Raw genomic sequence first — 72,089 nt, forward strand, 5'->3', positions numbered from 1 at the left:
CGTAGCTCCATGAATTTTTTCCTGTAAGCCAATCAAAGTGTGCAGATTCAAATAAAAATGCCCAAGACTTGGGTTTTCTCCACGCAAAAAATTATTTTACATAAACAAAACATGTTTCTTACAGCAAAAAACATCAAATTGCATAAATTAATACTTTAGCCAAAGTATTTACTTACTTGTCTGTATTTGTTTTTCACTAATCCTCTAAGTATGTTTTAACGTATTATGAAATAAAAATTGTGGGTCTCAATGGCTTATGTATAACATGTATGCTAATTTATGAAACACTCTAATGGAGACTTCAATTAAAAACACTGATAATGCACATTTCCAAGACTTTTCTAAATGTATTATAACTGTCAACAGAGAGTGACAATGACTATATTTATAATTGACTGCATGAATTTTCATGCTACAACATATATTTACATACATTTGTGTATAGGATGGGGCAATAATTTAGAACCACCTCTTTACAAGACAGACGAGCTGATACAAATAAAACTAATGTGGGTGAGGAATAAAACCATCCAAACTTATAATAATAATAAAAATGTGGCGCAACAGGCCTCGAAGAACCAGGGCCTGCCAGAGTGGCGTTTCATTGAGTGACGCGTGGTCAGTGCATCGGATCCCATCGCCGCTGTTATCTGGGTTTTGTGACCAAACCTTCTACTTCTTTTTCAAGTAGCTTCCCAAATGACCTCACAATCTTGGGTCAATGCTGACATCTTGGCAGAACCCATCAGGAATCAAACTCCGCTCACACCAAAAGTGAGAGTGGTAACCACTTGGCTATGCGGGAGCCCACATAACCAAATCTAGGCCATTATGGCCTCCATCTTGGAGTCAACGTCATTTTCTTAAATGGAAATGTGGTAACATATTAAAATGGGCTTGAATTTGACGAGAAACATAATGGTGAGCTCAGTTTTATCGAAACTTCATTTTAATGTAATTGGTCATTTTATGTTGTAGGCCAATAGTTTGGAACCACCCCTATAAAAGACAGATGAACTGATACAAACCAATCCAATGTCGTGAGCATGATGTGGGTGAGTGGTAAAACATTTCACTTCTTCATTGGGCGAATTGGCATGGAATGACTGCTATGCCATTGGGTAGACCTAGATTTAGCTATTAGAATAGCTACATGAAGGATTAATATTAACTGATTTACTTTCATAACATACATATAGACACTTTAATGAAATTTAGGATGAACCTTGGTGGCTCAATGATAATACCACCACCCTGTAAGAGGATGAGAGATTCAATACCTGATGGAGAAAAGTAGTGGCTCAGATCCCACTTTAAACTGCAAGTCCAGTCTGTATTGGCCTATCTGTGCATAAAGTGGACTTAAAACAAACTTTTTGACTTTGTGAAAAACAGATTTGACCCCTGATCAAACTTTAAAAAAAAATCACACTTTCAACACTTTTCCACTCATCCTTTGTTTCTTTTGGCAAAAGATATGTACACTGACGCTGGAAAAATGTATTCATTACTAATTGCAACCAATAGTAATTGCTTGTCATCAGTCAGTCAAGGAATATTTATAACCTCTCAGGTTCTGGAAATATCCTTGAAAGAGTTGCCAAGTACGTACTAACATTAAATAAGGACAGCTTAAAATAAAACTCAAGATTAAAATTAACAGTGTTTGGAAGTAACAGTAACTTTCTTAGGAATTCTAACTGTAACTGGATACTTTTAAAAAATAAGTAGCTGGAACAGAGTTAACTTTTTGCAAAAAAGTAATGTTATCAACAGTTACTGTACGACAAATTGTTTACTTGTAAATTTTATAACGTGCGGAAGAGTTAATTTTGGCAACTCAAACTTTGCACCTTCTCTGGATGCTAAGGTGAAAGAATTTTCGTGGAGTTCCCTATGCAAGCAAGCTAGACTTTGTTGCATTTAGAACATGCATATTATTGCAATTCATCATTTATAATTGCACAAGAAGACTTCAATGTTTTGAGTGGATGCTGCATTCACAATTATGTTAATAGTGTTAGAAAGAAGTCATTGTCGAGGGAGTAATCTTGCAATGGAAGAGAAAAAAAACAGGTACAAGTGGAATAGATGCCACCACATGCAAGTACCTGGGCAGTTACTTGCATTTAAAGAAGCTCTACCAAGTACAATAGTGGCATGTGCAGGGCATTTAGTTCAGATGGGAATTGTGCTGTCAGCATATAGAAGGCACTTATCAACTTCATATAACTTAATAGCAACTTCATGTAATGGGAAAAAAAAAATGATTGTAAGCAGGTTTGACTTTGATACTATTTCCTATGGAAATTAATTATTTTGTATTGCAATGCATGTTAAATTTGCTAAATTTGTTGACTTTCTTGTTAAAATCATAAGTATAAGCTGAGTGGTTGATGTTGAAGTCTTCATATTAGTCTATTTTATAATTTTTGGATTGCAAAAATATGGAAATTTATAATATTTATAACTTTTAATAATAATGTATTGGTTTTGTTTTATAAACAAATCTCATGGTGTAACACAACTTTAATATATAAATGTATGTTATTAAAATTTGAGGAGCTTTCAGACTGAAGTGACATGCAACAAGTGACACACGCTTGTCTCTTGCAAGTTGCTCGGACAGGGGTCGTTTTCTCAATAAAATGCATCATGTCGCCTCAGCCTGTTGTTCACGCATGTGCTGTGAATGCTTGCTTTATAGACTGAAGGGACCCGTGTTGCTTGTTTGTCACTTTGGTGTGAATCCTTACTGTCGCTTGTCACCTGTCACTTGTTATTTTGGTCTGAGGTGCCCCTTACAGGTATTTGAAGAATAAAAAGTATTTAAATCATGCCTCTTAACACAACATAATGATTGATGATATATAAGATATGTTAAGTATTCCAGTCAGTTTTACGAGTCATAACAGAAAAGGAAAAGTCTATGGAGGAACAAGTAGCTGAATTTATTGATTGTTTACAGTGACATGTGGTGACCTTGGAACTTGGGTAACAACTGATGGGTAAGTGGGCAATCTTTAATGCATCGTCCATTCTCCACCTCCCTTTCTGTACACACACACACACAAATGCATAGATTGTATTCTTGTTTCTATAAAATTTGTGAAGTAAATATTACAATTTCTTGCAACCCTTCAACGTTTGCAGCGGCCAGTGGGTTGAAGGTGCGGGAGTAGGGAAGTAGAAATAGAAAATTCAGTTTTCCTTTGTTGGCAGTCTATACTTTAAACTCTTCAGGTTGTTGAAAAGGCTGCTGAGTAACTCCTTCCAGTCTGCTAACTTATCATAGAGGAGGGTGAGAAGCACGTGAAAAAGACTGTTGCTTATGAAATGTGCCATCAACAAGATAATAAATACTGCAATTAGAGATGTGAGAGCACTGATAGGCTCTGTATACATCAGTGAGCATCACTAGTTGTTTATTGCAATCTTCAGCCAGTTGTAAAATGCCCAGTGAAGTAACTGTGTTTTATACGCTCAAAGTAATTTTTAAAGTGAATTAATTGAAATTAATTGTTATTAATTTTTTGTGTGGTCTGTAGTTGATAAAAATTGTTTTTAGTTTATTATGAACATTTTATGCATAAATATTTTTTCGATATTAAGACCTTGTATCTGTAACCTTTCTAAAAATGTAAACACAAATATACCATTTTCAATTTGATTACCTGATATTAAAAGTGATAAATTTTAGGTGCTACCATGTTATTTGCAGTCAAAAAATTATAAACTAGACTAATATGAAGACTTCAACATCAACCACTCAGCTTATACTTATGGTTTTAACATGAGTGTCAACAAATTTAGCAAATTTGACACACATTACAATACAAAATAATTAATTTCCATAGGAACCCATTGCCGTCAAATAATGAAATTTTGCATGCAAATAGTCAATTGATGTCTTCAAAACATATATTTAAAAAAAATAAAAAATTAAAAGGGGCCTTTTTGAGATTTTTTAAAAAAACTTTCTTTCGAGTTTTATAAAAATTAGAAAATTGAAATTCCACAGCCATGTTGCATTTCCAATAAAAGCCATTAAAAGAAGAAGAAAATGACCAATTTGAGCTCTCTAGGTCAAATAGTTTTAGATCTACAGCTGTTCAAAGATTTCAAAATGTCGTCAAATTTTGGGACTTTTCTTTTTTGGAAGTCAATAACTCAAAAACTATGAGTGCAAAAAATCTGAAATTTGGCACTTTTTGTCCTCTTTATAGGTACAATGAATAAACAAAAAATCTTAAAAAAATCTGAATCCTAAAGATTCAAAAATATATTTTTTTTGGGTTGATTGGAATGAATTGGAATTGGAATGACCCACATATGAAGTAAAATAAATAAAATGAATGATCATTCAAGCAAAGTAGACTTCTTGTTCCACCATTTATTTGTTAGAATATTATTATTATATGCAGACTTATTTTATGTACCAGAAACACAATAGAACAAATGTAAGTCATCACATATTTATTTTATTACAATTAATGATCAGTGATGATGTGTAATTTGTTTGCAAGAAAATTACCAACAGGAAGTAACTTGGTTACTTCAGTTAGTTTTAAAACGTAACTATCCAAACAATGAAAATGAAATACTTTTACACTGTTTGTTATGTACTATGAATTCGACTTCTTTCTACTGTACTCACATGAAAGCAGAATTTCATTGGGATTAAAAAAATCAATGCATAGTAATAGTAATCAATATAATAAATAATACTAATCAGGAATTTTATTTTCTTATCAGCTGAAAATAATTATCTTAAAAATATTGCAATCTTAACTAGAAGTAAGTTAGATCATGGATAAAATTTATATTCTCTACTTTTCCACCATTTATTTACCTTTTCATGTAATAATAATAATTGCAGTTTCACCTATTAATAATAATTAAATCTATTGAAAGACACTAAGTTGGCATGAAATGGTTCCCTCCAGAAATAATTTTTACATACATGCATCATCAAGGTATAAAGAAGAAAATTCAATTCTTTGTTCATGGTGTTCAATATTATAACCTATAGATATACATAAAAATGTACAGTTGGATGCACAAGTATTGCTTGGCAAATTGTCCATGACTACTTTCACTAATTTTTGTCTTGCATCGTACGTGCTTTTAAGGAATGCATTTACATATGCTGGTGCAGAAGTTGTCAGCAGCTTGAATGTCATTTTGTTTCAATTCTTGAAGCTCAGAGTGTGTAAAGAAAGAGAGTTAACACGATGATGGACAATTTGCTTCGTACCCACTCTACATAGAATTGCATTCATTCATTATGAATTATTAGGATACATAGTACTTCTGTACATTCACTCTCAGGCTGTGTCCGAAAGGTGCAAGACTGTACTTGAAGCGAACATCCTCCAAGTATGATCTTGCGGTTGAGTCTTGAAGCTTTGATTGATTGACTTGCTTCATTTTACTTCACTTTTGTGCCACTTTTGGCTAATTGCGAAGATGGGGATGAGTGATATGATGAATAGATACTCACAAACATCCATGCTCAGGCTGGGATTCGAACCTGGGACCCCTGGCATCGTAGCGTGAAGTGCTAACAACTCCAACATGCGGGGGGAGGGGGGGGGGTTCTTGAATCCTTGGACTGGAAGTGAAAGTCTTTCAAATTGTACTTTCACTGCAGTGCCAAATACGATCAGTAGATAAAAAAAAAAAGTTTTTCCCAATTATAAACACTTGTTTTTCACTATAGAAATCACACAGCATTTTAAAATATCCTTATATTTACATTTCCACACATTGAATTAACTTCAACAGACACCTGGTTGACTTTCAACTTCTGTGATAATTGAAACAAATGAATAATGAGAGTACAAGTCAAGTATTCAAGCCTGCAACAATCCATGCTATGGTCTTGATTGCTCGTTTAATTGGCACTTTTGACCGATACTAGGTGGTCACTTCCGACAAGTCTGTACTTCAAGCCTGCTTTTTTGGATCTCTTGGACAGAGACTAAGAACTCTCATACAACATAAATCATGACCAACTTAGTGGTTGAACACTTAAGAGTGATTCTGTCTATCACTTTTATCTCATAATTCTTTGTCACTCACCATAACCTGATGATGCAGAATATAAGCTTAAAGCAAGTAAAATTACAAATAAAAAAAATACAATAAATTCACAATCAGTATTTGTGCCTCATGTGAGTTATTATTGTTGGTAATATACATCAATTTTATCTTAGACTGACAATAAAACATTGCTAGCATGTAAAATAATTTATTTTTCAAGTACTACTGAATTTATACATAATACTTTAAAAATTTCACTAATACCTTATTCTCACTTTTCAACCTGCTATACTTCATTCCTACACTCAGTCTACAACTCAGGTGTTTTACAAATTATTGTACTACAGTAAAAACTGCATATCCCGGAACCTCTATAAGAAGGAAACCTGTAAATACGAGAGAGAAAAAAGTCCCCAGAACGGACCGATTTTATACCTGAAAATGACCTGCTTAAGGCGGAAACCTCCTTAATGCGGTAACGGAACACCATTTAAAGACCAACGAGATGTTTTTATTCTCAGTAAGACGGAAATTTCTTCCTTTATTTTTTTCGCTCACAAGAAAACAATGCAATACTGTAAGTGCAACACGCCTCTGTTGCCACTCGCTTATCGGTAACATTGTCGATATGAAAGAATGTGCTACAATACTCATAGCTGTTACGATTCAGTTTCTTTCTTTCATCTCTTACCCTCTTTCTCCACCTTTCTTTGTCTATTTCTCCTCTGATCGTTCGTCATATTTCTATTTTTCTTGTTATCTCTCTTTGTTTCTTTCTTTTTTCTTCACATTTATCTCAATCTTTCTTCACCTTTCTTATTCCATCTTTCAATCTTTCTTTTTCCCTCTATGCACATCGCGATAGGACGACAGGGGTCCCGGGTTCGAAAAGATACATAAGTACGTACAGTATGTTTTTACAATACTGTAAAAACTGTACCAACTAGTTGTGTAGTTACATAATTGTAATCTCTGCTATGCTTATTGCGACGTTGTCGCATTTTTATCATGTATGTACATGCATTAGTACTCTACATTATAAGTAATGTGAAATGTAAATCTGTCTTTCCATTATTTCCTGCAGCACTCTATACTGTATTTAAAGTCAACCCTGTATAACAAGGAAAACTGTTAAGATGGAAAATTTTGCTTGGAGCCATCATGTTCTGGGATAGACAGGTTTTACTGTATAACAATATCTAGACAATTTTACCTGCTAGCCTCCATGAAGCAGTAGACATGCCAATGTGCTACAAATTCAGAGGTTCCAGTTTCAAACTTTGGTTAAGGCACTGTGTTATCCCATCATCCATTTCATTAGCTCATCCTCACAATTAGCCAAAGAGGTAGAAACAACGTAAAATAATAAAAATAAAGAACAATTTTATATAGTGTCCCAACAGATTGGCTTCAAAATTTTGAAAAACAAAAACAAACAAAAAAAAAAAAAACGGGGGCCTTTACGGGCTATACATTTAAGTCTTAGGTACACAAACAAGTTTGTATCTTTTACTCATTCATGTATCTCATAACTCAGCTACACAACTTTCACCTTCTCCTTTCTGGAGAAAAAATTCTCTGAATAAAAACTGAAATTAATATTATCACCCATCAGAGAAGGAAAACAAGAAAAAACACAGCACACACAAAAATAAAAGTGTACAATTGATTTATTTTTACTTAACATTTCTGCCACTTTGAGTAATTGCGAAGATGAGGATGAGTGACAATATGATGAAATTGATGATGGAAAACACAAGGAACACCAATGCTCAGGTTGGGACATGAACCCAGGACCTCTGGCATCCGCCATGAAGGCCGGCACAAAATTTACAAGTTCCAACAATTTGCTGGTTTCATGCTGGCATTTTCAAGGATAAAAATGAGTTAAGAACTGGTGCAAACAGTAGGAGGAGCAGGAATAATTGGTAGAAGCAAGTCTCACAACAGATATCTGGAAGTCATTTATCCTCGACAAAGCTTGCGAGGATCCGGCAAAACCATCAGAACTTTAAAAGTTTTATTCTGTGTGCTGAGTTTTATCTTGTTTCTTCGCTCTCTGACAGGCAAGATAAACCTATTCTGCTTGATACATGGTGTTAGAAGTTATTCGTAGGAAATTTATAGTACTGATATTATCCAGAAAAGAATGCTATTTATCCTAAATGTCTCTTAACATTAGCTGTGATCAGTCAATTTCCAGAGCAGCAAAAAAACGTCATGCAAAAAGGGAACGTTTTTCTTCTTGTTTGTCACCTGTCACTTTTGGCTAATGACAATGATGAGGATAAAGTTGATAAAAAATTGCAAGCCAAGAAATGCCCAGACCAGAACCCACACATGGAACCTTAGGTGGTGATATCGTAGCATGCAATATGCTGGGTTACCAGCTGGCATATGGAAAAAGGTGACAAAACGTACGAGGGACATTCCGAAAGTAAGTTTCGTCATATTTTTTTTTCACAGGGAAGCTTTATTACAAACAGAAGAATACAATGTCATAACAAAATACAATCTTTTGGCTATTTTTCCACATAGTCGCCACCGACATTGATACATTTGTTGTACCGGGATATCAATTTCAAGAAATCCTCCTGGTAAAAATCGGTGCCCAGTGATTTAAGGAAGTTCTTCACAGCCTGTTGCACCTCTTCCTTGCTTCCGAAGTGACGTCCCGATAGTGCTGACTTCAACTCAGGAAAAAGGTGGAAGTCTGATGGGGTAAGATCGGGTGATTCAATCTCTCCCATTCCAGACGACAAATGTGTTCTGCAGTGACCCTTGCTGTGTGGGGTCTTGCATTGTCGCTCAAGGACAAAACCCCTCGACTTAAGAGCCCTGGTCTCTTTCGTCGAATGGCAGACTTCAGTTTGCTTAGTGTGTGGCAATAGCGTGCCGAACTTCCATTTGTGACCACGTTTCCAGCACACGTCTTTGTGCCATACTGGTTTGTACTCGAATGAGCTCAGGCACATCGGTCTGCTGCTTATCTCTATTCTTCGGCACTCTGCGCATGTGCCATCGCTCCTCTGCTGTCGCTCCTCCTGTCGTGAATTCAGAAAAGATTGTCTTTTGTTATGGCAATGTATTCTCTCACTTTGCAATACAGCTTCCCTGTGAAAAAAAATGACGAAACTTACTTTCGGAATGTCCCTCACAAGTATTTGTTTCAATTGGGTTTTAAGTCTACTTTTTTCACACACAGGCTAATCGTGACTGGACCTTCAGTTTAAAGTTGAATCTGATGTGTCTCCACTGAATCAGGGTGTAAAGAAAGTTACTGATATATTGAAGATGTGAAAATATGCTGCAAATGAACAAAAAAAATGCTCAATCTTGTAGCAATGGCAAAATACATACACCTTAATTCAATTAGTTATTCATAACATGAATCTCAATACACTCCAGGAGCATGTTGCTTTCACCAATAAAAAACTTTAAAAAATTAAAAGTGATGATAATCCTACACCTATTTATCAGCATCCATAAAAATTCATATTGGCACATTTGTAATAAAAATATTATAATTTTGAATAAATAATGTATCTAATCTGAATCAGATTTCATTTATTTTAGTAGTTGATTTGCATAATATTTTACATTGTCCCAGCATATAAAGGGCTAATCCTGAATTTCATCACAATTTTTAAATTAGTAAATGTTGGCTAGTAAAATGACAAAACAATTCAAAAGTAAATATGACCACCATTAAAACAGTAAAATAAAATTGAGTTCATGATTGGAAAGTAGACAATTACACTAATTTAATGAAAAAATTAATTATTTCGGTGGTATGGTCTCCTATCAAAGCCTCCATCTTCTCTAGAGCGACTTCCCGATCGATCTTCCCTATCTCTTCTATGATGACCGTGACTCCAGTTATGGGAGTGTCTCCTGCCCTCGCTCCGACCCTGCTTTGCTGGAGGCTCGCCAGCAATAAAATTATCTTCTGGTCTCAATCGGTCGGAGTTTCTGTTCCGTTCGCTTGGCTGCATGTAGGGATGCCCTCTGTTCCAGGTGCCTCGGAGACTGCTGTGTGCCAGGCTGTTAATGCCCTGCATCACGGGCGAACCCCCCAAGTACACTTCATTTTGCTGGCTGGGATATAAATGATTCATCATAAATGGTGAAGGTAGCGGTGCAGGGATTAGCCCAGCCAAAGGATTCAAATTCTCAAAATTCAGAGAATTTATGGAACTGGATGGGCATGACAATGACCTATGATGGTTCCTTTGAGCATCGACGTTTTGTAAAAATCTTGTATTCTCTACATTAACATTTCGAGTTTGGAGATTCAGCATTTTGCGGAACAGGGCAATTCCTTCAAATAATTGTATTGCATATGCAACGGAACATTCATGTTTGTATGTAATAAAACCAAAATTTCGCTGCCTCCCATCTTTGTCCTTTGGTATCCGAACTTTGTCTAATGGACCAGCCTAGTAAGAGAAACTGAATGTAAGTACATGTGACATATGCAATCATTTCTAGAGTTCTAACAAATAAAGACTCTGTTGATACATTTATTATTAACTAGGAACAAGTCAACAGTGATACAGCAGACAATGTTTCAGCAAACCCTAAATTGAATTGATGAAAATTTATATATTTGTCTTTTCGGTAACTTGAAAACAATAAAAAACCTTAGTAGTCTGTTTCCCTTTCTGCTCCATCATGGTCACAATGTGCATTATATTTATATTTGCTTCCCCCCTAAATATTACAACAGAAAATAAATATTTCACTTTTATACATGTGCAAAGACAGCTGGCATCTTCAGGTACCTGGTCACAGATGTCAGCCAAGGTGGAAGCAATCAAAAATGTAAATTGTACTTATTGTTAAAGCCTGACCAGACAAAGAATAAACTTCAGAAAACCCAGGCTTTTCGCCTCCAATTGTGGAAGTTTCAAGTAAGGGGGGGGGGGGAGTGGTGTTGCTAAACACCTGATTTTTGTCCAGTCATACACAACACCTTTTTCTGTCAACATGCACTCTTTGCTAGCATATCAGGAAAAAGCAGGGAATTCCATTCACTTGTTACCTGGTGCCAACCATTAGGCTTGGTCGTGCTTGACCTTGTTGAGGGTGCCACCTGTTTTGAAACGAAACAAATAATTTGGCAATACCACGAGAAGTTCCCATCAGCACGGCAACTGGACCAAGCCTATTGGTTCAGCAGTTTATGTGATCCTCCCTGGTTTTCGACGGAAAAGACAAAAATATAATTTTTGAAGTTTGATCTTTTGCCTCCTTTAGTACTTTAAACCATCAAAATACAGACATGTTGAATTTTTAAAAAAAGATATTTTAACAACACTTTTTGATATTTATGAAAAATTCAAGTATTCACTTTCTTAGGTCCTGACCTTCCAAGCCTTAGTTATAACATAAAACTGAAACACATATTTATACTGGGTTTTCTGCATTATGAGGCCTCACCCAATCAGATATGGTTACTTTTGATTACACCTTACTGCATACAGGAAATTCTAGAAAATAATTAAATATGCACAACAGAGATTTTTTTTCAGAATGCCTCTATTGGAATGGAATGGAATATGAACAATTATGGTTGCTCTTGACCCTCTTTAATCCACCCAACATTAAAAAGTGATTTTAATTTTTTTTTTGCTTGCCCAGATGTGTTATAGTTATCACCATCTCCATGTGACATGAGCAATTTTATGTATGATGCACTGTTATTTTAAGCGTTATTTATAAAATGATATTGGCTTTGAGCATTATGTTTTATGCAAGAATTATAAATGTTTTGGAAAGGATGTTGCATGCGGTTATGTCCTGTTTATAGTTTATGTTATATAGTACTATCAAAAGTTTTGGTGGTTTACTGCTTTGAGGACAGCGAAAGTTAGGCAGGAGATTTACTGCAGATATGTTGTAGTGAAAATCACATGGTACTTGCTTGTGCTTCATGTGAACTGTTGAACTGTACTGTGGGACTGTGGACATGCTTTAGTGCAAAGACACAGGGGTGCCCATCCCCCCCCCCCCCCAAGGCCAATGTTGCAATCTCCACCCCCTCCCAAATCTCGTCATACGTCCCCCCAAATCATGTGGTATTCCACATGAAATATTTAATTACGATAGCGTGTCTACTGAAAGTAACGTTTTTTTAGGCTTTATTGAACACTATACTTCATCTGCCCGTCCTCCTTAAACAGGGGTTTCCATCCCCCAGCTAGACCTAGATTGCATTACCCCTCAAAATATTTTGGTGAATACATAATAATTCATTTTATTTGAATATAATAGCCTGTTAAACTGACCATATTTTTTAATGGTTCAAATTTTCGAAATAATGGAAGGCTAGCAATCTCAAGTGTCATAATTATATAAATATGTATTTAAAGTGTTTGTCGTTGGAGAACAAGATTTTAATAACCCACAATTTTGGTATTTAACACAAAGTATTACACAAATTAAGATCGAAAATTACAGAACCCTAGCTAGAAATTCCTAAGGCCGGGACGAGAATATAATAAGGTGCCTCCTTCAAAGAACTCAACCCCTCTGCTTGGGGTAATTAGATTTTTTTTTAGTAATCCATAGCAATATTTACATGGATTTCATCTTGAGTGCAAATTTCACTTGCTAAAGCAAATTTACCCTGCAACAATAAGTTAGAAATGCAAATTTGACACGACTTATTTTCCTATTTTATCGAGTAATGTGCAAGACCTTACTATGAAGTACACAGTTAGTACTACAACTATTGCACCATAGCCTACAGGGAATCAAAAACACAATAATATTGCTAATAAAACCATATTAACAAAATGACTCACCTGCTTGAAATTAAGCAGTATGCCGACACTAAACATAATATTTTAAGAAATTATATTATTAATAAATATCGAGAATATTGCTTATGTCTTGTAAAGCAGCTACAGTATAATTCTTCACAATTATCTCATGAAAATATCAGACACACATTTATGTAACACAATATTGCGAGCGAAGTGAGCAAGAAAATTTTTATATCCATTTCTTTGCAGGCTTGCAAGAATATTAATGTAATGGGACGTCAATACTTTCATAGGATCCCTCGATATTTACTCTTTTCCCATGTTCGGTGCCAAAACGTGCGCATACCATATCGGTAAATATAGTTTCCAAATATAATGTTCGAACCCTAAAGAAATCCCTTGACAATCTAAGATTTTACACTTTATTAAGAGCTCCATATCTCCTCCCCTCAAATTTAATATTCAATCCTCCAACCAAAATTTTGGACTTATTGTTGATATTGAAGAGTACCTAGATATTACCACCCTCCAAAAGAAAAAAATCGGTCGCCAAACCACATTTTCCACTACAATCTCAGACGTAATATTAATACACAAGTGTTGGATATCCCCCCCCCCCAAATTTAATGCTCAGCCCCACTAAACTAAAATTCCCAGGATAATCTAAGATTTAACACTGATATTCAATAGTCCGATATTGCCCCCCTTCCCCAACATTTAATCCTCAATCCCCTACCAGAATCCACGTGTCGATTTAAGACCTAGTGTGTAAGAGTTGGATACCCACCCTTTCTTAATAATAATACTACCTGTTAGTTTCCTTGGCAGTCTAGAATTTACTGTTTATGTAACAGCAATGGATAGTTAATAATGTAATTCAACTTGTGCCAAATGCTGTACTGTTTCACATCGAATTTCCATCACAAAAAATCATCCCCCCGCAAAAAAAAAAAAAAAGTTGCTTAGACATAACTGAGTCCACAAACCCACCTGTGGGCATCGCTACCTCTAAATACTTAATTTTCTTCATCTAATGGATTAAATATGGCATATCTAAGGTGTAAACGTCTTTACATTTATTTTGGAAAAATATATAAATGTTGAATTTTATATTACAGGAAAAAAATCCCCCCCAAAATTTCGATGGTGCAGTCTGTGCCATAATCCACCCCTGTGGTCACCCCTGCAAAGACATAATACAAGCATTGCTTGCACTAAAGTACTTAAAGTTTCTTTCCTTACTTTCTATCGCACTAGATTTTGTGAAACTTTACGGTCACTAACTCCCTCACCTGCTCTGCTATCAGCCACTATACGGGAAAACAATTCACCCCATGCATCACATGGAAAAGGATGAAATCTGGGTGGATATACGGTCTTCAACTCTTGGAAGAAAGTGCAGCCTGCTAGAGGTTAGGAGCTTCTCGAAAATAGCAGAGCCCAGCCGAAAGCAGACAGAGATACAGCTAACATAAAGCAATTCTATAGTCTGCATGCAAAATAATCTAACACAGTTATTCTTAGTGGTTTTTATTGATTATAACACTAAAAATAACTGTGTTAGATTATTTTGCATGTACAAAAAGTGGTTTTGCAAACCTTCATAACATTGATATAGTCTGCATATAAGTGCTAACACAATCCTTGATTGATTGATTGATGTGCTTTATTTTACTTTGCTTTTCTGTCACTTTAAAGGTTAACACAAAGATGAGGATGAGTGACGATATGATGAAATTGATGAAGTGACACTCACAAATAATACCTATTCCCAGTCGATATTCGAACCCGGGACCCTTGGTGTTGTAGCATGCTGTGCTAACCACACAATAAACAGCTTAACACAATATTGAAGATGAATAATTGCTTTATTATAAACACAGAATTATTATAACTGATCAGTAGCGAAGCGTAGTCTTACGAAGGAGGCAAGCAATGTTTCAGTACAACAAAACATGTAGTACAACGACATGCCGAGGGGAAAGATTCAAGGTTTATAGCCTCATTTACCCAGTCGCTGGATTTGTCAAAATATCGTAATAAAGTGACTGTACTAAAAATAAACCATATGATCCGAAAACGTCACATTTACTTTTTAAAAAAAATCCAGGTAACGTTATTCATATGATATTAAACGTTTTGCATATGCGAACTTTCCGCATACGACTAAAGGGAGACGGAATTTCTTACTTACTTATTAGTACCTTTATTTGTTCATTATTATTTAATATGGTCAAACGGTGACCAAACCGATTTAGATAAAAAAAAAAATGGGAATCATTTGTTTATTTTACGCTGCATGATGTAATTTAGTATTTTTGGGCACCCTTAAAACCGCATTGGAGTAACTTAAACACTAAATAAAAAGTTAAACACAAACAATAAAAAATTCATTTCAAAGCAAAGAAACACATGCATAGACGATGTACTCACCACAATAAATTTCAAACTTTTGGTGTTGGTCGACCCCCTTCCACGATTTTCATTTTAACACTTATCTCTCTGGAGCTAAACGAAGCAATTTTCAATTACTCAATAATACACCCGCACTTCACATCAACCGTTCCTAAATACGCGTTCATTCCGATAAATTCACAGCACAAAACACGAAGCAACAAACACTCACACTATCCCACGCACTTTCCACAACTGCAAATGCAAGCATCCACACAAAACACTTTGAAATTCTCTGAAACAACAGAAAGTGATACCAACCTATTTCCTTAATTTTATCCGTCACAAAGGAAAGATATATCAGTTTGGAGATAAAAATTACACGGAGGAATCAGAATCATTTCAGCAGAACGAGTATGTACATTAATATTTAAGTAATAAAGTGTCATTCAATGGCGTGCCCGGCGCGAAGGGGGGGGGGGGGATGGATGGTAGACATAACCCCCTTTTGGCCCAGTATATCTAAGAAAAAACGTCAAAGGAAGGAAAAGATGACAAAATGGGGACCGTAAAAAGACCCTGGGAACACCACTTGCGTCATAATAATAGAACTTAAAACATATTCGGGCCTCCCCGATGGCGCAGTGGTAGTGTCGTCGCCTTGTAATCAAGGGGTTCCGGGTTCGATACCCGGTGGAGGCACAAGTGTTTCAGATCCCATTTTAAACTGTAGGTCCAGTCCCGATTAGCCTTACTGTGCATAAAGTGGACTTAAAACAACAAATCAATCAATCAATCATTAAAACATATTCTTGTGCTCATAATATGCAGAATGTATACGATTTACTTCTATGCCATGTACAAATATCAGTAAATAGTTCTTTCTCAGATAGCTTTATTTTCACCCCAAGTTTTATTCAAAAGCAGTCAATTTATTGATTGCAAAATTTGTAAAAGAGCTCACTTGAATTACTGCGTAAATAATTTGGCAGTTGCATACACTGGTAGCGGTGAACACTTCTGGCGTAATTTGAGCTGGACCGATCAGGAAGCAGGGTGCAGGACCAAGGTCCGTCCAATCTTCCCTCCCTCCCTGAGAAAACTCTTCACGGTGGTGCAGAAATTCCACTGCCCCAACTCCCAATGTCAACTTTTTTTACGCGTTTTACATTTCGCGAAATCTAAAATAATTTGTAATATAATATGATATATATGGAATTTAGAACAGTGATAATAACTTCTTTTAGTTATTTTATGACTAACAATTATTATTATATTTGCGATCTTGTTTACGTGTTCATGAAGACAAATATTCGTTACTAGTGTTTGCTGGCAACGTACCCATAGATGAATCCTTCTGCTTTCGGTTGAACTCGGCTGTTTTCGGGAATCACGCAAGCTCGGAAAGCACAGCTTTTTGTAGAAGCTTTGTGGACGGGTTCCACCACAATTTCACGCTTCGCCATGTGACTCCTTCGGAGGCCTTATTTTCCCGCAGAACGGCTGCAAGCATTGAGGCTGGTGCTTGCTACAGAGCTGCTGGGGGAGTTTGCGGCCGCATTTTTTCGGGAAATCGAGTGCGATGGAAACTAAATACGGTTAGAACATTAAGTACATTAAATGATATTCGAATTATGCAAGCAGTGCTTGCATTGCTTGTACTATATCTTCGCCTCTGTAACTGATCTACATTTCATGTAGACAAACTCTAAAGCAATTACTTTTAAGTTTCATGAAATCTAAAATGTGTTGTAAAATTTGATGATTGGTTTGATATGGTTCATTATAATCAGTGCTCAAAAAATCTGCTTCAGAGCTAGGACCCAGCTCTGAAAATCAGGCGCCAGGAAACCGCCTACTAGCAATTGTGCATACTATAAGTTGAGCATCATCATATTCAAAACATCACTAAATCATGTGAAAAAGCAGAAAATTAGGGGTTGGGAGACAAAGAGTAAGGTACTGATTCTATGAAATGTTCACAACGTTGATAAAAAAAAATCATTTGCTAACTTACGCTGTACTGCAATTTGAACTTAGAATCTTCAAAATTTCATACATGCAACCTTTAAAAAACGGCAATATTGCAGCAAAAGATCACAGTCGCCACGGCGACTTGGATTTTTCAAGCCCTGATTATAATGTACTTCTATTTTCTGCCACTTTCGGCTACATGAGAATATAAGGATGAGTGATGATGAAATTGATGAAGACACTCAAAAATAACACCCACGACCAGACCAGGATTTCAACCTGATAACTGGCATTGTAGCATGCTGTGGTACTAAACAGTGTCAGTACTAGAGACTGGATTTTAAAGGGGGAGTCCATTAACAACAAAATTCTTGATAATTATCTTTCACCAACAATATTACATGGTTTTGACTTCCCTTTTTCAGCCTACATTCCTTTTTTCCCCATTTTTAAAAAAAAACATCTTCCTTGGTCCCTTTATTGACAAGATATCAAATATTTTGTACGACTGTTTTTCCCCTGAACAAAACATTCAACAATTGTCTATTTGGTGCAGCTTAGAGGAAAGAAAGAACAAGCACCTTCTACCTTACCTTCCCTCCATGAGAGTTGGGTGTATGTTGCAGTGATCTGGGCTTACACAGCAACAAATGCATTGTAAGCGGCATGCCTGTTGGGTTGAAATGAAAGTGTACTTATCTGCTAGATTTAGACTTTTATTGTGAATTTTTGTGGAATTGTAATGATCCTGCGGTCATCACAATTATATAGTTTCTGAGTGTTATTATTCCATGTTAATAGCTAACTCTGCCAACGTTATTTATATTAACCATTCATCGTAAATGGTAACAATGAGGTCAGGTGCTTTGTGTTAGAGTGCATCACACATAAATTTGCCGTTGCGTAGATACCAATTTTCGTTTCGTCTCCCTCTCTCTCAGTATCACGTGTTCTACCCTGCTCGAAAACCTTCGCTATTGTTGCCATATTGTCATTCCATTCCTGGACACACTCGCGCAAACATCATTGAAAACAATTGAATAGCGCTGCAGCTCACGGTTCACACCGTTCGGCAGGGACGGTAATGTGGCAATATAGCACGGCGTAGTGGTTGCTTCTTTTATGCAGTGCATGTTCATTGGCTAGCTAGTAACTAGTGTTGCCAACTGTAATAATGAAGCACTATTTCTGTCACGGAAGGGGAAAGGCAGGTAAAATGACGGTGAGTTTTGTTGGATTGGAAGCACCATATTTTTATTTTATACTAAGTATTTTACCGGTTTGACGTTGTGTACGTGTATTGCGTGTGCGTTTGTTAATTAACGTTAAATTCCATAATGCCTCCAGTTCTGTCAAAGTTGAAATCAAAAACCTTGCATAGCCAAGCTCGGGAAATTCTAAGCAACGTGCACGAGATCATGAAGGAGGAAGCCAGTGAAGGTGTTAGCATCCCAATACAGCATTTTGGCAAGAGAGCAGCGGCTACAACTGGAGTTCCTGAACGAACAATCAGGGCTATCATGAACGAAAGACAATCTCTTGAGATGTCACAAGGCCCCTCCACATCATTCCACCCTCCGGGGAAAGAACGACAAAGACCAGCGACCAAATCATCAGTGGACGCTTTCGATGAAAGAGTTATCCGTAGGCGCATATAGGACTACGCTCTGCGTGAAAATGAAGTGCCGACATTGAAAAAATTGCATGTCAAATTACAGGCAGACATACATTTTGCGGGAAGTCAAGAGAGTTTGCGACGTTTGCTGCGAAAGATGGGATTTAGGTGGAGGAAGAGGAGGCTGTCATTTTTGCTGCTTAATGCGATACATATTGTTTTCTGTGTTAAAACTGCCATGCTTTGATGGGTGACCAAGTTCATAGCAGGGCCGGCGGAAGGGGAGGGCGAACCGTGCCATCGCCCAGAGCGGCAAAATTTGAAGAGAAGAAAAAAATAAGCCTATTGAAAACTGTGATCGAGCGAGATATTCTTTTGCGCTGAATAGTATTGAAATAGCATAAGAAGTCTCATTATTTATTTTATATTTTGATGTTTTAGTTAGGAATATATTGATTTTCAATTTTCCGTTGCTGCGTAATGACCCGGGGGGGGGGGGGGGGGTCGAAATAGAGCGGCATCTGCCGCTACCTCCCAGGGAGGCAAAATGACTAGCGCCGGCCCTGGTTCATAACAAAAGAAAAAGCCCCGCAGCTTATTGTCTAGTGGCAGTGTATGTACTTGTTATTGTTGTGGAAGCCGGCATCCTTTGTAAATGTACAACAAAGGCAACCGACTGTCGCCGATCTCAGAGGGGAAATAATAATACTGCTTGAGGAGGAGTGTTATGGTGCAATTGTAGCGGTTTAACACGTTGGCATGTTATTATCTGCCGTTGCAGTTCCATACCAGTGTATACGGGTTTTGGGAGTGAAAAGTTAGAACGCCACCAGTTCATTAATGCAATGAAAAATAATATATATATTTTTTTTTATTTTGTTTGAAATCACTCAAATAAGGAATCGTATGAAGAAGTCTTCTTTGCAGCATTTTTGGTAATTTTACTTATGTGTTAGTTCATATTTTGAGAATTTTTAGTCCATATGTATGTAGCTACATACAAAGCCACTTGTTAGTACATATTAATCCTAGTCCTGGTATAATGCATGACGTTTAAAACTCAACGTTAGATAGACCTGAATTCTCTAATTTTATTGTTGTACGTAACAGCTGTGCATCGGCGCACTGCAGCGATTTTTCTATCTGCTCCATTAGCAACACTGCTTCTTTAGTTGTTTCGCGCATCGCACAGCAGAAATATCTGCGCTGGACTCTAGCATATGTGGGTCGTTCAATATATAAGTTTCCGTATGCTGTAATTTTTTTTATTTTTAAGATAAATTAGAAAACTATACATACATGTGTAGGAGGATCCTTCCTCACTTCTCCACATAATCCCCATAGAGATTCAGGCATTTGTCCCACCCTTGCACCAATTTGTCCATACCCTTTGAAAGAAAATCAAGGCTCTGGCTATTGAGCATTATTCTCACATTCCGCTTCACTTCTTCATCTGTTTCGAAACGGTAACATTGCAATTCAGACTTTAACACCGGAAAAAGATGGAAATCACTCGGTGCTAAATCGGGGCTGTATGGAGGGTGGGGCAGCCGTTTCCACCCCAATTCTTCAATTTTGTGCTGTGTTTGCACTGCTGAGTGGGGGCGAGCGTTATCGTCAAGAAGAATGACACCAGCTGACAGGAGACCTGGTCGCTTATGTCGAATTGCATTTTTCAGTTTATCCAATGTTTGACAATAACGGTTAGCATTAATTGTTCTTCCTCGTTCCAAAAATTCCATAAGAACATCCTTAGCATCCATGCTTCTGAACTCCTTATGACGCGATCTCGCATTTTCCGAACAAGCATTTACTTTTCGCCCTTGAGCGCATGCGCCTTCACGTCTGATAACGAATCGATTGTTGTTCCTTGTAGACGAAGGATGGCGCTTGTCAACCATGTGCTTCATTTTAATGGCATTGCTTTATACAATATTTTATAGCACAGGGAAACTTATATATTGAACGTCCCTAGTATTATGCTGAGTTGTAATGTTAATCAGGCCCTGCGTGGTCACAAAGAATATGTAATATTTCTTATAATTGTATATTAACGATCAGCACACGTTTGATATAATAATATGTATTTATCGTTTGTGCCTTGAGCACGTAGTTCACGTGAACGGCGCTACCTGAACCGAGGCTATATAACCAGCCGCGGAGCAGATTTTCTTCAGTTGGCTTTCAGGTCGGCTCACGATAAGATCTCTCTTACCAACTGACCCGGAAGAAAGGAGCACTCCGCTCTTGCGAGAGGCCAAGCTTCTTAAGGAAGGAAGGAAGGTGCACTCCACTCTTGCGAGAAACCAAACACCCTAGAAAAGTTGCCCTCCGCCTACGGGGGAGAGAAGTCGCACTCCGCTTTCCAGCGATAGAGGTTGAACTCTGCCTTTGGCAAGAGAACCCACTCCACTTTCGAGTGAGAGATACCCCACTCTGCTTATTGGCGAGAGAGAACAACTCCCGCTCTGCTCGCTGTGAGAGGTTTCCTGGCCCTATCAACCTGCGGCACCCCACCAGGGTAGTGTGGCGTTGGGTTTCCAGGCAACCGCTCAGAAGGTAAAATTACAGGTCAGGGGAAATACTACGGTTATCGTGAGGGTGACCCTAATAAATGCCCCTTTGCTCCCCGAAAGCCAACAGTTCCCTGCAGCTACAGAAGTCGGCGCTAGCAAAGGACTGCACTTCCTGATATTTGTTGGAGCTAAGGATACGACCCCAGAGGGCAGCAGCAGCAGTGTATCTGTTCCCAGTTTGCAGAAGCTACTCTCCCCCCCCACCTCCCATTGTGTGGCAATATATTAGCCAAGTGAGTGTATTATCCTACACGGTCGTGTGCTAAACTTACAACGTTTATAGTTGCATAAGTGTATCCAGTTACATTCATTAAACTTTCTCTAACGTTGGACAGTGTACTTATTCCCGAACCCTGAGTGAAATAGAGTCTCATACCACCGCTGGAGAAAAGGTTAGCATAATGGGTAAAACTTTGCAGAGCGCATGGTGTTACTGATTGGTCGTGGCCAAGTTAGTAGACTTGCATCCAGCTGACGTGCTCGTGTAGGTGTAGTAGGCACCCTTTCTCGAGCGGGACGTTACAGAATAGTTTTAACTTAACTGTGTGACAATGATGACAGTATTGAGTGTCAGTGAAATGACGAAGCCAAGTACAAGTGGCAGCAAGCTATGGAATGTGGTAAGTCGTTGCAAGGAATATTTAATCTACAGATGGTAAGATTATTCGCTGTACTTTACCTTCAAAAAAAGGAAATGAAAAAGTCTATAATTTATTTTTGCACTCCACTAAAAATATTATTTTAAATAAAAATACAATATATTATATTTACATGATGTTTATCGTGAGTTGTCAAGCAAAAATAAAAAAAACTATGGTTTCTGGATACAACTTGGAGTTAAGAAAGCAGCAAAACTCTCTTTTGTGCAAACAGCATTAAAGTCAAGTCCTAAATGCTATCAAAGTAGACATACTATTTTTATTAATGTGATGCATGATGAGAAAATGAACAGGTGTATTTTCATCCTGTTGCAATAAATGATTCCAAATGTTAATTTGTAAAATTTCATTTTAAGCTTCAAGTCAGTTCATTTACTCTTCTGTGAACAATAATTTGTGCAATTATGTTGGTAATGATCTTCTGGCTTCAAAGCTTTTTGAAAGGACCATTTGCAGTTGTGGGAAGAACACATGGTTAAAGTGAGTATTATTTTCTGTTTGTTGTGAATTTACAAAAACCAACATGGATATTTTTAATTGTACACACTACGCTATCAGTAATAGCAAGTATTTTATAATATCAATAATTCCAAGAAACTTGAAATGAGGAACATGGCCATTCAGAGGGAAGAAGTACAGCATGTTGTATTAAAATATTGCGTGCCTCCTTCTTACAACCATGCTTTGCCACTGCACTACTGTGTCTAAATTTGTGGTTAACATGAAATCATCCAAGTATACAGAAATTTGAGGTGTGTGAATATTTCAGTAAGAGTCCAGAGTACATATTTATTGAGAATACAGGAGAAAGACTACTCTTGTTAATTTGTAGTATATGATTTGTGTGTTGCTTGATATATTTTGCCCCTGTAACCAGATAGCGAAAACTTTTGAAGAACTGTGTATATATCTTCATGATGTTCTTGTTTCAGAAGTGATATTTGTGTTAGGTGAGGTTATTATTGGTTAGAAATGTCTGGTTTATTTTTAGATTTGTTTTCTAAGTAGGGTGGTAAGTCCACATTAAGCACTTCTACAATAATTCCCACTAGTTTATGATACATACTGTCGCTGCTATCGATGAAGAATGCCTTCACCATGGGGAGCGCATGCTTGCGTAAGGTAATTTTAATTATTTTTTTTCCATATAACTTTTTCGAAATCCTTCTCTTTAAGGTAGGTTCAAATTTCGGTAAATTTCTCGTATCGGACAAACGGATGAAATTTGCTAGTTCATTTAATTTGAATATTCGTACTTACGTATTTTGCATTGAGAAACATTACTGAAGGTGGCATTTCGCTTATTTCACGGAAATAAGCTCTATTTGCGACATATCGAGTAAGTTTTCTTTGTTTCTTTTTTCCTTCGGTAACACGCAAAATGGGGGTCACAGTTAGCGTACTCTGCATGCAGTGTTTCCACCCCACTGCACCCAAAAATACCTACGTAGCCCCACAAACCATTGATGTATAGCCGCATGAACCATTCATACATAGCCCCACGAACCATTTCCAGTAAGGTTAGGTAGGGTCATGTATAGGTTACAATAGTTAAAAATTTGTTTCGAAAAAAATATGCATAGCCCCACACACCATTCTCGCATAGCCCCATGAACCATTGACGCATAGCCCCACGAACCATTGATGCATAGCCCCACGAACCATTAACACACAGCCTCACGAACCATTTCAGTTACAAAAACACATATTTGGAAACACTGACTGGGATTACGTCATCACACACAGGCTACATCCACCTGGAAGTAAATGGATGCAAGAGCTTTCGTGCATCGGTCACACATTTATATCGAAAAATACATGATTTACCGGCAAAATTCAATGAACGATGCAAGAAAACACTTCCCCGAACTTCCACAAGTATAGAGAAACTGCATTCGGTAAGTAATTTCTCCTGTAAATTTGAATAAATCCGTTTGTCCGATACGAGAAATTTACAAAAATTTCATGTCACAATGATTGCCAAAATTCTATGCTAATTAGTCTTTCTGCTAGGAGAATTTGAAAATATCATAAAACAATCTGAACCTATACCCTGAAATGAAATAATGAAAAAAGGGGGATATGTTAGGCAATTTAGGTTTCATGTTGTTCTTTTTTTACTTTTACTTTACTTTAAGTTTATTGTATTGGTATTTCTGCATTTTGTCTTTCTTTACATGTCACTGAAAGAACTGCCGCATACAAAAAACAAAAAATGAGGTTCACGCAAGCTGAAACCAAGTTTATGGCACATAAAACTCATTGATATCCATCAACTGAAAGAAGGAAAGGAATGAATTTACAATACCAGAAGTTTCCATAACATGTAGTCTGAATCTCTGGTTCATTCCGCGTACAACGGTATATCACTCATCTCTCTAGGGCAATTAGCCTCCGATCTACACTCATTTAATTGAAAGGTAAATGTTTACTATCCTTCGGACACCTATAACTTCGTCAATTTTTGACATTTGTACTTATCTATCTGCTTCGCGGATCATTTTTTAACGTGTATTCACGTTTTTTTGATCAATTTTATTTAAAAAAAAGTGTTTTTGTAACTGAAGAACGTACGTTTCCGCAAATGGTTTGTGGGGCTATGCGAGAATGGTGTGTAGGGCTACGCATATTTTTTTCTAAACCAATTTTTAACTATTGTGACCCTACCTAACCTAACCTTACCGGAAATGGTTCGTGGGGCTACGCGTCAATGGTTAAATTTCCGCTATGAAACATTCCCACATCACACAAAACACCTTCCAGATGTTAGACAATGCTAAGGAACTTATTACGGTAAGTAGTTTCTTCTGTAGAAATGAAGAAATCTGTCCGAAGTATAGTAAAATAGTACAGAAAAAATTGCTGTATTTGCTCTTTTCTTACCTGCAAAAACAATTCATAGAGAACTTCTTCAGTTACTTTTTCTGACAAATTTCCACACCAAACTGTCCTTTGATCCTCGTCCTGCATATTATTCCTATAAAAAGCGGCATATAATGTATTTATGTCAACGTGCTTTTATAAACATTTAACCACTAAAAATATTAAAATCCGTACCACCTTTTCAACCGATCACCTGTGACCAGCGTTGCCAGGTCAGATTTTTAAAAATCGGGAGATCGTTCCCTGAAAAATCAGGAGATCTGCTTAAAAAATCAGAAGAACTAATAATAGCGGATTATTAACGCTTTGGGGGACGGGTAGAGTGGGAAAAGCTTTCCACTATCATTATTGAACGTTAATTATTAATTTTTGGAAGTCAAAAGATAAATTTATTACTGTTCGGGTGCCAAAACTGAGGGGGGTGCAAGGATTGCCTCCCCTAATCGCCGGCACTGCCCCTACACATTGCAAAAAGCAGTGACATTACTGAAGAAAATCCGACCTCGATTTTCTGTTCATCTCTCACAAATGTTCTAAAATAAATTGTTGTGACTGTGCGTGGATTTATGACTTGGCGTTTAAAAGTTTATGGAAACATTTCGTGATTTTTGTGTTAACTAAATCTAGAGCTTCAGCCACTACGCATTCGAGGATATATTTTTTAAATGCTCTACCTGATAACACCTTAGATTGCTTTTATTTAAAAATAGCCAAAGTTACAGGATGTAAGAAAACCCAAACTTTTTTAACAACACATTCAAATCATACTCGCATTAATGGTAATGGAGAAGGGCTATAAAGCCTTAACCCCCGAAATATTCTTGAATTAAAAAAAACTTTCCTTTCAATCACGGAAGGTAACCAACCAGTATTAGACAGATTGATTGATTGATTTGATTTATTTTACTTCGCATCTGCCATATTTATCTAATCGTAAAGATGTGAAATTGACGAAGGGACACTCACAAAGAGCACGCAAGCCCAGTCTGGGATTCGAACTCGGGACCCAGTATCAGACATGTCATGTCGCAGGTTTTATTTCAACTTTTTCCCCAGTCACTCCAGACAATGTAAATGTTAATTAAGTCAGCTTTTTGCATTCGAGGATTACCTGGTATAAAATCGGGAAAGAGAATTTCTACCGCCACAGTATTGATTGAGTAGAAAGGGACATAAGACCAATTGTAATGGTAGTAGTTACGCTCAGAAATAGCTTAAAAAAACAATGCTATAACAGCATGAACTAACCAGTTTCCAGTTGCCTCCCCTTTGACAAAACCTCACCAGATGGGGAAAGTTAAGACACCCGCCTTGGAGTTCCCAATCACAGATCATATTTCCCAATGCACAAAGGGCTCAAGAAGCCGCGCGTCTTTCCCAGTATCATCAAACCTGGTATGACACTCCTCCCCATCTCTCTCTCTCTCTCTTTCTCTCTCTGCGGAATATTCATGGGTCTTAGCATTCCATCAGCTGAATATGTAAATTGTAAATCAACTTTCGATTTTTTAAAAATAATTGTTCATTATAAATATTTAAGGAAGAAAAAATCAGGAGATTTCCACATTTTCCTGAAACTTGTCAGGAGATCAGTAGATCGTGCTGAAAATCAGGAAATCTCCTGCGAAATCAGTAGACCTGGCAACACTGCCTGTGACTGCGAGCAACATAAACCCCAATGTTGCCAGCACCTATATTATGCATAAAAACTAAATAATGGTCAACAGACCCCTAAATAAATTCAATGGTAAATTCTCTCGCAGAAAAATTACATAATTGGTCTGTGATTCTCTCTGTAGACGGCATGATTTTGGAAAAAATTTGTCAGGTTACTTTTATATTCAACTTTTAACGTTCGTCAGCTGTGCCGAACTCGTCTTTGTAACTGATCAGTGGTTGTTGATGATTCACGATTAATGTGAAGGTTGCGCCAAACTGCTGGCTCAACTCAGTTGTGAGAGTTGAGTCAGGTTGTATAATTTGAGCAAGTGTTGGACTTGGACAGTGGTATGGCCGTAACATGCTGCACTCTGGTAGCAAGTTTTAGAACTTAATTGTAATTTGTATGTCGTATATCAAAGAGAATATATTTGGAATATATGTTAGGCAAACAGATTAGAAATAGGGTAGGCAAAGAATTATTTGATGTTAGGTTTCTAAAAAGCAGATTTACCCTGTGATACTTTACGCATTACGTGGTGCAGTAATGCGCAAGGCTAATTTTCTCGGATTATACTAGGTTGCGATAAGAATAAAAAGTTTTTGCTACAAGTTAGTAAGAAAATTGATGTGCGTAATATCGATCTTTAGCAGATTTTGCGGTAACACTTTACTATACCGGAGACGGATTTCTTCAAATTTACAGGAGAAAGTACTTACGCAAATCATTTTCTGTAGCGTTGTTGATGTCCGGGAATGTAGTTTTGATCCATTTTAATGCGAATGCATGTGGTTTTCGTCGAAAATCTATTTCCGACGCACCCAATGCTGCTGCTGCCATTTGCTTTCTGCACGAGAGCACAATACGCTCTCGTATTGTCCGTATATGCTAAATTGAACGAAAGGAGTGCTAATGGAACCAAACCTAACAGGCCTAACCTAACCTAGTAGGCATACCTCGTCACCGTGATGGTTCGTGGGGCTATCGTGAATTTTTGGGCTAACGTCAATGTTTTTTGGGGCTACCCGTGGATGGTTTGTGGGAAATAAGGAACAGTAAGTACTCGTTAATGTGAGAAATAGACATTTTTTTTCGTTAGAAATTCATTATTTCACCTAAAGAAATGTTCCGCAATGCAGAGTAGTACGTTAGCAATGTAAAAAATTGCGAAATAAATCATTGATAGGTGTCTCCGGTATAGTAAAGTAGTACCAAGGCGGGTTAGAAATTGGCCGGATTCACCTGCCCCCAAATAAGCGCCAAATTTTAAGTGCAGATTCGTGATTACGAGGCCCAAATTAGTAAGTATCCCAAATTTCAAACAAATTGGATAAATTCCCTGTATTGTTAAATTATACCGATTAAATTGAATTATGATTAATTTTCTAATCTCTTCATTCTAGTGTCACATAATGGCTTTATGAAAAACAAATCTTTTTTTGGTAAATTTAATAGCACACACTGTGTGTACTCTACCGACAGCAGCAGAAAACTGATTTCCCAACTTTCATTACAGGTGAACTACAAGGCTGATTCTAAGTTTCTAATCCTCTTTACATTTAAATCTAGATTTTTTTGTCGTGAAAAATTAAGTGTAGGATACTACTTTACTATACCGGAGACACCGATCAGTGATTTATTTCGCAATTTTTTACATTCCTAACGTACTATTCTGCATTGCGGAACATTTCTTTAGTTGAAATAATGAAAATCTAACGAAAATAATGGCTATTTCATACATTAACGAGTACTTACTGTTGTTCCTTATTTCCCACAAACCATCCACGGGTAGCCCCAAAAACCATTGACGTTAGCCCAAAAATTCACGATAGCCCCACGAACCATCACGGGGACAAGGTATGCCTACTAGGTTAGGTTAGGTTCCATTAGCACTCCTTTCGTTCAGTTTAGCATACACGGACAACATCGGCTTGTAGCAGCAGCAATATCGTGTATTGTGCTCTCCTGCAAAAAGCAAATGGCAGCAGCAGCAATACTGCGTCGGAAATAGATTTTCGTAGAAAAATCACAGCACTTTCTCCTGTAAATTTGAATAAATCCGTCTCCGGTATAGTAAAGTGTTACCCGCACTTCTCATGGACAAGATATTCTCCGTCGACAAGCGACAGTAAATATCGTAGAAGCGTGGGAATGAATGTAGAAGTAAATCGGAACCTTAGTATAATGCATTTAGCGACTTTATGTTAATGCTAAGGGAACCAAACCTAACCTGCTGACTTTATGTTAATGCGGTAAATGTCTGTTATATCGGAGACACTTTTCTTCAAATTCATTATTTCACCTAAAGAAATGTTCCGCAATGCAGAATAGTACGTTAGCAATGTAAAAAATTGCGAAATAAATCATTGATAGGTGTCTCCGGTATAGTAAAGTAGTACCAGGTTGGGTTCCATTAGCACTCCTTTTGTTCAATTTAGCATATACGGCCAACATCAGCTTGTAGCAGCAGCAATAGCGCGTATTGTGCTCTCGTGCAGAAAGCAAATGGCGGCAGCAGCAATAGCACGTCGGAAATAGATTTTCGTAGAAAACCACATGCATTCACATTAAAATGGATCAAAAATACATTCCCGAACATCAACAACGCTACAGAAAATGATTTGCGTAAGTACTTTCTCCTGTAAATTTGAAGAAATCCGTCTCTGGTATAGTAAAGTGTTACCTTTTTCAACTAGGGATTACTTTTTTTCCAATTAAAAGACCGTTATTTTTAACATTATACGTATTTATTGGTCGTTGCTAATTGGCGGCCAAATTTTGACTCACGTTGACTATCGTCAGCTGATATGCAGTGTTTCCAAACTTATGAACCGATAAATGCCGCACACACTATTCACAAAATGTTTTTAAGGTTAGGCAAACATAGAAAATTGAATTGGAAAAAAAAACGCTCACACGTCATCTTGTAAAATTACCGTGTGGTTGTTACACTAACACTTATTAACCGAAAAATGATTGTTTTTAATCCACAAACCATTCACGGAAGGTTAGGTTAGGCAAACATAAAAAATTAAATTGGAAAAAAAATCCCGCTCACACGTCATCTTGTAAAACTACCGCGTGGTTGCTTCACTGACAGGGGGTTACGTAAATCGAACACACGGAACATTTGATTCACGTAGTCGACTGTAATGGTGGCACGAGCTATCGTGCAACGGAGATCCATGAATGTTGAAAAATACCTTATTTACAGGCTGAATAACTTGCACAATTCGAAAAAACACTTTTCCTAGCTTCAGAAAGTCCACAAGAACTAAATTCCGTAAGTACTTTCTCATCTTTTATCCTGTAAATTTCAAGAAATGTGTTTCCGGTATATCTAATCGTTACCCTTCTCTCCACCCTCTAAGATTAACAACTTCCATCTTCAAGAAGTAAAGAAGTTCGTCCATATGATGCAATTTTATATTCTGTGTGCCATTTTTACCTAAATTGATAATGTTGTTTTACAAACTACTACAAAGATAATAGTATCCCCTTTTGTAAAATATAAAGAATGTAAATATTAAAAACCATATGACAAGCCATATTTTCATTTTAATTTTAATTAAAATGAGATTAATAACCGACACACACTGTTAATTAGATGGTATCCATTGCCTTATGTTTTTACTTACTGAAATCCTATTTTTTCCGGGATAATGCCTCTTCTCTCATGGTCAGGTGAACAAATTTCAGTAAATATGTGATATCGGCCGAACGGATTTCTTCAAATTTACAGGAGAAACTACTTACTGAAATCAGTTTCTGTAGCATTGTGGAAGTTCTCCGAGGTATTTTCTTTGGCGGAAACTGAAAACTTCACCATAGAATGCTGCAGAACAAGAAATAATCACTTTTTATGTAAGGAACTTGCATTTTCTGTAAAGCGACAACATTATACCGTTTTTTTCCATTATGTACCTACAGATGTCGCGACCGTCGAGTGTCACGCGGTCTCGCCAGTGTGTCCAAACGTGCCTTTTTTTTTACATTTTTTTTTTTTTTTTAACTATGCTTACCTAACCCAACCTCACCTAACCTTGCTGGAAATGGTCCGTGGGGCTATCGTGAATGGTTTTTGGGGCTATCCGTCAATGGTTCGTGGGGCTGTCGTGAATATTTTTGGGGCTATCCATCAATGGTTTGTGGGGTTATCGTGAATGGTTTTTTTTGGGGCTGTCCGTCAATGGTTTGTGATGACATAATGAACACGAAAGTAGGTATTTTTCGGATAAGAAGGTTGAAACACTGCATACGTACTCCAAATCGACAAAAAACAAGCACGATGTGCGATGATCCATGACGAGTGCACGCCATATTGTCTGTTACCCAAGCAGAACAAGGAAGACAAATAATGACTCGTAATATGAAAAGTTGACACTATTTTATCGAAAAAGGCATAACTTCACCTTAAAGAATCTTCCTTCGGGCGATATCGCATAATTACCCAAATTTCTTTTTTTCATCGCACTACCAGGTGTCTCAGGTTCGAATCCTGTGCTGGATGGTTGTGAGTGTCCATTCATCCTATCATCACTCATCCCCATCTTCGCAAATTAGCCAAAAGTGGCACAAAAAGCGAAGTAAAATCAATCAAAGTATATGAGCATATTAAGGATATTACAGTCATTTTGATTATTATTATATCTCCCTGCAGTATAGTTGAGCAAAATACAGTGAAGTTCAATTAATAATAGATAACACTGTACAAGTTCAGTTTATTATGACTTATAATTAGGGGGTTGCAAGACAAACTTTTTTTTTGGTCGGCAATGAGAAAAAGTCTCAATATCCCGGAAAGTGATTGTTCACCATATTCTAACAAAGTCTGCAAATTTTCAGTATGAGAATTCTACACCCAGTTTCTCCCCAAACTGCTTGTGTACACATTTTTGGATTGAAACTGCAGTTTTAAAGAAGTTTCTAGCACTTATTTTAATACGCAACATTTTGAAATTTTCCTGCTGTTTAGGATCCTGTAAATAATAAAATCTTTTCTTGAAATTGTACAGAAACCAAATTTGTTCCTCCCTGCATGCTTTATCTTAACTTATGATGCAACTGAGAGCAATGTCAGCTTCTATTTCAGATTGGGAATTATTTTTCCATGTCAGTGATTTTTTTTTCAATTGTAATTCTAATACTAATAATGACTTGACATGACTTGCTCCGATGCCAGTGCTCCTGGGTTTGAATCCCAGCCTGGGCATTCATGCCTCTTCATTAATTTCATCATATCTCTATTCCTCAGATTCACAATTAGCCAAAAGAGGCAGAAATGCTAAGTAAAATAAACAAAATCCAATCAAATTATATCACATGAAGTGGTGGTTATGTGGTAAGGGAGATTGTTTTTCCAAAGTGAAATTTTAACCATGCTGGGAAAATCATTTTGATCATTTTTCACTTGAAATTTATTTTATTGTTTCTCCATCGACCAGGTCATGACTAAATAATATTAATTAAAATGTACTATTTCATATTTTTGTTATTGTTTCAGTTGTCGGAACATCAAGATGTTTAAATTCTTGAGAATAACTTGGATGCTTCCATGGAGAGCAGGTACATCCTGTCCACGCCATATTGTTCAGCTTTCGTCACTAAATTACAGAGCGAAGTCATCAGTGATATTTCCAGACCAGGGAAAAGTAAGTAATCGATTAGCTTCAACAGTAGAAGCCAATGCAGAAACAGTAGTTGCAACATCAGAAAAGGAAAACTTACCTTCTGGATCTTTGCCGCAGCATCTCGTGGATCCGTTGTTTCGAGTGTTGTCAAATTTAGGAGTTACAATGGACAATTTAAACGATGCCTTGAAAGTGTCTCCCGAGCTGTTGGAGTACGCACCACGCAAGTGGGAAAATTTCTTCAGTATCTTGATAAGTTATGGTTTTTCCAGCTTGGACTGTTTGAAAATGGTTTCGATGTACCCGCCGTTACTCTCAAGAACAGTTGAAGAGACTGAACAATCCATGGATTATTGGAGATACAGTAAGATAAGCAGTGGAAACCTAGTGTATATTCTTTCAGGCTCACCCCATTTACTTTGTGTTGATGAATCTGTGATTGTTCAAAGGGTATCAGCCCTTCAAGCAGTGTATCCTATCAGACAAGTGCTGAAGATAATAAGGAATTCACCAAAGATTATGTTTGAGAATTGGCAACAGGTAGAAGCAAAATTTGCATATGTAAATGATGTTATGAATGTTCCTTTGAAGGAAATTAGTAATTCATGTGTTTTTAATCACAGTTTGCAGTTTATCAAAACGAGACATTTGTTTCTTGAAAGGGCAGGCCTTTACAAGAAACCAGAAGAAAAGGAAAATATTAAAATTAATCCACCTCTGAATTCTATTGTTGATACCAGTGATGTAGATTTCTGCAAAAATGTTGCCAAGATGACGCTGGAGGAATATGAGGTATTTACGTCTTTGTTGGAAGCAGAAGATGATGATGCAGAATCTGATGATAGTGACAGTGATGCTGAATCTGGTATCAACAGCTATAAAAAACACTTTACAAAACGTTCAAAGTAGTTTTGTTACATTTATAGTTTGCAGCTGTAGGTATCTATCGCACATTGTGGCAAAAGCTAAATAGGTAAGCAATAGTAAAAGATTAACAATTTTAGTTAACAGATTGTTTTTACATGCTTATCAGTACTGGAGATTTGTTCATATGAATATCAATGCAGATAATTGTGATTTTCAAAATTTTCCTGTGAATGCTTTGTTCTCCCATGATTTTAATGTGTCTTCCATATCATTGTATCATATCAACGATTGCTTTGGCCTCTTGGAATTTGTGAGAGTCATTCCAGCTCTTGGGTTCATGTTGGAACCTGAAATAAATATCACCTGGAAGCAAAGGTATGGTGCAAAGGTAGGCTGAATTAATCAAAACAATCAGACACTGGATTTCTGTCAGTATGATGTTCAATAGGCCCTACTCCAGTTTTATCACAAGCCTTAAGACAAGTTATCACTTCTTCTATCATTTTCCTTCATACATGTCTCCTCTGTAACCAGCGCAGGTCAAAGTTACCACAAGTGGTCCTCAATCTCCTTCCGTGCAGATTCTGAAATAGATTTATTCACAGTTATATACTCCTTGATCGACCTGAATATGGGTCATTCTCAAAAAAAGGGGTAGAAATGAGATGATTTCACACACAAAAAAAATGTTTAAAATTTGTAAAATTAATGAAATATTATTAAAGAACCTAATGAAATGCTAACGTGTCAATTTTTAAGTCCTTGGAGTGGATTTGTGTTTTTCCCTTTGTATGCAACCAAACATTTTCTGTATATAACCTTTTCCTTGGTGAACAGTAGACTTGTACTTTATTTCTTTTTGATTACAAAAATGTTCTTCCAAGTGAAAGATCTAACATTCTCATGGCATTTATCTTTTATAACAGTATATTCTGTTAATACATGCAGTATAGCTGCTTTCTTCTTTATGGAACCTTCTTTTTGGACAGGACTTCACGATGGCATTTTCGTCACCTTGTAATCAAGGAGTTTGGGGTCGATGCCCGGTGGAGATGCACAGTGGTTCTGATCCCTCTTTAAACTGTAGGTCCAGTTCCGATTATCCTTTCTGTGCATAAAGTGGGTTTAAAACAACAATTCAAACAATCTTTCATTTTGGAAACATTTCATTTTCTAGTCTTTTATGACTTCACAAACACTACAGTGCTTACCAAGCGCCACATATGCTAAATGAACTAGTTCTTTTAGTTCAGTTCTCCACCTGAAGAAGACTGCTATAGGGTAAAAACGAGTGATCAGAATGCTACATTTTAAAAGTAGCTTTGCTACAGCTCCAGTTACTTGTACAAAATGTAGTTTTGCTACAGCTACATTTACCAAAATGTAGCTTGCTATGCTACTCCTGTGCGCTACTACCACATGGATATTCAAAAGAAGCCCCTATGTATAATATTTGTACTTTGGAAAATAGATTGTTATTTATTATCATGATTCCAGCCATTCGATAATTTTGATAACAGTGTTACTTCAGATATTTATTTTTACTATAGTGTTTGAGAGTAACGTACCTATGTAATCGGCAAATCAATTCAAATTTGATAGATAAGTATTGCAATTAGGATGATACTCAAATTAATGAGAGGGGTCCCAGGTTCGATACCTGGTGGAGGCACATAGTGGGTCAGATCCCACTTTAAACTGTAGGTCTGGTCCCGATCACTGGTCACTATGCATAAAGTGGACTTAAAACACCAACTCACTCAATCAATGAAATTAATGATTAAAACTACACACAAACAAAATTTGTTAGGATTATTTGTTTAAATTTGTTGAGAATAAATATTCCGTTTTTTAATAGACACATATGTTTTATCATCTGTGCACATTTTAATAATGAAATAAGGAGCAACTTAGTTTCCGGGTAAAGAGATAAGGAGGCATTATTTCCTTGTAATAATTATACATAAACCAAGTATTGATATGTACTGTGCAACTGATGTAATCTTATCAGTGTATTTTCTCTTATCTTCACAAAAAACATTTGATCATAATTTGCGCAACAGAAATGAAACACAAACTGAAATTGCTTTATGGAAAAGAGAGTAAAATAATAAATAAATAAAGTGAAGAATGTGAAAATTCTTATTTTGCACTACATAGTTAGTGGTAAATTTAGATAAATAAGTTTAAAATATATAACCACATAGTGGTTCGGATTCAGTCTCAATTAGCTTACCTGTGCATAAATCTGACTCAAAACAAAAACTAGGAAAATCGCCTAGTCCTGCTCCTCCATTCCCAAACTGCTCATCATCACTTTTCCTCATTCTCACAATTAGCCAAAAGTGGCAGAAAAGAGAATTGCTAAATAAACCATTCATCTTCTTGGTCATGATTAGCAAAAGTTCCAGAAAAGCGACATAAAAGTAGGATAAGTACATAAATTTGAAAACTGTAGAAAACTAAAGAAAATTGTCATTTCTGCAAGAACGTCAATAACTCGTACATACTTTTTACAATATCAAAATAAATTGAGGAAACTGGTGTAAACCTGAGTGTACTAAACGTACTGTAATTTTAAAATTTGTGAACAAATATTATGATGAAAATAATTCTAATTTCACGAAATGTATGTCTATAATTCTTATAACAATAATTTCTTGCTGGTGAGATCCTATGTACTGACAATAACAAATTCTGTTAACGTACTGAGCCATTGTTTTGTCATTGTAGTGGGAAATGGATCGCTCGTTTTTGCACTCAAGCTGTGTTCTACACAGGAATTAATGACATTTTGCTGTCTCTTGCACCATGGATATCCACAGGATTTGTTCTGGGGTTTGTGCAAATGGTAATGTTTCTCCCCAAAATAGTGATGCAGCTAAAAAAACGTAGCTGTTAGCTGGAATATATTCATATGTGTCAGTTCAGTTCGTTATCTGGATATTAGAATTATTCAGATACTAATGAAATAAATTACGCAGATATTTATAATCTAAAGTATCTGTATTTCAATGTATTTACGAACCTCGTGCAAAAGTAAGCATCATTGTAGAATTTGTTTTTGACCCTGTTGCAACATTCTAAATTTACTTCAAAATACTGAGAAGAAATGTAGCTGTTTTTCGCTACAACTACAGGAATTTTGTAGCTTCGCTACAGCGACAGCAACAATTTTCAAGATGTAACGCCGCTACAGCTACAAATTTTGTAGCTACATTCCTTTTCCGGAATGTCTGGAGTAAGAGAACGCGAATGCATTCTGGGTTCACGTTGAAGGGTATGTTCCTTGGCCAATGAATGCGTGGAGGGGAGGGGCATGCATGGGAGGGGCAACTCGACTGCTCATTCGCAGTCCAGTAGTTCTGTAGTAAACATGTCTGCTCGCAAGCCTGCTAGGGGAATTCTGCATTCAGGAGACTACCGCATAGTGTTGAATGTGTTTGAGAACCTATTGCAGGATGTGGTAAAACAGTAAATGAATGTGTTTTGGAGACAGCTGCCCTAACGGGGATTGGGAAATCCACCATATATAATATCCGGAAGGAAGCGAAACAATCGCAAGAAAAGGATGGAATATCCCTGTTGGAAACGCCGAGCAAGAAGCATCCGAAACGAGCTCAACGATTTGCTGACTTCGATGAGTTTGCGCTAGAGGCATTACGAAGGCTCATTCACAGAGAACTTTTTGCCAAGCAGCTGCCACCATCATTGAGGGAGGTTACTTTTAAACGTTTATTTCATTATATAAATATATTTAACATAATAATGTAATGTAATCAGGGTTGGCATGTTTAAAACAGAAGTGTTTTAAACAACTTGTTTTAAACGTTTAAAACACATGGCTATTTTTTTTACGAATGTTTAAAACAAAGAAAGTGTTTTAAACATGATTTTTCTGACTTGTTTAAACACATTTTGATACATGATGTTTCGTAGTTTGTGGTTATTTGCATGTTTTTTGAAAATGTATGTTGAATTAACGAAGAAACATATCGTGGTGAATACCCGTGGGCCACGTTTAAAACTCCTGGTCTTCTGGCTTGTTTTTTACAAGTATTTGAAACACTTTTAAATTGAATACTATATGGATGAAACAGATTTGTTCCTTACTTAACGCACCGCACATAGTGTTTATTGTCAATATTTAGTTACATTCATGATAAAATACATAAAAAAAACATTAGCTACCACATCTACTGAGTGGGGCCTGGCAACTGTGGATAAGTTGAAACTAGGAACACATTGGATGATTAACAGATCCCTTGTTAACTATTATTTTTTGGAAAATAAGTCTTCTCGACATTATGTTTTTAACGTTTCATTTCTTTAATTTTTTTTTCAGTTCTTGTTTAAAAGAAAAAAACTGTTTGTTTTGTTCTTCTATAATAAAAACACAAATTTTGCCAACCCTGAATGTAATGTACAAATAAAAGAATGTCCAGTTTTTCATGTGCGTGAACACCTTGAAATAAGAATAATAATTGTTGCCAATATTTCAGATTCTGAATATCGTACAATCAGATGACACATTTCCAAAAGTTGCCATGACCATGCTGTACATAATCCTGACCCAGAAACTGGGTTTCAGTTTCCAAAGGAGGGGAAGAAACAGTCTCATGATCGAATACAATAGAATCTTCGCATGGCATCACAGATTTCTGAGGAAGATGAGACGATTTCGTGAAGAAGGACGGAAAGTGTTTTATCTTGACGAATCTTGAGTCAACAGCGGGCGCACTGTTTCACGGGTGTGGGCAGATACCACCACTGTAAGCAGCGAGGATGCCTGGAGACACGGCCAAACAACGGGTATGTGGGAGCCGAAGGGGAAGAGAGTGATATTCCTCCACGTTGGAAGTGAAGATGGTTTTATACCTGGCTGCCTTTTGGCTTTCCATGAGAAGAAAATGGGTACGTTAATAATGATAATATTTATATATGAAAACCTTATTTCTAAATTGGCATGCTGTTGTTCTTTGCAGATCTAATATAAGAATAACAGTAATATACATATATATTTACATTTTCACAGGATGAAAATATATATACCAGGAGATGAATGGTGAGATGTTTGAGGAATGGTTTCGTAAAACATTTCTGCCGAAGCTTCCCTCCCATAGCGTCATTGTTATGGACAACGCACCGTACCATTCCGTCAAATTTCATAGAGTTCATAGGGTGGAGAAAAGCCGAAATTCAGGTATGGCTCCAAGAACATGATATTCCTTACACGGATGACATGATCATTCCAGAGCTGCTGGACCTCGTTGATCTCGTGAGGGATCAGTACAGCAGATATCGCATCGATATAGCCGCAGAAGAAAAGGGACACACTGTACTGCGTCTAGCACCATATATATATCACTGCGAGCTTAATCCAATTGAGCTTGCATGGGCCAACATAAAAGAGAAGATTGCCTGGAGGAACACAACATTCAAGCTTGCTGATGTGGAACGGTTACTGCATGATGCTGTGGCCTGGGGCCAAAATAATGGAGGACCACTGGAAGTCATTTCTCACACATGTCAAGGTCGTGAAGGATAGGATGTGGACAATCGATGGCCTCATGGATGAGCCTACTGTCGAGCGGATTATTATAAACTTGGGAGATGGCAGCAGCGACAGTGATGATGACTCCACAGACAGTAACATGTCTGGCTTGGAAGAACTGCCGTAATATGGCATGCTTACTCATATGGGTGGAGTTTTTAGGGTGGCAGTTGTGCAAAAAAAAATACATGTGTAAACAAATAAGTTATGGGCCCTTTACAGGCCAACTACTGGCATTCTTGCATTGCATTGTTTTCTTAAAAGACAATAAACGTGTGATATTATTTGTTGTTATTTGTGAAAAACAATACACTGGCCATTGTTGAGAATAAAAGAAGAAATTGGCAGCTGAAAGCATTTTGCTTTACGGCCGTTATACACCACGTAGCACATTGTTGCTTTCATCCCGCACCCTTCCCCACCTAGTCTGGCCCTGCCCACAAGCTCTCCCCCTCTGCACGTCGCTACTCCAGACATTCCAGAAAAGTTGTATAGCTACAGTAGCGAGGCTACAAGTAGTGTGCTACTTCCGACCACTGGAAAAAAACTTAACGTGTAAATTGTTTTAGTTTATAATAAAACTGCCATGGTCAGCACTTGTAGTGTTTTTAATATTAAAACAAGCTTAATATTGTTACCATCTTTTTTAAGTTTCTTCAGCACGGAATGTATAAAATTTGGGCCTCTAGTCTCTCCTTTGTTTTGGACCCTACTGACATTATTATTATTATTATTATTATTATTAGTTTTGTTATCATGGTACTTCATTTCCACTAATTGCATGCTCTGTATTAACAACACCTGTAACCTTTAAAATATATACACATGTGATTTAAAATTATTCATTAATAATAAAACGATACACTTAAATTTAACATAACCTAAAACTGTTTCCGCAGACACTTTCAATATTTCGCCACACAACACTAATACCATACGTGCTACATAGGAAAAGGAACCAACACTACATTACGGTAGCCACACTGGACGCGAACTGAGAAACAAGGATATTCATTCCACCTGTCAATATCGTAATCACGAAACAGGCCCGTAGCCAGGAATTCTTAGTAGGGGGGGCCGAAGTCAATTCTAGAGGGGGCAAATTTTAAATATATTGTGTCGAATTGCTAGATATAGCAGGGTACACAGTGGCATATGTACCAACAGCTTTGGGCTTCTCTGCAGAACTGATTGAGGAAGCCCTTTGTAAATCATGCTTCATGACATTTCCCTCTAGTTTCCAGTATTCAAGATTTTTACACACAAAGGAATCTAACTGGACTCCAACAACACCACTGTGTTGTGTTATGCAAGAAAAATCAAATAAATTAAATAATAATGGTTACTATATACACGTTGATGAATTGCGTAAAAATTTGAAATACATTTTTTGTACTTGCTAAAACATTAAAACATGGGTCTCTTAGTCCACCACAGATTCTATTTGCTTCAGTAGAGTACAGACAATGTTTGCCTACTGGTTACGTTAACCGTAACGTAAAAATATTGTGTGAATTATATTACTTTATTGTTGAAATAAATTTGTTTGACACCCGACAAACAAATAGGAATCGCTTGATTGATCAATGACTTTTTGGATTACAGTGTCATCATTAATATTTCATATTAAGTTTCATAGATGGACATTTTGTATCCTCTTTACATTATGAAAAGTACGTTCCTTAATGACTATGGTACGAAACCAAACTATAAAAGGGGCCTACTTCTCCTTACCCCATCCCCGTAGGACGAGGTCTCTGGGCTGCTTATCGCCACCACTTTTGAACATAAGCATGCAAAGCCCAAATATCAGGTTTTTTTTATGCTGATACTGATTTCTGCCAGTCACAGAATGGCTTAAGATTTATGAATAAGATTAGGAGAATCCACTCCTCAGCAGAAAAGTTGACACAGTGTTTCGTTAAAAAATTAGGTTGTGCCTGAGGTATTTTAACAGACAAAGTCTGTTACAGACAGAGTGTAATATTATAAATATAGGAAAATAAATAGAATACAATTTGAAAGATTTTCAATCGTATTTATTTCACTGCAGATGTTTTCTACGAAGCTTGTCCGGAAAGTAAAAATACAAACCAAAAATAAGATAGAAAAGAAATGTATTGCTCGCAACTAAAGTTACACTTGATACAGTGATACAGAGGCTATTTCTCCACATAAGTGCCACCATTGTCCAAACACTTGTTCAGACATGGAACAAGTTTTTGTATCCCTGAATCATAGAAATCCACTGCCTGCATCTGGAACCAAGTTGTGACTTCTTCCCTGACTTCATCGTCGTCGGCAAAGTGTTTTACACAAGATTTTTGTTGAGGTACAGGAACAGGTGGTAGTCGCTGGGTGCAAGGTCGAGACTGTATGGCAGATGGTGAAGGACCTCCCATTGAAACTGTGCAAGCAGATCCTTGGTGACATTCGCTGCATGGGGCCGGGCGTTGTCATGAATAAAGCGGATTCCACTTGACAACATGCCTCTCCGTTTGTTTTGAATTGCACGTCGAAGATGTTTCAAAGTCTGGCAGCAGGTTTCAGCATTAATCGTTCTTACAGTTGGCATGAATTCCACCAGCAGGATGCCGTGGCGATCCCAGAAAACTGTTGCCATCAGCTTGCGGGTTGAAATTTAAGTTTTGAATTTTATGGCTTTAGGAGAGTGGGTATGGCGCCACTGCAGTGACTGCTGCTTGGATTCAGGCGTATGGTGGAACACCCATGTTTCATTACCTGTCACAATGGAGTTCAGGAATGAATCTCCCTCTTCTGCGTAGCGAGTAAGAAAGTCCAGTGCATATCCCAGTCGTTTGGTTTTGTGTTCGTCAGTCAAATGTTTTGGGACCCAGCAGGCAAACCCACTCACAACTTCATGAATAGTGGTTTTTGAACTGTCAGGACACATCACACACAATTCTCGAATTGTCACCGGCCTATTCGCACGCACCTCTGCTTCAATACGATTGCGAAGGTCGTCAGTGATCACGGAAGGCCTCCCACTTCTCTCTTCATCATGAACAGCACATCGACCTTCTGCGAAGGCACAGCACCATTTCGCCACATTTTGACGATTCATTACGTTCCCGTACACAGTCACAATTTCTCGGTGGATCTCCGATGGACGCTTTCCTTGTGCCTGCAAAAACCTGATCATGGCGCGCACTTCGCACTTTGCGGGATTCGGTATTACTGCTGCCATTTCCAACGCGTGTTCCTCACACAAGACTCAGCGCAGCACTGACGACTCACTCCCAGTCTTCGTCGTATCAATCACGGTTACTGCCAGTGTTGCCAACTTTGGTACACATTTTCCCCCTAACGTGCAAATGTGTTTGTATCTTTACTTTCCGGACAAGCCTCGTATATTCATAGGGTGCTGCCTGATAACACCGACAACTTTCACAGTGTGTAGAGGACAGCCAGGCAAACAACTTTTCTCAGTAACTATTTGATCAATTCTTCTTTCGATGTTACAAGCAATCGAAATAGGCATCTTCCGTTTTTAATGTATGCAACCTCATTGATAGCTTCACTGCTGCAAATAGCATTTATTTTTACAGACTTTTAAATTCAAAGAGCAATATATAATATGCTATGGAATCGATATCATGCCAACAGTCAGGGTTATCATTTACCTTTTCCTTTACAAAATGCATATCATAACACACACCTATGTTGCTTTATCATATTTGATGCATTTGAACAAGAGAAATAATTCATAAGATTTGAAATAGACATTTACACTCCACAAGATACCTAGTGTAACCCGTATCAAAACTACAAATTCTACCGCTTTCTAACAGAAATAATAAATGTGAAACACTATCGAACCCCAGCCTGAGTGTTCATTTTGAGCACAATATTTTTTTGTAAAAACTAAATATGCTGACCAAGGCAGTAATTTATTTTATTAAAAACATAAACTAAACGTAACGTTTCAACCTTCTAGCAAGGTCTTCTTCAGACTCTGTATCAAGTACAAAAGACTTTTTAATAAAATAAATTTCTGCCTTGGTCAGCATATTTAGTTTTTCATAATCATGGAAACAAGGCTTAATGATTTTTTTTTTTTTTTGGTCTGGAGAGAGAGAGAGGGCAACTACCAGGACATACGTGCCAATAATACTACTAATAATAATATAGTGGCGGTGGTAGTAGTAATAACAGAGCATCAAAGACATTATTACCGTTTTAAGTCACACAAAATGGGGGTAGAAGACGGTGCTAAAGCATTGTGTTGGAACAAATGATTTGAAATATTTTTCCAACACATTCAATTTCACATTGCTGTTCATAATAATGGAAAACAAGCACACAAACTGACAGAAAATGCATGACGAACACAATTCTTTTTTTTTTTTTTTTGGTACATAAATGACAGGTATAACTTTCACGTACAACATATATTGTACACACATGCAACATGGAGCAGGCACGGATCCAAGGCGAGGGCGATAGGGGTGATCGCCCCTCCCAACTGTCCGCAGTTTGGATATATTATTATGCCTAATATTTTTGAAGATTCAAATGTTTTTTGTCTTTTATCACTAAGTTTAACACACTTAAGATTATTGTTTTAAACTTTGATTAAAGTTGACATTATTCTCGGAATTGGACCTACAGTTTAAATTTGGATCTCAACTACTATTCCGCAAAATGGTATCGAATCCGAGACCACTGGAAAGAACCTCTTTTGTTTTCGTTATTTATTCACAGGGATGTCGTTGGGGGGGGGGGGGGCACTAGCCCTGGCAAATGCCCACGTGGCCCCGGGAAACTGTTCTGTATTTGCTGGAAATTTTACTTTGATGACAAATATTGCAAAATAATTCTTCAGTAAATTTTGCTTGCAGTTTGAAACACTTCTTCAATTTTCAGTAGCACAAACCCAAGCAAGGCATTTTTCTTATTTCCCTGTTTCTTGCTTGTTGAACACGAACAGATGTATTGGGAGGGGGTGCAGTTAATGGTTTTGTGGTCCGCCCTGGTCAGGGAAGTCTTGACACCTATTGAAAATGCACTTTTCCTCCCTGCTGCACACCAGATCCAGGATCCCCCCAAAACCCGGACTTTCTCTTCATCTGGCCCTGCACTGGCTCCATGGGTGCCAAAAGGACGACACAAACGGGAAGATTTAGCTAGGGGTGGCTAGAACTTTCTGGGTTAATTATTTTATGGTTCAGAAAAAATATCCCCATGCGTTTCAAATTCCAAGTACAGAATTCTATTGCTTGTCCCTTTTTCGGCGCTGTAATGAATGATATAGCGGTTCTTCTCACATGCACTCAACCCTCCTGCTAATGACCTGCCCTGCAAAGGAGGGGAAAGGCCACTTTCTGAAAATTCGGAGAAAAATCGAAGTGGTCGGTTCATCTGTTGATTTGGTGGACAATTGATATCTGTCAGATAGTTTGAAGTAGGATTTGTGGTCCGAGCGATGGTAAACTTCTGTAAACGCAAGAAGATAGCATCACGAAGTGTTTGTGATCTCGTTTTCCTACATTGCGAGTAAAATGTCTAATGACAAGCTGCCAGATTGTCTTCCCCTGGAAACAATGAATCAGGATCGACTGATCGACCAAATATCCAACATATTGACATTCTAAAAGAGAGTCTGACTACCATACAAGATCCTGGGTTTCATTCCCATGGTGGTTGATCTCATGTATAATGAAGAATAAACCACGTTTCAATTAAGGAAGGAAACTAGGTATGTAGCAATTGTTTTTACAGCCGTCTGCATGCTCTATAACTATTATGTTACAAAATTTGTTTATCTTTCTGACTTTCTGTGATTTTTCTTCATTTAGCCTCCACCTGCAAATCCGGAATCTGCTGCTGCTTAGGTGGCTAGGTTGGCTAGACATACAAATATAATTAATCCCTAGTCATACAGCGAATAATACTTATAATATAATCACGTGTTATGGAGAAACAAATAACTAATCAAGCATTTTCTGTTTCTAAAAACCTAAGATGCGATTTAAAAAATGTAAGAAAATGGGTGAAGGCGAATAACGTATTTCTAATTAGGTCTGATAAAGAAAAGCAAGTTGGTTATCATGGACAGAGAGGAATATCACCAAAAATTAGAAGATAGCTTTAAAGGTAACGATTTTGAGAAAATAGAGAAAGACCCTATTAATAAGATTAGAAGAGAGATCAAAAAAGGGGTAGAGACAAGCTTTACATTGGGCACAAGCGAAAAGAAAATCCTTATTAAGGAAATTAAAGTTGGCAACATACCAATTGCTTTTGGAATACCTAAGACACACAAACAAGGCATACCACTTAGGCCTATTATACCAACATACGAACATCCGGGATATGGGCTAGCAAAAATGCTGGTAAAAAGAATAAGGAAGATAAATGAGAACACCCAATATAGCGTTAGGAATGCCGTAGAAGTTAAAGAATGTATAGAAAATCTGGAAATTGATGACGAGGATACAATAAGTAGTTTTGATGTTGTTAACTTATACCCAAGTGTACCGAGGGGGCGGGCGGGAGATTGTTTACTAAGGTGGCTGTTAGAAAAAGGAATAGACATCCTAACTGCTTGGGAATATGTACGATGGTATAACCTTGTAACGGAATATAATTTTTTCTATGTCAATGACAGTATTTATAGACAAAAAGAAGGCTTGGCGATGGGAAACCCCATTTCGGATATAGTAGCGAGCATTTTTATGCACTTCATTGAGAAGGCAGCTTTGGAAAAAACAGGAATGGGTATTAAATATTATGGGAGATACGTTGATGATATCTTGATTATAGGAAAGGGGGTAGCACTGAACAAGGTTTTTGAAGAATTAGAAAAACAAGATGAAAGAATAAACTTCACTAGGGAAAACTTAAGCGATGGAAAAATCAATTTCCTGGATCTCATTATCTTGAAAGAAGGGAATAGGATTAGAACAGGAGTACATCATAAACCCCTATCGGGGAACTTATATATTAACAAGGAATCGGCGCACCCCGAAATAACAAAGAAAAACGTATTCCTTAACTTTTTTATTAGGGCCGGTAGACTATGCAATAATGAAAAAGAAAAAGACAACGAAATTCGGTGGATAAGAAAAACAGGATTAAAAAACGGATACACAAATAGAGAAATGGATAAGATAGCGGAGAGAGCACGGAAAATTATTAGGAAAGAAGGGGAAAAAATCGAAAATAGGAGGGTAAAGTACGTTGGCATCCCTTACCATCAATCCGTATCGGAAAAAATCGGAAAAATAACGAGAGATTTTGGAATCGTTTGCGGGATGAAAGCACCAAAGAATGTAGAAAAATACTTCACCGATTATAAGAAAGGAAAGACAACTAGGGAAATACCGGAAAAACAGAAGGGGGTTTATCGAATAGAATGCCAATGCGGGAAGGAGTACATAGGACAGACGGGCCGAAATATGGGTAAAAGATGGAGCGAGCATGAAAAGGACATAAGGGAAAAAGTTCCCAAAACGGGTCTCTCAGAACACATTTTGGAAAGTGGGCATAGAATCGCAAAAAAAGAGATAATCAGAAAAGAGGGGAGGAAATTAGGAAGAAACGTGTGTGAAACAGCGAGTATTTGTAGGGGGGGAAGAATAATCTTAATATGGACGAAGGAAATTTGGAAGAAGGGTGGATCAATTTCCTCAAAAAATGGGATAAAGCCTGGAAGATTGAACCCAATATCGGTTTCCACGTCACTCCGGAAGTTATGCAAGCTGCAAGAGAGGAACGTGAATTCACCTTGGATTTGTGATGTAATAAGGGGAAACGAGAAAATTAAGGGGAGGGGAAATATTCATTGTGAATTGACCTTCATGTGGATGGATAAGCACAGTTGGGTAGGAAAGGCCAAACCTGCAGGTTGCATTGTGATTTATGCAGGTTTTTTAGATTTTTTAACTTTTTTACCTGTGAATAGGTCTACTGTACAAGTTTTATTAGGGAACGGCTTGGTTTTTACGTACTTCTAATAGCAAAAACTTAATATTTTAAATGTACCCTAACCAACCCTTAACCACAATACTCATTTTACATTTTTGACGCAGTACTATGCCAAGTACTTAGTTTTTATACGAACCTGAGGAAAGAGATAGTCAATCTCTGAAACATCGTTCTACAATAAGAGCACTATACTCACATACGTAAGTACAAATTTTTAACTTTCCTTTTTTATATTCTGGATTTGTGAGTAACACGCGACAAACTTATAAAATTCTGTTTCTATTTGTTGTGCAGTGGTTAACAAGGTGCATTACGATGCCAGGTGTCCTCGGTTCAAATCCCGGACTGAGCGTTTGTGTTCTTTATGATGGTCCTCTCATCAATTTCACATCACTCATTTTCATCTTCACGCTTAGCCAAAAAGTGTCAGAAAAGCAAAGTAAAATAAACCAAATCAATCATTTATATATTACAATATTACGCCGCTTTTCTACCTCTTGGGTTAAATGCGACGATGAGGATGTATGATGAGCCGAAGGGATGGCGATGAGCAGACATGATACAACCATAACTGTCCAATGTCTGAACCTTGGACCTCTGGTTTCGTAGCATGTTATACTCAGTGGAACTGTTAGGAAGAAAAACTGTAAAAGTAGGGTGAAAAGAATACAATGTATAAAAAGCTATGTTTAGTTCTTCTAAAACCTATCAATTATCGAGTTTGTGTTTTAAGACCTCTGTATGCACAGTAAGGATAACCGAGGATCCGAACCACTATGTGCTTCCACCGGGTATCAAACCCGGGACCCCTTGATTACAAGGTGGGGATGCTACAACTGCGTCATCGAGGAGGCCGAGAAAAACTTACAATTAGTCAGTAAAATTAATATTGAGGGACAAGGCCTGCGAAGAGTTCTTTCATTCGGTTGCGCGTGGTCATCACATCGAGTCCCATACAGTTTCGAGAGCAGAATTTGCTTTCAAGTACTTCCCAAATTGTCCTCACGATGTTGGAACAGCATAGAAATTTTGGAACTAATACAAGCAGGCACATAACCAGGGAAGGGGCTTGGGGGCTGCAGTACTTTCCCGAAATACTACAAATATTTGATTTCAATAATGTGTAGTAGTAATTAAATTTACTTCATTAACAGGATTAAACATCTTGTATATCTTTAGATGGCGGCTGCCAATAAGGGATAACCCCCTTCCGAAATCGAATTCTGGCTACCGGCCTGACCACCAGGGATCAAACCTTGAACCTTTCGATTGATTGATTAATTGAACTGTTGTTTTAAGTCCACTTTATGCACAGTAAGGATAATCGGGACCGGACCTACAGTTTATAAGTAAGATCCGAACAACTATGTGCCTCCATTGGGAATCGAACCCGTGCAGGTTGTTGAACCTGCCGAACCAAAGACGAGAGCGTAATCATTTGAGCATGTGCGAACCTTGTTTTATCCAGTGCCATCATATATTCAGTTTTCCACACACAAATAAGATTAATATTATGCAATTAGACGTGTGCATATAAGTTCTTATCGTCATCATTTCCCAAGTGAAGAAACAGATGCCATAGAAGACTCGGGCCCGCCCTATAGAATAGTGCTGAACGTGGTCGCCTTGAACTAAGAGATACCGGATTTGATTCTGGTATGAACTGTAGCCTATACATTAGATGCCTAATCGGGGCTGGTTCTACAGTGTAAAGTGGGATCCGAACCACTATGAGCATCCACTGGGTATCAAACCCGGAACCCCTTGATTACAAGGCCACGATGATACCATGCACCACCGAGGATGCCCTTGCTCCTTTTCTTTCCAAGACTCTCTCTATATATATATACCCAGGGCGGGCCTCAGCTACTGGGCAGGTCGCAGGTGGCGGATAGCGAATGGCCATCAGATATGATGGTTAGCTGTGAATAACCAAATAAGCAGTCCCGGACCGAGGCGGCAGTGCTATCAGGGTCTGGAGGGAGTGATCTGTGGCAGGATCACACCCATTAAAACCTAGAAATGCCCAAAGACAGCACTGTGACATGGCGAAGTAGTGCCGCCATTAAATAAGCACAGCCCCTGCTGCCTTGCAGGGAGGGGAGGGATCCCCAAAGGCTAAGGGAAGGATACCCTGACAGAAAACCAAGGGGTAGGAAGGGCTCCGAAGGCAAAGCAGCACCAACCTACCTAGGGGAGTAAACCCTAAATAAATCCTGGTCCTCCAGGTTGGGGGTTGGCATAGGGTTAACTCCCCTACCCCGTCAAAAGAACTTGTTACGGATACCACAAGATTGCCTCGGAGGAGATCGGATAATTTGTTGATGACCCGGCGAAAGAAAAGGTTAATGAGAAGGAAAACTGATATAATGCTCGCAACCTGGAATGTAAGAACATTGAAGAGACCAGGAAAGCGGAGAGAAATAAGAGAAGAAATAGAAAAATATGGAGTGAAAGTGTTAGCATTACAAGAAACACGCTGGAAAGGACAAGGAATGATAACGTCTGGAAAACATATACTGATGTATAGTGGAGGAGAAACTGGTAATAATGGTACAGGTTTCCTAATCCAAAAGTCTATTAAACCAAGTATTATTAACTTTACAGCAATTAATGATAGGATGTGCTCAGTCAGAGTTAGAGCCAAATTCTGCAATATCACAATGTTTTGTGTGTATGCCCCCACAGAAGAAGCAGAGGAGGAGGAGAAAGATGCTTTTTACTCAAAATTAGAAGAAGAAATAAATCATGTACAAAGACATGATGTAAAAATCATATTAGGGGACTTAAACGCCAAAATAGGAAGAGAAGAGATGTACAGAAGCATAATTGGCAAAGAAAGCCTGCATGAAGTAAGCAATGATAACGGAATGAGATTGATAGACTTTGCAAGCAGTAAGGAAATGGTAATTAAAAGTACTTGGCTTCCACGAAAAGACATAAAAAAGGAGACCTGGGTGTCTCCAGACGGCCGCACAAAAAACCAAATAGATCATGTTATAATAGACAGGAGACATGCCACAGATATTATGGAGATCAGTAGTTGTAGAGGTGCTGATGGTGACACAGACCACCATCTAGTGAGAATCAAGTATAGACAGACAATTGATGTGAAAAGATCAAAAAAGGAAAGTAAGAACATGAAACATAATGTAGAGGAGCTCAGGAATACCAGAGTAAGAGAGGAATACCAAGAAAAACTTATGGAGGCACTAGAAACCAAAAAGGATATATGGGAGAAAGGAGAACTAGAATGTAAGTGGGAAATACTAAAAACAGTAAGAGGTAAGGCAGCAGAGGATACATTGGGAAAGAAACAAAACAAGAGAGAACAGTGGTTTGATGATGAATGCTCAATATTAATACAGGAGAGAAACGATGCCAGAAAAAGGATGCTTCAACGGAGAACAAGACAAGTAGTGGAAGAATATAGAGAAAAGAGGAGAGAAGCAGATAAGACATGTAGAGCTAAGAAAAGACAGTTTGAGAGAAATAAAATAGAAGAGTTAGATGAAATGAAAGATAGAAATGAGATACGAAAGTTTTATGAGAGAACAAGAGATCTGGAGAAAGGATACCAACCCAGAGCAGTTTTCTACAAGGATAAAGAAGGAAACCTCATTGGAGACAAAATAAAGATGATGGAAAGATGGCAGGAGTATTTCTGTGAATTACTTAACAGAACCAATGAGGAGGATAAAGAAGAGGGGAAAAGTGAGGAAGAGGAGGAAGAGATAATACCAACTTTAAAGGAAGTAAAAGATGCAATAAAGTCTCTTAAAGAATAATAAAGCACCAGGAGAAGATGGCATAGAATCGGAGCTGTTGAAATATGGTGGAGAAGGAGTGAAGAAGGCCATATATGAAGTGATAGAAGAAGTTTGGATAAAAGAAGAAATGCCCAGAGACTGGACAGTAGGAATAATATGCCCGATACATAAGAAAGAGGATAAAGCTAAGTGTGAAAACTACCGGGGAATAACACTACTGTATGGAACTTATAAAGTATTTGGTAAAATTTTAGCAACACGATTGGAAGATTGGATGGAAAGAATCATGGGAGATTACCAAGCAGGATTTAGAAAAAATCGCTCCACGATGGACCAGATATTTTTACTGCGTCAAGTGTTGGAGAAGTTCTATGAGTATAAAAAAGAACTTCACCAACTATATGTCGATTTTAAACTAGCATACGACAGCTTGGAAATAATTAAGATCTACAGTATAATGAAAGAGTTTGGGATCCAAAGGAAATTGATAAGACTGACAAAAATGACAATGAAAACAACTGAATGTAAAGTCAGAGTAGAACAGGAAATGACAAACATGTTTAAAGTAGAGAAAGGACTGAGACAGGGAGATTTACTTTCTACAATACTATTTAATTTAGCATTGGAGAAAATAATCCGACAACTACCAATCAACCCTGGAGGAACAATATTAAATAGACTAACACAAATAGCATATGCAGATGATGTAGCTTTAATAGCAAGGAATAAGCAAGCTATGGAAGAGAGTTATCAAGTTTTAGAAGAGAAAGCTCAAGAACTAGGACTGGAAGTGAACACAAATAAAACAAAATATATGAAGATGGGAAATCCAGAAAGAGGCAGAAGAGAACCTTACATAATAATAAATGAAAAAGAATATGAAAGGGTGGAAGCCTTTAAATATTTGGGCTCAATAATAACAGCGAATAACAAGACGGCTACAGAAATACAGGAAAGGATAACAAGTGGAAATCGATGCTACTTTTCTTTGCAAAATGTGTTTAAATCTAAGAATGTTAGTAGGAACACAAAAATTAAAATATATACAACAATATTAAGACCCATATTAATGTATGGTTCAGAAAGTTGGGTGATGTCGGTAAGACAGGAAGATTGGTTGTTAAGGTGGGAAAGGAAAATACTGAGAAGGATTTTTGGAGCGGTAAGAGATAAAGAGGGATGGAGAATGAGAACAAATATGGAAGTACAGGAATTATTTAACCAGACAGATATTGTAGTGAAGATCAAACAGGGTAGAATACGATGGGCTGGGCATCTTCAGAGGATGGAAGAAGCACGGGTTGTCAAGAAAATATTCAATGGAAAACCGGAAGGGAGAAGGAGAAGAGGTAGGCCCAGGAAAAGATGGATAGAGGACGTGGAAGAGGACCTAAGAAGATTAGGAGTTAAAGGATGGAGAAGAAAAGCAGAGGATCGAGATGAATGGAGAGAGGTAGTCAGGAAGGCCAAGGACCTACATGGACTGTAGCGCCGACCAGTAAGTAAGTAAGTATATATATATATATACACGAGGCTCATCCAGAAAGTAAGTTTCCCTATTTTTTTTAAAAAAAAACCAACAGTTTCAGGAAACCATTTATTGGCAACAGGTACAGCAAAGGTTCAGCTATTTTTCAACATAGCAACCACCAGAATTGAGACACTTGTCGTATCGTGGTATCAACTTTTGGATCCCACTGTCGTAGAACTCTGCCGCCTGTGAATGGAACCAGCGTGTGACAGACGTCTTCAGCTCTTCGTCGTTGTCAAAACGCTCACCGGACAGGTTTTCTTGAGGTGCAAGAAAACGTGAAAATCGCTGCTAGCCAGATCAGGACTGTAAGGTGGATGATCAAACAACTCCCAGCCAAATTCCGTCAAAACAGCTGCTGTGCCATATGTGGACGAGCATTGTCATGGAGGAGCACAACATCTGCAGTAAGCATGCCACGCCTCTTGTTTTGAATGGCACGTCGCAATTTCCTTAGTGTTTCACAGTAATGGTCAGCGTTCACTGTTTCACCTCTGGGGAGGAAGTCAATGAGCAAAATGCCCTTCCTGTCCCAAAACACTGTGCACATCACTTTCTGTACCGACAGCGTCTGTTTGAATTTCTTCTTGACCGGAGATCCACTATGCCGCCAATGCATTGACTGCTGCTTGGTTTCCGGGGTGAAGTGCGAAATCCACGTCTCATCGCCCGTGACGATCCTGTCGAGGAAATCATCGCCGTCATCATGGTACCGTTGCAGGAATGTCAGTGCTGCTCCTGAACGTTTCATTTTGTGTTCGGGTGTCAGGTTTTTCGGCACCCACCTGGCACACAATTTTTTGAACAGCAGGCGCTGCGTGACAATCTCATGCAACACAGATCGCGATATCTGCGGGAAAAGGCTACTGAACTCCGTAATCGTGAAGCGACGGTTCTCTACGATGCGCTGCTGCACCAGCTCAACCAGATCATCAGTGATGAGGGACGGACGCCCACTGCGCTCTTCATCATGGACACTTTGACGACCTTCCGAAAACTGCCGACACCAGCGACTAGTGTTGTTCACGGGACGAGACGGGACAGGCTTTTAAAAATTCGAGACGAGACGAGATTGACCATGTGTAATGAGACAAACGAATATTTTCGAGACGAGACAGGCCAAAGTCTCGTCTCGTGGGCAACACTAGTCGCTGGTGTCTGCTTACTCATAATGTTCGGCCCATAGACCTCACAGAGCTGACGATGAATGTCAATTGGCGCAATGCTTTGTGCATTCAGGAACTTTATCACCGACCGAACCTCGCATGCGGCGGGAGAAGGAATACGAGCTTCCATTTCGGACCACTGCTGCCTCGCTACTGGCATGCGGCGGGAGAAGGAATACGAGCTTCCACTTCGGACCACTGCTGCCTCGCTACTGGCGCCGGGCGGGATCTGTCCGCCTGGCATATGATTGATACGTCTTAGCTCTGCTCCGCATGCGCAATTTACACGGCTCATTATGTTTACTTTAACGGGAAAAAAATAGGGAAACTTACTTTCAGGATGCGCCTCGTATATATATATATACAGTGGCGTAGCAAGGGGTGGGCGAAGTGGGCTACCACCCGGGGCCTCACGCCTAAAGGGCCCTTGCGTCCCAAAAGGTTGATACGTAAAATATAGGCCTAATAGCCTAAATGGAAGCGAGAAAAAATATGGAAAAGACTAATTTTTGTAATAAAATTAAAATATTCTGCTTTTCTCTGGTTATAAATTCTAGTTAAACGTTATAATTTGAATGAATACGTCAAATCATGGGCGTAACATGAATGGACTGTCCCGACTAAATGGGGATTTTTTTTAGCCTTGCATCAATGGTTATAAAACAAAAATTACTCAATGTTGCAGACTGCAGACTTCTGGAGCCTGACTCTCTCTCCTCAGACAACCCATTCCTATATGCAAGGACGAAATCGAAATTCTTGCACATTCTGAAAAATCGTCAATGTTATTTTCGTACGTTTTTATATCTCCACATTATAATATTTCATAGTTCGAGAGGGCGGTGATGGCCCCCATGACGCTTCCGTTGAGTACGGGCATGCCCTACAGCTTCCGATTTCATCTTCCTCAAATACACTTTCCGGGTGAGTGAAATTATTAAATATAATTTTCTTCAGCAATTTATTATTATTATTTAAATTGATAAATTGCTGGCATATCCATGAACATTTAGTATCGATTTACATTGATATTTCAAATTTAAAGAATGGATGGCGGCCTCGCGATCTGTTGCTACGCCACTGTATGTATGTATGTATGTATGTGTGTGTGAGTGTGTGTGTGTACATACACACACATATATAATGTATGTATACAGTATAGGCCTATATGGCGTATAAATAGTTTGTTAATTTATAATAGTTTGATAGAAAAAAAATTACGTTTGGGCCCTCCCAAACTGATCAACCTAGCTACGTCCCTGCTTATTCACTTTATTCCTATGGTCTTTCATTTTACCGTGTAAATTGGAGTAATTCCAGCCCTGGACATCTATTTTTGCAAGACAATACTCCAGTCTATAGAACATGGAAGTGAGCCTTGTCCCTATTTGGAGTAAGGTGCTATGTATTGTTTACATAAAACAGTGCAAGTGTAGATTAGAACTGATTCTCGATGAGGTGAACTGGCCAACTAAAATTCGCCCATCTCAACTGTAAGCTCTGGATCCGCCACTGACATGGAGCGACGTAAAATAAGAAAATACATGTGCAACATGTTAACGCTAAATTGTAGGGGTGTGCGGGACAATTTTTTTTGGGTCGGGACGGGAAATTTTTTAACTCTCGACATTCGGGACGGAAAAAATTTGCCATTTCCCGAGGCTCTGGAAATCTCGAATTCTGCCCGTCATTTTCACTTTTAAGTGATTGTTTTTGCATTTCTGGAATAAAAACTAATAATGCAAGTGTCTGGAACTTATCGTTCCAGACACTTGCAATGCAGAAAACGTCGAGAATTAACGACTTTTTAAAATGACCATTCGGTATTTCCCGTCTGCTTGGGTTCCCGAAAAGTCTGGATCGGGACGGGAATTTTTTTTCCCGATCGCGGTCCCGACTTTTCGGGATCCCGCACACCCCTACTAAATTGTGTACGTTTTCAAAGTTTCTTTAATATTATTTATACATTACATAATCAATTCATCCGCTTCATAACAAATCAACAGTAAAAAATATGCAAATTGTCTCTCAAATGTGCACGCTCCTTTTTCTCAAAAGAAATGTTCATGCATTTAAGACAAAACTGATTAGCAGCAACAATCTGAAGTACATATATGGCCTTTCTTCTTTTTCTCGTAATTTAGAATCCATTACAGAAAAGAATCATATTGGGATCTAAGCGAGCCAGAAAATTTTTTTAGGTTCACTTTTTTACAATCTGAAAACAACAATGATTTAATAGGGCGCAAATAATTTCACGGGGTGCCATGACATTCTCTTTAACAGTCTAGAAGAAAAATGCAAGAAACACGTGAAAACTAATTCCATCTCGAGTATCCATTTCTCCTGCTATTCTTAGATTCTGTTAGTCTTTTTTTTTACTTTAATCTTTACCCCCTATAATGGACTTCTCTCCAAGATTGGGGGGACAATGGCCCCTGACCCCCTTGTGGTTGCGCCACTGTTTGTGAGTGTCTCTTCATCTATTTCACGTCATCACTCACTGTCGCGATTAGCTAGAAGAGGCAGAAAAGCAACGATAAGTAACAAGAATCAAATATACACTCCCTCTCTCTACCACATGAATCACTATTACCGAAAGGTAGATGCGGGAAACAAAAAATTGAGTAGTTCAAACTTCATGGCAACACATCCAAGATAAACGTCCAAACATACAAGACTACTAAAAATGTCACAGCTAAATACTGAAAATTGCGAAATAATTTCCCGAAGTCTGAATCTGGAAGGGATTTCCCCTAATATACTGGTACACCCAACGGCAAAAGAAACAGTAGGCGAGTTGTCCATCACCAGTTTCATTCGCTCTGTATTGCACAATATGATGATAATGAATTGAAATAAATACTTCAACAAGCAGAGGGCAATGCCTGTTTCGCACCAGCATAATTTCATTCCTTAAAACAACACAGGATGTGGAATAAAAAGTTATCTTTGCCGTTGACTGTACGACATTATATGGAATCCCACATACCTTAATAAATCACCAGATCAATGTGTCTTTGTTTTGTTCCTAGAGCAATACAGGATATAATTCTAAAAAATAGTGAGAATTCCGGGTAGGAATGTGCATATTTTTCACAGGGGACAAAGCAGGCTCCCAGGGGGGTGAGTTAACCCCCTGCCCCCCCCTCTAGCTACGGGCCTGCACGGAAAGTTGGATAAGCTATTCCACACCACAGTCTGCATTTAGCTTGCCGGACTACGAAGTAATCACACAAAGCAGAAGTAACAAGAGAGGAGGTGGAATTCTTGTGTATTACAAATATGGGTTAAAGCTACAAAAAATAGAGACTGGAGCGAACACCGATGATGTCGAAACGTTAAGTTTCATATTATATTACAAAAATGTACGACTTGGCATGTGCGCTGTTTATCGGCCACCCAATGTAGGGTACTCTCAAACTGTCGGTACTCGAGGAGGTGATATCTGAAATATACCCGTCGGTCGATAGATTCTTGTTGCTCGGTGATTTAAACTGCGATTTTTTACAACCAGATAAATCAGAAACGCGGTTTCTGAAATCGATAATATCTTCCTTTGGGCTAACACAAGTTGTAACAAAACCAACGCGCATAACTGAAACTATCGAAACGCTGTTAGATATTATAGTAATAGATGACGTTACCAGAATGCATGCAACCGACGTCACAGTGCCTATCGGTAAATCGGATCATTGTGTCACGTACGTCGACTTAGTTTATGAGAAACCCGCTAATGAGAGAAAATATTTGAATTACAGAAGCTTCTCCTCCTTCGATATAGACATCTTTGCCGAAGACATAACAAACGTGCAGTGGGAAACACTGCAATCACTCGATACCGTTGATGAAAAAATAAACTTTTTTAGCTCCAATATCGTACGTTTATTTGATTGCCATGCACCTATGAAAACCGTCCAAGTTAAAAGGAAGCGCGTTTCGTGGATAACTCCTAATGTCAAGTTATTAATGCGCATCCGGTACAACACTGAGGAAATTTAAACGCACGAACAACGTTGTCGATTGGAACCACTACAAAGAACTCCGATATTTTACGACTACCGTTATCCGACAGGAAAAGAAGCCATATTTCTCTTTTAAATTTGGCGCTATTCAATTAAATAAGAAGGAAACGTGGCGTGAACTAAAACAGTGGGGCGTGCTGGATAATAAAAATGTCAATACGAACTTATCCTCACTTGTGAACACAGTAAACGAGTTCGATGCTCTTAATAATCATTTTGGGCAAATTAGCAATCTATCTGGTATTCCCACTCAACTAAAAACACAACAAATAGAGTACTTTGAAAGCCGTAGCTTTACCGATGAAAATAAATTATTTTGTTTTAACTCAGTAACCGAAATTGATGTGCACAAAGCAGTACATAACATTAAATCAAACTGTGTTGGAGCAGACGGCATAAACACCAAGATGTTAAAGATTGCACTTCTCACGACCGGGGTTTTGGTTTGACGCTTAGTCCGGAGACCGAAGTCCCCTTCCTAGGTGCCAAGCTAAACGGTTTGATTCCAGGGTACGTGTGACCGGATCGGTTTTTACCCCCGACGCATAGCCGACTCGTGCATTAAGTGACGTTGAATAATTAACAATAATAATCAATAATAATAATAATAATAACGACGTAGATAATAATAATAATAATAATAATAATTGGTGTTAGCCATAAAGTCCAGCGGAAATGCTTTGCTGACTTAACGTTGAACAAAATATTAATACCAATAGTTATGAGGATATGTATTATATATATATAAACACAAATCATAGATAACAAAAAATGTATATTATATAAAACACCAAAATAGCCACATTACACAACCACTCACTATCATTCAAGCATTCACACTCTCTCTCATACCGCAGGGGGAAATTACATTAAGATAAATACTTTGGCCCTTTTTTAGACACCATGCAATATTTAGTTTTTCTTATGAATCTTAAACTGCGCCCGAAGACGTTAATTTGCTTAGAATTAAAGATACTTAGCTTTCATCTGCGCGTGCTCATTACATTCTGCCAACGGGCATGACACGTAAACTTTTATATTTTTGCAATTTAAACATTTAAATAATTGTTGTGGAATTATCACTAATGCGCCTTGGAACTTCAATAACATTAGGCAGGGCACGCAACTCGTGCAACATAGATATCAATTGCAAGCCATACATGTTTACCGAATGACAAATGAAGACACTGATGTATGAATATATTAAAAATAGCACGAAGTTAATTTACTTCCTCACTTAGCAAACTTGAGAGGTGATCTCTGCAAGAGATACACGATTTATGCAGTTTTAATCATATTGTATTTACCGAGTAAAGCATATAAGGTGACATAAAATAAAAATATATTATTCAACAGCTCCGCGCAGAGCGTGGAAAAACAACAGTATGCTGTGAATCGATCTTCCGAATTAGCAATTGTCGTGAAATTTAGATGATGTTGGCAAGAAATTTAATCAATACCTTCGCGACTTTTAATTTAAATACTGGTATATTTTCGTCCGACGGCCGATCTTTGGAGTTTTGGGTCGATGATCACTCACACATATAGAAAATTAACAGTAGTATACTGTACCATCTCGGCGTTCTTGACGTTCCAGCGACGTTTACCGAAGTCCTCTAAACGGCGGCGTGACGTCAATCCGCGGTCCTCCTCGCGACACTAACACTTCCCCGCGTTACTTCTTTGTAGCGGCGTTTCGCAAACTTCTTGGACACACCTTCCTTCTACGCTTCGACATCACGGCGATAATAGATGAGGGAAAACTGCCTCTCTGCCATCTTGTCTGCCTCGTGATGGAGCGATTAATTGCTTCGCACCGTCTCTCTCTCTCTACTCGGGGGACGGCGAAAACGAGCGAAGTTGCTTTACCGGGGGTATTCGTGGATTCTCACTGCTAATCTTACGCGGGATGTCGGCGTCGTCTCAAAACGCAGTAGGTGTCGCTTCATCTCTCAATCTTCTCTTCTAGACGGTAGGTAAAAGTGAGGGTTGGTGTCGCTTCATCTTCCCATGCCTTTCTCTCTCTCTCTCTGTAGAATTTTTGTCGGGCGTCGGCGTCGAAGTACTCAAGGATGCTGATTCGGCTGGCGGCTTTCGGCGGTATCATTACATGGCTTCTTATCGGGCTGTGGACGTCATTTGTGGCGGCGTGGCGTTTGTGGCTTTCGTGGCGCTTGTGGCGGCGTTTTAGTGGTGTGACGTCGGGACGCTGAGCGATGATCTGTTGCGTTGTCGGCTTCATGCAGGCTAGGAAGACCCATGGCCCTCCTTCACTTGTGATGTAGCCCGCCATAGTTGTATTAATGTTCCTCTTCACAAGACCAATAACACGAATCCAGTGCACACATGGGCGTCCGGAAGGGGGGCAGGGGGGCCGTGGCTCCCCCTGGAAAACGAAAGTCAACAAAAATTACATATTTCACACATATAATTTAATTTCAGCCACAATAATGTGTGTTAATTATTGCACGAACATGATAAATTGAAATTTAAGTAATGTTTTTTGAGGAATGAACACTATTATTGGGGAAAATATGCCATGTTGCCCCCCTGGAAAAAATACCTTTCTTGCCCCTCCCTGGAAAAAATCCTGCGGACGTCCATGAGTGCACAGGTCACTAATTAATACTGCGTATGTATACATTGTCGGTTCAGAAACTGGTGGTAGACTGTGTGTGTTCGTTCGTTCTGCCACTATTTAAAGACAACTTGAAATTTCGAAATCTAACAGACTGACTTTTAGGCGCGGAAATCTGAAGTTGCGTCGTTGGTGGTCAAGCGTCCTTTTTTTGCTTGGTCCAGCTTTTAGGCACACGTGTTGCGTTAGAATAGGGGTCAAAAGAATATAGTTCGATCGCCTGGGCCCTCATCCGGTACGTAACATGTTCCTCCACTGATTGGCCTCCCAAGTGGAACTTCCCGTCGCCAAAGCCGCTCAAAACAGTGAAAGATTTATCACAGCACATTGTTAGTTCTCAGCTCCTGTGACCGAACGGGGGAAAAGTCGACAAAAGCAGAGAAACACAAAAGGTTCAGAAACGTGGTGTTTTTCTACCGAAGCTTCAAGAGGATACGAAGTTACAGAAAAATATAAAATAATGAAAACGTAGGATATAGAATAATAAAAAAAAAGTAGGTGACAAAAACTGATTGTCATACACTACCATATGTACTGACTTCATTAACTCACATAATCAATTATCCCTTGTCTAAAGGCGTGTTTCCAGAAAAATGGAAAGAAGCGCGAGTCTTGCCTCTTCAAAAGAAACGAGAGATCAGTTCTTTCGATGACTTAAGGCCTATAAGCTTATTGCCAGTACTCTCTAAAGTACTAGAAAAAAATTGTATTTTCGCAACTAATATATTATGTTGGCGCGAACAACTTGTTATCTACAGTTCGGTCTGGGTTCCGTGCACGGCATAGCACAGCAACAGCGTTAACAAAAGTTACAGATGATATTCTTTGCGAAATTGACAATCGTAGTTCTACACTTCTCGTATTACTGGATTTTAGAAAAGCTTTCAACACAGTCCAACACGATTTGTTAATATCCAAACTCAAATACTATAAATTTGACTCCGTAGCTCTAAGATGGTTTGAATCCTATTTACTTAATAGAAAACAGAGAACATTCCTTCAAAATTCACCCTCACAGATCTCCGAAGCTGTAGTTTTAAAAGCAGGGGTTCCACAGGGATGAATTTTAGGACCACTCATTTTCACCCTCTACACCGCAGACTTAAATAAGGTTATAAAATTTTTCACACCACATTTCTATGCAGATTATACAGAACTGTATTTTTCGAATAGTGCAGCGCTAGAAAGTAGTATTTCCTCACTCAACACCGATTTATATAATATTTACACATGGTGTACATCAAACGGACTTAAGATAAACCCTGAAAAATAATTTTATCTGCTAATTGGAACGAGTGGCGTAGCGTTATAGTACGCCCGGCGTTCCCAGATTTAAAATTTCAAAAATGCTGTAAATATAAAGTAAAACTTGACTAATTTCATATATGTTAGACCTTCATGGCATTATAATAGCTATTTTTCGCTATCTGCTTGCAACGCTCCACTAACAACATTCGTTCTAGCATTTTTTCAATGGCTTTCCTGGCCAGACGCCGGGCAGGTTCAGCGTAAAGGACTCTATATTCCTTGCTGTCTATCTGGGGTTGAAAGCTTGGATCTCGGACAGCACGCGGGCAAATGCTCTCTCGTACGCCAGCGTACGGAGCAAAGGGCTACAGTGATTTGTTCATGTGACCTTTCCTGCCTTCTGAAGCAGACGACAGCGGTAGAATTCCTACCCAGTTCTTCGAGCTCGTGCTATGTGATGCTACAATACGCAATATTGACTGACGTAACTTTACCAAACTCAAATATACCACTTCTTAATGGCCACTGCATTGTATAATTTATCGCACGAACAGCGATGTGCATTAAAAACTAAAAGATCAACACAGTGTTTGTCTAATAAGTTGGTGAAGTCCTCGTGGTAGAAGTTCAGCCTGTGGCTGCTCTACCACTTAACCCGCAAAACTATTCTATTTTTATTATTATTTTTTCCGTTAGTTACTAACTGCTTAATATTGTGTGAATGGAAATGTTTAGCATTAATTTGAAAACTCTTAACATCGAATGGTCTCTGAACAAATTCTTTTTAAAATGTTTATCAGTATTCTCAAGGTGCAATAAACAGTGGTCTGAATTACTAATCGGCACTGTTACGTCAGTTGAGTGTGCGATAGTTGGATCATCCACCCACCTACGTGCCAGAGTGTTTTGCGCAGCGCGCCAAGACGACAGAGGCTCCTGATTCGATTCCCGGCTTGAGCACGGGTGTTCTTTGTTGAGCACGGGTGTTCTTTGTGAGTCACTCATATTCATATTCGCGATTAACCAAAAGTGGTAGAAAAATAAACCAAATCAATTAGTAGTTGGGATCATCCACAACAATGACGTCTACTGTTGTTCAGAGGCGCTTGTGATTCAGGTAGGTTTTTTAATGACTTGCGTCATGCCGAAAGGTATAAAAGAAGGTATAAAACACCAGAGTTCAAAACATTTGTTGCATAGTGAGGCATCTCACTTCAGGCAAATAAATAATACCTGTGGCGACAAATTCCGTAAGTAAATTATTAAGCAAAAAAAGGGCTGACCCTTCCTTCGGACTTGGCGTTCCCACCCGAAATGCCCATGCTACGCCACTGATTGGAACGAAACAATCGCAAAAAAAATTATTGTTGAACTAATTCAACTTAAAACTAATAGTGAAACCATTCCATGTAAGAATTCAGCAAAAAATCTTGGCTTGATTGTTAACGATACATTGGACTGGACGGATCACAACAATGCCCAATGTAAAAAAAGCATATTTTATCCTGAGAAACCTTTACCGTTTCCAAGATCAACTACCTGCAGAATGTAAACTTAGACTAGTTCAATCTTTAATTTTTCCACTATTTGATTATTGTGACACTGTGTATGGGTCCAAAGTTGTGAAAATACTCTGTAGGAAAATTCAAATCACACAAACTGCATCAGATATACTTTTGGCCTGGATAAACGCGATCACATCCTTCCCATCTTCAACAAACATAATATTTTAACAATGGCCAACAACAGGCCAACTGCACTATCTATATTTTATTCATGTGCTGCAAACTGAATGTAAACCTGCGTACTTATTTGAAAAATATGCAATCGCAATACAATTCACAGAGACGAGACACGTCGTCACAACGAACTTGACATTGCTCACCATTTGACCACGCTATATACCTCATCTTTTTCTACAGGGTGGTCCATATGTCTTGTTACCTCCATAATTTTACATAACTTGATAATAATACAACTTTATAATAATACAATATAATATAATGAAGTGTAAGGTAGCCATTCATTCCATATGTCGTGTGACACCAACAATTTTACATAATTTTATATTATGATAATAACAATATAACAATTTGTAAGACATATGGATTCAGCGTCAACCAGGATGTTGTTCACGCATCCAAAAGGTCAGTATGACCACCATTATTTTCATGGCACAAAATGACACGGTGCCATGACCTGTGTGAGATTTTACGAAGCAAATTTTTCGTGATTGTTGTCTGAAAGGCTGCCCTAATAGCGTCCATTAATTGTTCTGTTGTTTGGTATCGTTGTTGTGATATCTTTGCCTTAATAATGCCCCAGAGGGCATTGTCACAAGACGAGAGATCAGGGCTTCTGGGAGGCCAATCGAGAGGCGCCGGATGATGTACCGAATCTGCATCCTGTCCACCTATTGGGAAACACTTCACTTAAATATTCCCTGACAGCGATGGCATAGTGGGGCGGTGCTCCATCCTGTTGAAACCAGGAACGTCCCAGGAGATTCATTCTTCGGAGCTGTGGAACAAAAAATGCCCGTAACATGGCGAGATAGGAGTGTTGATTGACTACGCCATCGAAGAAATAGGGACCTATCAAGTGTTTAGCGGACATAGCGACCCAGAGCATCACATGTGGGGGTTGTTTTCCAGCTCTTCGTAATAATGCGGATTTTCCTTGGACCAGAAATACACATTCCTTGCACGTGCACTTCGATATATTGCGCATTCATCGGAGAAGAAAAGGTCAGCCCGCTGCGGGAGTGTCGGAAATACCTCCAACATTCTTCCACATGCTGCATGTCGTCTACGCATGTCATCATCACTGAGCTCGTTGACGCTTGCTGGTTTAAAGGATTTCAATCCAAGATCCTTCTTCATGTGTCGTAACATTGTTGTTTTCAGGATTCCAAGCTCAGCAGACCGTTTGCGCAGAGATGCCTCCACTCCTGCACATGTGTTCTGTCTTTTGGTTGGTGCACCAGGCCTCGGTTTGTCTTTGATACATCCCAACATAAACAGTTTCTTTTCCCAACGCAGTATTGTCACTTTTGATGGTGCATTTTTTTGGAATCGTCTTGTGAAATCTCGTCGCACATCCTCCATGGTCTTGCCGGTATGTGGACGTTCATGGGCCCAAACACTGCCAACAAGGTGCTTTTCTACATTGTAGGAGCTTGTGTCAGCCATCTCTGCAAAAGAAACACTGAATTAGAGATAACAAGATATTGATTCGGGGGGGGGGGGGGGGTAACAAGACATATGGACCACCCTGTATATCTGCCCCGAAAGCATGGAATGCACTACCAACGAATGTTAAATCCATAAAACTCAATAAGAGTTTCAAAATTAAATTGAAAGAAATATGCTTCTACAGGAACAGCAGCAGAACAGTAGCACATACTAGATATAAACTGGCACTCAACAATCAACAAAACACTCATATTATATAACTGTAACTATTGGAATTTTATTACTATCTTCAAATTATTATTATTATTATTTACTTAAAGGCAACCTTATGTTAACATTCACATTTATATTTTTCTTTTTACGTTTGTATTATTTTATTTTTTATTATTTTATTATTATTTTGTTCTTTCACATTTATATTATCTTATGTATGACTAATATTACTGTAATGAGTATATTCGTAATTGTAGGTAATGTGAAATTCTTTATTTCTCTTTAGTGTAATCAAGCTTTTCATCTGTATTCATATATTATCATATATATATTATACTATATACTATATATTTATATTTTCTTATGTAGCTCATGACAAGGGTTAGGTGGTAGAGCAGCCTACGGCTGAACCTCGCTCGCTAAATAAAGGAATTATTATTATTATTAATAATATCTACAATAGAACCTTCCTGTTCTGTCTCGTCGCAAAAAGCATCGGATCGTTCCGGTTCGTTTATTTTCTCAAGGTATTTCATTACATTTCCTTCTCAGTGTGAACTAAATTGTTAATACTCTTTAATAGTACATATTATAGCATTCATGTAAGCTCCCCTCTAACATTGTTGCCGCGAGGCTGCCTAACAGAGTATGAAAGCGTCTAGGTTGCCTTCATATTTTTGTGCTTTGCGGTTCTCGTTCTTTTTATAATTATTATTGTAATATATAATAAGTATTATTATCTGTTGCTTCTTTTGACATCCTCCTGCACAAGATTTTTACACACAATCGGGTTCTCTTTTCATCGCCTATACCGCGTTTGGTAGATCCTGTCACGTTTCCTGCGCTTGCCGATTGACTTTTGTAGACATTTCTAGCAGAAACCGCGCCGCTGTAGACAGAGTGAACTCCGCGTTGGAGAAGCCGAGGTCAAATTCCGCATAAGATACGCGAGAATTCACAAATTCAACACCACACTAATCAGCACCCAGGCCCGTAGCTAGAGGGGGGGCAGGGGGGCCAACTGCAAGCCTGAGAGCCTGCCTTTGCCCCCCTGTGAAAAATACAGAACGTATTCCTACCTGGAATTTTCACTAATCTTTACAATTATATTCTGTATTTCTCTAGCAACATAATAAAGACATTTATTGATTTTGTGATTTATGAAGGTGGATTCCGTATAATGTCGTATCAGGATTGGGGGGGAAAGAATTAATTCCCTTCCAGTTTCAGACTTCGGGAAATGATCTCGCAATTTTCAGTATATAGAACAGTTGTGACATTTTCAGTAGTCTTGTATTAAAGGTGCCTAATGTGTTTGGATGTTTTTCTTGGATGTGTTGCTATGAGGTTTGAACTGCATAATTTTTTGTTTTCCAAGTCTACCTTTTTGTAATAGCGATTCATGTGATAGAGAGAGGGAGTGGATATTTGATTTTTGTTACTTAGCGTTGCTTTTCTGCCACATCTAGCTAATCGTGACAATGAGTGATGACGTGAAATTGATGAAGAGACACTCACAAACAGTGTTGCAACCACAGGGGGGCAGGGACATTGTCCCCCCAATCTTGGACGGAAGTCTAATCTAGGGGGGGGGGCAAACATCGAAGTAATGAAACATGACTAGCAGAATCTAAGAACAGCAGGACAAATGGATACTCGAGATGTAATTAATTTTCAAGTGTTTCTTGCACTTTTCTTCCAGACAGCTAAGGGCACCTGCAGGGGGCACAGAGGGGCAATTGCACCTTCGATTTCGAATTTTATACAAATAAAAGTACATTTCGTAAAATTTTCTTGCTCGCTTCGCTCGCGACCAATATATCTGCTATTCTTAAAGTCCAAGATCAAAGCCATAGCTAGGGGACGGCGGAAGTCAGCCTTGGGAGCCAAAAGGATCTAAATAAAAAAAAAAAATGTTAAAGAGAATGCCATGGCGTCCGTGATATTATTTTCGCTCTATTAAATAAATAATGTTTTCAGTTTGCAAATATTTGGATCTAAAGATTTTTCCTGTTCGCTTCGATCCCAATATGATTCTTTCCTGTAATGCATTCTAAATTACCCGAGACAGAAGTAAGGACAGATATATATATACTTCAGATTGTTGCTGCTTAAATGAATGAACAATTGTTTTGAGAAAAAGGAGCGCCCACATTTGAGAGACAATTTGACGGAGGAATTGATCATGTAGCCTAATGTATTTAAATTATATATATATATATATATATATATATATATATATATATATATATATATATATACACAGGGTGACTGGTAATTAGATGTATTCCCTGAAAGGGGTTAAAGAAGAGACAATTTGCAATAAATTTGACCATATGATACCCCGTCCGAAAATTAGTAGTTTTCGAGATAATCGAATTTCTGTTGTTTTTTTTAAAAAAATGACAATTTTCCACATGAAAAGATGAATTGAGGAAAAACTGCTCATTGTATGGAACTTATTTCAGCGTTTTCTGATAGCTAACAAATAAGTGGTTCGTTGAAAAGAACGTTTTTCCCAAATAACAATCACATGTAAGTAACGGGTGGGTCTAAACTTACAAGTGATGATAAAAAAATGCACTCTTAGTTTACTTGGCAACGTATTAATTACAAAAATGGTATGACACGAAGCGTACAAATTACTTCCTTGTGTCATCAATTATCCAACAAGGTACAAATGTTGCTAACATTCACATTTGTGTACAAGAAATAATACTTCATTCATCTTCATGTGAATGGAATCGATAAACAATACAATTAAAGAACATTACACGTCTTGCTCAAAGTGGGCACCTCCGTTACGAATGCAGGCACGCAGGTTTTTACGGACATTTGGTCTTTTAACTCGTGATGTGATGGTGTCCTTGATGTGTTGACCAGCCGTTAAGATCGTTTCCCTGAGCTCTTCTTGCGAGTTTACAGGTGTCTTGTCATGTGGCTCCAAATGTAAAAGTCGCAACGCCTAAATCGGGGGATCGAGCCGGCCATGGAATCGGGCCGCCTCGGCCAATCCATTTCTTTGGGTAATTTTCATCCAGCGACTGTCGCACGCCCAGGCAGAAGTATGGATGGGCGTCATCAACAATCATTTGATCGAGCCATTTTTCCTGACCCAAATCTTAAATGGCATCATTTATGAACATTTTTTGAGGAACGGGATGGCAATGTTGTTGGAGGATGTGGCTCTAGTTACAAGATGTGACATGATTTATCAGCATGATGGCTGCCCAGCTCGATCCGATCGATTTGACGCGTTGCGACTTTTACATTTGGAGCCACATGACAAGACACCTGTAAACTCGCAAGAAGAGCTCAGGGAGAAGATCTTAACAGCTGGTCAACACATCAAGGACACCATCACTTCACGAGTTAAGAGACCAAATGTCCGACAAAACCTGCGTGCCTGCATTCGTAACGGAGGTGCCCATTTTGTAATGTTCTTTAATTGTATTGTTCATTGATTCCATTCACATGAAGCTGAATGAAGTATTATTTCTTGTACACAAATGTGAATGTTAGCAACATTTGTACCTTGTTGGATAATTGATGACACAAGGAAGTAATTTAAGTAATTTGTACGCTTCGTGTCATACCATTTTTGTTATTAATACGTTGCCAAGTAAACTAAGAGTGCATTTTTTTATCATCACTTGTAAGTTTAGACCCACCCGTTACTTACATGTGATTGTTATTTGGGAAACCTTTTTTTTTTCCAACGAACCACTTATTTGTTAGCTATCAGAAAACGCTGAAATATGTTCCATACAATGAGCAGTTTTTTCTCAATTCATCTTTTTATGTGGAAAATTGTCATTTTTTAAAAAAAAAACAATAGAAATTCGATTATCTCGAAAACTACTAATTTTCGGACGGGGTATCATATGGTCAAATTTATTGTAAATTGTCTCTACTTTAACCCCTTTCAGGGAATACATCTAATTACCAGTCAGCCTGTATATATATTAAATAAACTTGAATACGTACACAATTTAGCATTAATATGTTGCATATGTATTTTCTTATTTTATGTTGCTCCATGTTGCATATGTGTAAAATATAGAATAATGTTCGTCATGCATATTCTATCAAAAATACAGTTTGTATGCTTGTTTTCCATTACTAGCTAAGATAAAATTGAACGTGTTGGAAAAATATTTCAAATCATTTGTTCAAACACAAATGCTTTAGCACCGGCTTCTACCCCCTTTTGCATGATTTACGACGATAATAACGTATTTTAATGCTGCTATTATTACTACCACTACCACCACTATATTTCTATTATTATTATTATTATTATTGGCACGTTTGTCCTTGTACTTGACCCCCTCTCCAGATAAAAATTTGTGGTTTCGCCTATGCTCACAAAGAATACACTCATACCTAGGCTTGAACCTGGAACCTGTTCCGCAACACTCCACCCTTACCGGGCCGCTTCTGGCAGGAAAAACCCAAATAAACAACTAAATAGGCTCGTTAGTCCTGGTTTCCCATCCCGTTCCTCACCAGAGCGCTCGGAACCAAAGAATAAATCACAGGCAAGAACTTACTGAAATTAATGTTGCAGGGTGATTGCTGAAAACTCGCAGAAATGGGCTTTATACATTTATTTACAATTTAACAAAACAATGCTCGGATTCTTCCAATAATTCTCTAATTTACATTATTTACATTCCTCTAACTTGAGCCCCACGGCAGAACTGCCAAGTGGAAGCTGAGCATCGGCAGAACTGCCTCGGGATGCTTTTTCTCATGGAGGCCACTGGAGCCCGAAGATCGCTCTCCCTTCTGCTATCCAGTTCCTAAACACACTCTCCTGTCCTCTGACAGAGGCCATATTTATACTTCCTCCCGCGTCGCATGGGGGAGGGCTGAAAGTTCAAACCTTATTGGCTCTTATAAGCTACACAGAACCATGGAAGAAACCCAAGCATACAAATTCATACACAAACACAAAAAAGAAACTAAAAACAAATACTGTTTGTAACAAACCCCTGGCTTCGTAGTATGTTATAACCATCCCACCATGGAGGTCGGCTAGTGAAAGATGTAGGACAGCTTACTGGCTCAAATTATTATCAAACACGATGAAAATGTGATAGTGTTTCACATTTATTATTTCGGTTAGAAAGCGATAAAATTTGTAGTTTGATACGGGTTACACTAAGCATCTTATGGAGTGTAAATATCAATTTCAAATCTTATGAATCATTTCTCTAAGCAAACGCATCAAATGTGATAAGCAACATAGGTGTGTGTTATGATATCCATTTTATAAAGGAAAAGTTAAGTTTTAACCCTTACTGTTTGCATGATATCGTTTCCATAGCATGTTATATATTGCTCTCAGAATTTTAAACGGCAGTAAAAATTAATGCCATTTGCAACTGCGAAGCTATCAATAGGATTGCATACATTAAGGACAGAAGATGCCTTATTTCGATTGCTTGTAACATCGAAAGTAGAATTAGACAAGTAAATAGTGACTGAGAAGAGTTGCTTGCCTTGATGTCCTGTACACACTGTGAAAGTTGTGTGTGTTATCAGGTGGCACCCTATGAATATAGGTTCAAGAAAATGACAAGTAGAAAAGAGCTGCAGTGAAATAAATACGATTGATTGATTGAATTGGTGTTTTAAGTCCATTTTATGCACAGTAAGGTTAATCGGGACTGGACCTACAGTTTTAAAGTGAGATCCGAACCACTATGTACCTCCACCGGGTATCGCACCCGGGACCCCTTGATTACAAGGCAACGACGCTACCACTGCACCATCGCGGAGGCCCTAAATACTATTGAAAATCTCTCAAATTATATTCTATTTACATTGTGTCTGTTGTAGACGCTGTCTGTTAAAATACCTCAGACACAACCTAATTTTTTGACAAATTATTATGTCAACTCTTCTGCTAAGGAGTGGATTCTCCTAATTTTATTCATTCTATCTTAAGCCATTCTGTGACTGGCAGAAATCAGTATCAGCATTAAAAGAAACTGATGTTTGGGGTTTGCACACTTCTGCTCAAAAAGTGGTGGCGATAAGCGGCCCAGAAACCTCGTGCCGCGGAAATGGGGTAAGGCGAAGGAGGCCTCTTATATCATTCGGTTTCATACCATAGTCATTAAGGAAGGTATTTTTCATAATGTAAAGAGGATACAACATTTCCCTCTATAAAACTTGATATGAAATATTAATGATGACACTGTAATCCAAGAAGTCATTGATCAATCAAGGGTTTCCTATTTGATTGTCGGGTGTCAAATAAATGTATTTCAACAACACAATATTTTGCAAAATGGTTAACGTAACCAGTAGGCAAACATTGTCTGTAGTGATGCAAGAGTCTTTCATTTGAATCAAATAGAATCCGTGGTGGAGTAAGGGGCCCATGTTTCAATGTTTTAGCAAGTAGGCCTACAAAAAATGTATTACACATTTTTACACAATTCATAGGGTTACCAGATTGTTGTAAGGAAAATGTAGGACATGCTGTCCCAAAATGTAGGACATTAAGTCAAAATGTAGGACGCAACACATTCTCAATAAATAATACATATTCCTATAGAACACGTTAAGAAGTAGTTGAAAAATGACACTTTTCAGTTTTTAAAAAAATATTTCCCAACGAATGTTTAAATGCAAAATTTCAAAACTTGCAATTATAATAATCAATGCACCCACCTCTTACTACTTAATTTAAGTGGTTCTTCTCAGAGGAGACAATTTTTATCAAAATTTGAGGTTTAGTCAAACTATATATTGATGTTAGAGTGGACAGCCAAGCTCGTTGAAATTATAGGGACCAATACCAAATATTTTACAGACTTTATGAAAACATAATTCTCTCGTCAGTCTGTTGTGCTGATGGTAATGAAAGTACTCTCTCAACATTTGAATTATGACCTGTAATGGCAAACAAATATTCAGCAATTACTGTAATTTAAAATGGTTTCATCTAGGGTAGTTTTTAGTTCAATAACAGGATGTCTACCAAAATAATACGAGGTGTGGCTAGAAAGAAACCGGACTGTTGCTACAAAATATTTTATTGGTAATTTTGTACAATACGAACATTATCCCCTTCAAAGTACTCCCCTGTACTATCGATACACCGCTCCATACGAATCTTCCATTGCTGAAAGCAGTGCTGGAAATCATTTTCTGAAACCATGTTGATGACCTCCGTCGCTTTTCTTTTCACAGATCCTACGGTCGTAAATCTGGTTTCTTTCAGTGCTAATTTGACCTTGGGAAATAAAAAAAGTCACACGGAGCGAGATCCGGCAAATAGGGTGGATGTTCTAACGCTGGGATCCCATGATTAGCCAAAAAAGCCTTGACTGACAATGCCGTGTGGACAGGAGCATTTTCCTGATGAAGAATCCATGACTTGCTTTTCCACAAATCAGGTCGTCATCTTCTTACTCGCTCACAAAGGGTCGTCAGCACCGTAATGAAATAATGTTGGTTGACAGTTTGACCTTCGGGTATCCAATTCGAATCAATTCACCGACATTTGCAATGTTTGATTCCGTTTTTGACGTACAAGGCCGTCCAGGACGCAAGTCATCCGCGGTCACTTCTCGTCCCTCTTTAAACCTTTGAAACCCCTCAAACACTTGCGTGCGTGATAAACACTCATCTCCGTACACTTCCTTCAACAAACCATAAGCTTCTGTGGCGAATTTTCCGAGTTTCATAAGGAACTTCACATTGATACG

General features: G+C 38.1%; 3 protein-coding genes across 7 annotated transcripts; 2 read left to right on the forward strand and 1 right to left on the reverse strand.

Moving 5' to 3' along the window:
* Window positions 1–9,595: 9,595 nt before the first annotated feature.
* LOC145985098 (RNA-binding protein 7-like) lies at window positions 9,596–26,678 on the reverse strand. The gene is made up of 3 exons (XM_083118697.1): window positions 26,568–26,678; window positions 24,917–25,109; window positions 9,596–10,484 (listed from the first exon to the last, which is right to left on the reverse strand). The coding sequence occupies exons 2-3, from the start codon at window positions 25,001–25,003 to the stop codon at window positions 9,822–9,824; spliced, it is 750 nt and encodes a 249-aa protein (XP_082974823.1). The 5' UTR covers window positions 25,004–25,109; window positions 26,568–26,678; the 3' UTR covers window positions 9,596–9,821.
* Window positions 26,679–26,912: 234 nt separating this feature from the next.
* Window positions 26,913–40,585, forward strand: LOC145985099 (transcription termination factor 4, mitochondrial). Of its 5 annotated transcripts, XM_083118700.1 has the most exons (3): window positions 26,936–27,042; window positions 29,791–29,859; window positions 32,080–40,585. In XM_083118700.1, exon 3 carries the CDS (start codon window positions 32,096–32,098, stop codon window positions 33,113–33,115), a length of 1,020 nt encoding a protein of 339 aa, XP_082974826.1. In that variant the 5' UTR covers window positions 26,936–27,042; window positions 29,791–29,859; window positions 32,080–32,095; the 3' UTR covers window positions 33,116–40,585. The 5 variants fall into 5 exon arrangements, with proteins under 5 accessions (XP_082974824.1, XP_082974826.1, XP_082974828.1 ...); XM_083118698.1 differs by lacking the exon at window positions 29,791–29,859 and having other exon boundaries at window positions 26,913–27,042; XM_083118702.1 differs by lacking the exons at window positions 26,936–27,042; window positions 29,791–29,859 and adding an exon at window positions 27,051–27,205.
* Window positions 40,586–49,390: 8,805 nt separating this feature from the next.
* Window positions 49,391–50,365, forward strand: LOC145985565 (uncharacterized). Its single transcript, XM_083119636.1, has one exon. It carries the CDS (start codon window positions 49,391–49,393, stop codon window positions 50,363–50,365), a length of 975 nt encoding a protein of 324 aa, XP_082975762.1.
* The last annotated feature ends 21,724 nt before the right edge of the window (window positions 50,366–72,089 follow it).

The sequence above is a fragment of the Lepisma saccharinum genome, chromosome 3 (genome assembly GCF_977018435.1).
Source record: "Lepisma saccharinum chromosome 3, izLepSacc3.1, whole genome shotgun sequence".
Classification (NCBI taxonomy): Eukaryota; Metazoa; Arthropoda; class Insecta; order Zygentoma; family Lepismatidae; genus Lepisma; species Lepisma saccharinum.

Excerpts from the sequence above, each read along its gene's own strand:
- LOC145985098 (XM_083118697.1), bottom strand. The coding sequence starts at position 25,003 with ATGCAGGACGAGGATCAAAGGACAGTTTGGTGTGGAAATTTGTCAGAA. Across the intron at positions 10,485-24,916 it reads TCTATGAATTGTTTTTGCAG|GCTGGTCCATTAGACAAAGT; the intron begins GTAAGAAAAGAG and ends TTCTCTTACTAG.
- LOC145985099 (XM_083118698.1), top strand. The coding sequence starts at position 32,096 with ATGTTTAAATTCTTGAGAATAACTTGGATGCTTCCATGGAGAGCAGGT.
- LOC145985565 (XM_083119636.1), top strand. The coding sequence starts at position 49,391 with ATGTACAGAAGCATAATTGGCAAAGAAAGCCTGCATGAAGTAAGCAAT.